A 72,089-nucleotide genomic window follows, 5' to 3' on the forward strand; every position below is an offset into this window, starting at 1 on the left:
CTTATTCTAACCCCGAGTGTTCTTATTCTAACCCCCGCGTGTTCTTATTATAACCCCCGCGTATTCTTATTCTATCCCCCCGCTTGTTTTTATTCTAACCCCCGCTTGTTTTTATTCTAACCCCCCGCTTGTTCGTATTCTAACCCCCCCCCGCTTGTTCGTATTCTAACCCCCGCTGGTCCGTATTCTAACCCCCTCGCTTGTCCGTATTCTAACCCCCTCGCTTGTCCGTATTCTAACCCCCTCGCTTGTCCGTATTCTAACCCCCTCGCTTGTCCGTATTCTAACCCCCTCGCTTGTCCGTATTCTAACCCCCTCGCTTGTCCGTATTCTAACCCCCTCGCTTGTCCGTATTCTAACCCCCTCGCGTGTTCGTATTCTAACCCCCTCGCGTGTTCGTATTCTAACCCCCGCTTGTTCGTATTCTAACCCCCGCTTGTTCGTATACTAACCCCCGCTTGTTCGTATACTAACCCCCGCTTGTTCGTATACTAACCCCCGCTTGTTCGTATTCTAACCCCCGCTTGTTCGTATTTTAACCCCCCGCTTGTTCGTATTTTAACCCCCCGCTTGTTCGTATTTTAACCCCCCCCCCCTGTTCGTATTCTAACCCCTCGCTTGTTTCTATTCTAACCCCCCGCTTGTTCGTATTCTAAACCCCCGCTTGTTCGTATTCTAAACCCTCGCGTGTTCTTATTCTAACCCCGCGTGTTCTTATTCTAACCCCCGCGTGTTCTTATTATAACCCCCGCGTATTCTTATTCTATCCCCCCGCTTGTTTTTATTCTAACCCCCCGCTTGTTTTTATTCTAACCCCCGCTTGTTCGTATTCTAACCCCCCGCTTGTTCGTATTCTAACCCCCCCGCTTGTTCGTATTCTAACCCCCTCGCTTGTCCGTATTCTAACCCCCTCGCTTGTCCGTATTCTAACCCCCTCGCTTGTCCGTATTCTAACCCCCTCGCTTGTCCGTATTCTAACCCCCTCGCTTGTCCGTATTCTAACCCCCTCGCTTGTCCGTATTCTAACCCCCTCGCTTGTCCGTATTCTAACCCCCTCGCTTGTCCGTATTCTAACCCCCTCGCGTGTTCGTATTCTAACCCCCGCTTGTTCGTATTCTAACCCCCGCTTGTTCGTATACTAACCCCCGCTTGTTCGTATACTAACCCCCGCTTGTTCGTATTCTAACCCCCGCTTGTTCGTATTTTAACCCCCCGCTTGTTCGTATTTTAACCCCCCGCTTGTTCGTATTTTAACCCCCCCCCTGTTCGTATTCTAACCCCTCGCTTGTTTCTATTCTAACCCCCCGCTTGTTCGTATTCTAAACCCCCGCTTGTTCGTATTCTAAACCCCCGCTTGTTCGTATTCTAACCCCCGCTTCTTCGTATTCGAACCCCCGCTTGTTCGTATTCTAACCCCCGCTTGTTCGTATTCTAACCCCCGCTTGTTCGTATTCTAACCCCCGCTTGTTCGTATTCTAACCCCCGCTTGTTCGTATTCTAACTCCCTCGCGTGTTCTTATTCTAACCCCCCGCGTAACCCCCCACGTGTTCTTCTTTTAGTGTTCTTCTACTACCCCCCACGTGTTCTTCTTCTAGTGTTCTTTTACTATCCCCCCCCCACGTGTTCTTCTTCTAGTGTTCTTTTTCTAGCCTCCCCCCACGTGTTCTTATTCTAACCACCATGTGTTCTTATTCTAACCACCATGTGTTCTTATTCTAACCACCATGTGTTCTTATTCTAACCACCGCGTGTCCTTATTCAGACCTCGCGAGTTTTTAATCAAACTACGCTCTAAATTGGACTCATATCCAGTCTTCAGTATTAACATTCCGGCGTACTCCGAACAGATATATCATAAATGGAACACACGCCATTGAATAATACTTTTTTATTTACTTTGTACTGCGAAAATTAGTGTTTTGGATATATATAAATGTAGTATGGTTTAACTAAAGTGTAAACACCCATTTCAAATATTAATATCAAAAGATGTTCTTCAAATATCGTAATGAAACGGAGCTTTAGTGCTACAAAACTAGTAAAGGCATCGCATTTCCGAAAGATATTTCCCAAATTTTCGTTTTATATTGTGAAAAAAGGTAATTATAATTTTGTTGTATTTCTTCACACACCAGCACAAGTGACACTGCTAAAGTGGTGCACTAATGTCACAACGGACACTTACAGACACACAGATAGACGACTTTATTACTTTTTCTGTATTAAATTGAGCTTAGAAATATGAGTATCTTAAAATATCAAAATAAATGTAATTAATACTATATATTTTCTTCGTTAATATTTCATCTTATTGCGCATTACATCGTTTTAAGAAAAAACAATTAAACATTCTTGAGAGACTTGACTAATATTGACGGTTGAAATGAAGCATACGCCGGTTGTTTCGCCATACGCAAATCGGTAGTATATAAAGGTTTCGAATTCCAGTGATGTAAATGACAGCGCAATTGCATAAAACTTTGGAGGAAGCACTGAGTTACAATCTCCTCGGTATTTTAAGTCAATCAAACAATAAAACTTTTATTTAAAAAAAATGCGTCATCTTTTGGATAAAATTGTGCTGGCATAAACCAGAAGCTGCATATGGGCATCTTTCGCATATAACCCAATTTTGAATACTAAGACCTTGAATTTTAATATTAAATTTTAAATTGGTTTCTGGATTTTTTACCTCTCCAAGTGAAGATGACGGTACGGAGAGGTATTACATCGGACCTGCCTGTCAGCGCATTCGCACATGAAAAATTGGAGCAAACGCGTTCACAGAAAGCAATTTTTGGCTTCTACTCCCATCATTTCACCAAAGATGCACTCAGTAACGACTTTTCTTATAAATCATGATTTATTGTGAATCAAGCGCCTTATATACCCCAAATTTCCAAAAATTGTTAAAGAGGCATACACTGAGAATTCAAACGTCAACAATAGCAATGTTTTAAATGATTTTAGGAATAAAGTTTCTTGAAACGATTTAACTAATATTATGGTAAGTTAATTACGATTAATATAATAATTATCAATTATGTTTATTTGATTATAAGAAAACCTCTTAATTTCGTCTCGACTTGGAGTAGTCTATTTTAGTTTATCAATAGAAAATAGCTCATAGCTCCGTGTAAGTATGAAACTCTTCATTTAAGCTATGTTAACAGCATTTTCTTCCCTATTTTCCCGGCGCATCGTGATTTTCGCAAACCCCTTAGGCGACGGTGCTGGTTTTGTGCCCCCCTATTGTAGTACCAAAACTTCTCCAACAGGGTGCAAAAGTGTAAGCGCGCTAAATCTGAAAGCAAATGTTGTAGTATGAAAATATTCTACGTTTCATAATTATAGGGTGCTATATATTATTTTCTTATGAATTTATTATTAGTATTTTTAATTGGATAGCTAAATTGTTAAAAGTTTCGGGAAATCAAAGGTTTTTGAAATTCTAGCATTATTATCTTTCAAGGTTTTTTTTTCAGAAGTAAAAGAGTTTGCATTCAGCAGATACGGATTATATGTTCTTTTAAAATCGAAAGAAGACCCTCTTGCTTCTTTTTTAACTCAAAAAGGTTTACGCTGTTTGTTCATCCTATGTAAACCTTGTTTTCTAACAGTGAACCCTCAATGTTTTTTATAGGTATCACTTTTAAACCAGTAATGGTTTCCAGTTTTTTGAACGCACCACTTTTAAACCAGTAATGTTTGCTGTTTTCCATGCACCACTTTTAATCTGAAAGCAAATGTTGTAGTATGAAAATATTCTACGTTTCATAATTATAGGGTGCTATATATTATTTTCTTATGAATTTATTATTAGTATTTTTAATTGGATAGCTAAATTGTTAAAAGTTTCGGGAAATCAAAGGTTTTTGAAATTCTAGCATTATTATCTTTCAAGGTTTTTTTTCAGAAGTAAAAGAGTATGCATTCAGCAGATACGGATTATATGTTCTTTTAAAATCGAAAGAAGATCCTCTTGCTTCTTTTTTAACTCAAAGATGTTTACGCTGTTTGTTCATCCTATGTAAACCTTGTTTTCTAACAGTGAAGCCTCAATGTTTTTTATAGGTACCACTTTTAAACCAGTAATGGTTTCCGGTTTCTTGAACGTACCACTTTTAAACCAGTAATGCTTTGCTGTTTTCCATGCACCACTTTTAAACCCTTAATGGTTTGCTGTTTTTAGCATTACCATTTTTAAACCATCAAGGAGTTATCTTGAAAGGGACTACATTGAAACCAATTTTTTCACAGATCCCTGCCTTTCTTATTATAAATCAGAAACGGTTTATCAAAGTTGTTTTAAACCAGTAATGGTTTGCTGTTTTTGAAGGCGACCCTTTTAAACCATTTAGTTGGTGCTGTAAAACTATTAGTGGTTGCTGAGAAAATCATAAACCCTATATAAACCCTTTGAACAACATTATTTTTAACTGTGTACAGACAGGTTTAAACCCATTTTCTGTTGCGCCTTCACAACCAAGGCTTACCACTAATACGCATGTCAATGTTAGTGTACCTTGCTCTTATGTGAACGTTAACACTAGGCCTATAACCAGTACTACTTCAGTGGTAGGAAAACAACCTGTGTTTACCACAAGTATTTATCCTTCCACAAATCCATTTGGTAACATATCAGCCATTTCAAACTTTTCCTCAGTGTCAGGCCAACCAACAACTTCTGGTCCTTTACACTTAGTTCCTCAAGGAACTTTACCAATAACGGGTCGGGGTTCTGTAACTTCCTATGGACCTTTACATTCCACCCCTATTAATCCTATTAATCAATTTTTGCCTGTTCCGGCACCAGATCCATCAATTGTCATGTTAAACGCTAAGCTTACTGAATTAACAGAGTTAGTGTCTACTTATGTAGCTTCCAGTACCACGAACAATTTGTATGCTACTATAGCTTCAAACATGTCACAAGATGCTAGGGTATTAAAACCGGATTTTAGATTTAATGGTAATTGTGCAGAAGCTGTCAATTTCCATAATCGAATAGAAGGATTTTAATTGCTACATTCCCTAAATGACATTGATCTTTTAATATTATGCCTACTTTAATGATGGATGGAGCAAGAGAATGGTATCGGCAGGGGAGGATGGAAGAGGAAATGTCTTTACTTAATTTTAAGCTAAGATTCCAGGCTTACTTTATGTCTGAGGAAGAAAAACGGTTTATGAGTATCGATTTAATTACTACTAAACAAAGTCAGGATAAAAGTGTGGTTCAATTTATTAAACGCATGCAAAATAAGAATTTTGCCTTACGTTATCCATTCTTGGAGTGGGAATTACTTCCCTTGTAAGAGGAAAACTTACTTTCTGATATTAGTTTATATTTACGAAGAAATTACACTACTATTTCTGAGCTAAGCTTTTGTGCTCAGACAGTAGAATCACAACTTAGGGCTTGTCTTCCAGAACCAATAGTTTTCGAAGTATGGCTGCAACTAGTCAGAATACCCACGCCACGTCTAGTTCTAGTAGCTCTTCTAAGCTGGTATGTCATAAATGTAGGAAGGCGGGACATATTAGACCTAATTGTCCGGATTCAAAGAGAAATAAGCCTGTTTCTCCAAAATCCAAGGCATCGCAACCTATTAAGATGAAGGGAAACTAGATAGAAACGAGGATAGAAGTGGGTCCCTATCTTGCAATTTTTAAAATCCCTCCTAATTCCTATATTTTAGCTTCTTCTAGTGTTTCCCCTCATACCAGTATATCGTTTGTCTTGCCTTTAAAATTTCTACATACTAGAACTATTCTAGCTAGAGTAGATCAGGGTTCTGATACTAGTTTTTTTATCAACTAGGGCATACTCAGACATACTTATGGACCTTCATGACACATATACACAAAATACCGAAGATTGCATCTTTTTGCCAAATGGGCAATACTTCTGTACTAGTGGAAGTGAAGAATTAGAATTCACTATGTATGGGACTTCATTCACACTCTTTTTCCACATTGTCTCAAATCTGTTCTGTGAGATCACTCTAGGCGCGGATTTCCTTATGAGAAATTTAGCTATCATAGACTTCCCTAGTGTATCGGTAACTTTGTTAGGCAAACCCTATTCTTTGTTACCAGCACCACCGATCTCAATTGGTACCATTGAATCGGTTTTTTTATCAACTAGGGCATACTCAGACATACTTATGGACCTTCATGACACATATACACAAAATACCGAAGATTGCATCTTTTTGCCAAATGGGCAATACTTCTGTACTAGTGGAAGTGAAGAATTAGAATTCACTATGTATGGGACTTCATTCACACTCTTTTTCCACATTGTCTCAAATCTGTTCTGTGAGATCACTCTAGGCGCGGATTTCCTTATGAGAAATTTAGCTATCATAGACTTCCCTAGTGTATCGGTAACTTTGTTAGGCAAACCCTATTCTTTGTTACCAGCACCACCGATCTCAATTGGTACCATTGAATCGGCTAGTGAGCAAAAAGAAATTAGTCCTGCGTTAGCGGAAAGTACTATGACACCAATTCAAATCCAGGAACTGAAACAGTTATTGTTGAAGTTTCCTGCGGTAACTGCAGCTAAGCCAGGTCAGGCTCACATGACGACACATACTATAGATACAGGTTTTAGCGTTTTTTTCTGTGTTTAGGTCAGATGGAATGAGCGGAGGACGTTATTTAGATAGGAAAAAGATTTATTTAATGCATTAGTAACAGTCCAACAATTGCTAGAACGTTCGCGTCCGAAATCCGAATCCCGACTCGCGTCTCTCCTCGGACCTCTCGAGAGATGGATCAAAAGAGGTTAAACGTACATGGGTGGGGTGTTGTTGGGGAGAAAGTGGTTTTACTAGTATTTCGGAAGAGGAAGCCAGGAAGTCTTTCGCGGGAGTTTTGAATGAAATAAAAAAACTTTTATACTCGGCCATCCGTTCTCATTAAACTCCCGATTAATTTTGGCTAAAAATTACCAGATAAATGAAGAGTTAGACATCGTACATGGTTAAAAGTTACTAACAAAAATGTTGTCGTTCTACTTATGGCGCGTTCCCACTATCCAACTTTAGTCAGCTGACAACGCCAACTTGACAAGTCGGGCCGACTGGTCAGGTAGTGTGAACGCCACACCTGACTTGACTATTGACTGTTTCGAGACACGATTTTTGTCGGGGAAGTACCCGATCGGAGTCAGGCCGACATTTGTCTTGGAGTTTAATAGCCAATAAAATCGCGAGTTGTACTCACGTGGTTAATGACGTCCTTTCGAGATATTTTCCTCTCTTGGATGCTAAATTTATCGCGACGGCCGCGGCCATAAGGAGAGCCGAGTCTTAAGTTTAATAGCGTGTGCCAACTTGCCAAGTATAATTACAAAATATATTTTCTGAGTAAAAATAGCTAAGCCTTGTCATGGCTTCAAAAAAGAACACTGAGGTAAAAACTCGTCTCATAAATATGCCTAGTCTGTACATTATTTGAAAAGTTAAATGCTGATTTAATAAATGTTTGCTTAGAAATTTAATTGGACCTCGGTTAAAACAAGGAAATTAATTGATTATGTGAAGGAAAAAGAACATATACATAACCCCAAACATAATGACTACAAGAAAAGTGGGCTCAGAGAAAAAGCCTTTCAGGAATTTGCAGAAAGCATTGGGTGTTCAGGTAATTAATGGCATCTATTCAATAAATAAGCAGTGTTTGATGCTTGTTGCATAATAAATAATGTAAATAATATGAGCGGCTGGTCTGAAATTATGCATTCGAATGTTTAGTTTCTGATGTGAAGTCTAGATGGGAAGGGCTCAAGACATATTTTCAACGGGAGTTCGCCAAAGTATCGCAATCAAAAACCAGCGGTGCTGGCACCGATGATATTTATACTCCGAAATGGGATTTTTTTTCAGATATGGAATTTTTGAAAAGTTCAACCCAGCCTCGAAAAGGGCGTACAAATTTGGATTTAGAAGTTCCCGAAGAGGTATGTAATATATTCCAAGGGCTCAAATGTATCAAGGCTCATAAAGAAGCTCTTTTTGAAATTTACAGATCACAAAAGACATAGATGCACCCTCTACGTCGTCAGGTGTATTTTTTCCTGATGAAATTATTGAACCATCTGAGGATGATGAGTCTTCAGTTACAGATGAGTTGAAGTGTGCGTCTCGTTCCTCGGGAATTAGCACAAGCTCAAGTGGTGGTAAACCAAAAACAACCACTCCAAGAAGAAAACGAAAGAATGATGAAGGCCCATTGGAAAATGAATTTCTGGAGGAAGCATTGAAATGTCTTAAAACACCACAAACCACAATTGAAACAAAAGATGAACATGATATGTTTGCAGCCTTTTTAGCTTCACAACTAAGGGTTTTAACGCCACAAGATTCTGATGAACTTAAATTAAAATTTATGCAACTTATTTTTGAAAAAAAAACATCAAAGAAGTGATCTCAATCAATAAAATTAAAATTTATGCAACTTATTTTTGAAAAAAAAAACATCAACAATAAAATTATATTTCGTTAATCATTAATTCAATAAACATTTTGTTTTAATTACATGTAATTTGTAACTAATAATCATATAATCGGTTCCATTGTTTTTCGAAAGCTCCTTCATTACAGAAAAACTCCATAAATTCATTTCTTATGGCTTTCGCAGCGTCAGATGCGTGAGATCCTTGGTGATCTAGCGGCGTTAATTTCGTCCCATTATTTATTTCCTTTTTCTTTTCGTTATCTTCATCGTCATCATTACCATCGTTCTCCGAATTTGATTGATCTCTCAAAATATTATGAAGTGTACATATGCACAACACTATTTTTTCAATATGTTCTGGAATAGCTTGTATGGTGCCTAACAGAATTCGAAAGCGACTAGCGAGGATTCCAAAATAATTTTCGGAAATCCCTCTGGCTCGTGAAAGTCTAAAATTAAAATAAATAGGAATAGTTTTTTATATGTAAATCAGAATATAAACCGATAATAAAAGTTAGGCTTAATTTTAGATAGGACAGTGACGAAATATATTTTAAACATAATCTACCAAAATCACCCTCATCTTTGGGAAGTGTCTGAACTATGTCCTAGATCAAACGTTCTCAGCTCTATCAGCTTTTAGGTGCTAGTTTACCTGTAGTTAAACACTCTTCTATGGAAGTTCAACTCATTTTTGGAGAAAGGTCTCATAACGTGTGTTTTTAAGGTAAATGCCTCATCCCCAACTATAACATATGGCACAGATTTCTGACGGCCTGGTAAAGGTTCGGATCTTGGTAGCTGGTTTTCATTGACGGTCAGGAATTCGTAAAGCTTGGAATTTGTGAATGTCGCACTGTCATGGCACCGTCCATTACTACCAACTTCCACAAAAATGCCCTAAGATACGAACACAATTATATATGGTTAACTTCTCAAATACAACCTTTATTGATAAATACTTTAGCGTTTGCATCAACAAGAGCCAACAGCACTACGCTAAATGTGCCCTTATAGTTATAATAATATGAGCCAGAGTTTGGTGGCGCTGTAACATTAATGTGTTTCCCATCAAGGGCTCCAATGCAATGATTAAATTGCCATTTATCTTCAAAATCCATATCAACTTTATGCCAATCGTCTCTTGATTGTGGAAAGTGAATGTGCCTGTCATAGAATTAAAAGAAAGTTACGATGGAAAACTGCGTCCATTAGTTATACATACTTTGTTGCTAACTCTTCGTAAATTGCTTCGCAGGTTTCATAAATTATTCTGTGGATGGTACTGAGACCCATACGAAACTGGTAGCTTAAAGAGCGCATTGACTCGCCTATAATAGTATAATGAATCATTCATTATTAAAATAAACCCAGATTTCAAAATAAAAACTTACCTGTAGCTAAAAACCTCAGTGTCACTGCCAATCTTTCATCTGGTGGTATTGCTTTCCGGAATAAAGTATCATTTTTCGTAATCCTATTCTTTACAGCGTTAAGAATGTAGGTAAAAGTATCGTGGGACATCCGAAGATAACCCCAATAATCCTGGGAGTCCTCTAGCCTTAGCTCTTTCACTAAATTGTGAAACACTCCTTTCTCGTTTCGTCTTTTGATCCACGATTTCACCCAAACCTTACGTTTCTTCGCTTTCACTTTCTTCTTGGAATTGGCCAATGCCAAAATCCCCACTAGAGCTATAGCCTTTTTTCGTTTAATATCAATTTCCATTTTTTAATTTTTTTCAAACGCCGCTAATGAAAAATCCTAGAGTATACCAGTAGCAGACGACTATTCAGTGAAATTATCATTAAATTCAGATCAGTTCAGTTCATTTGGAGACGCCGAGAAAAATAAATCGGCCTGACAAGTGAGATAATGTGAACGGTGTCAGCTGACTCGAGACTGACATGACCAGTCGGTATGACTAGTCCGTGGACATGTCAGCTGACTAAAGTTGGATAGTGGGAACGCGCCATTAGAAAGTTCGGTTATTACATGATAATCAAACTAAATTATGGGTTAATCCTGATAGCTTCTCGTTGGTGTGGTTGTTGCCCTTGTATGGCTGCTTCTACTGCCGCTTTTATAATGCCTTGAAGTTGATCTAATGGGAGAAACCCGGGTGGGGCAGCTTCCAGTCCACTCGTTCATTTGTTTCGATTTCTATTCTCTGGACGCTGTTGGTAACTGTCCTCGCTATCGCTTTCGTTAGCGCTATTGGCTCGGGAGTTCTCCATTTCAAACAATGGTTGATTGACACTTGCGTAGTCGTTCTCGTTCAGCGGACTCGTTTCGTTCTCGTCCAACGGACTCGTTTCGTTCTCGTCCAACGGACTCGTTTCGTTCTCGTTCAGCGGACTCGTTTCGTTCTCGTTCAGCGGACTCGTTTCGTTCTCGTTCAGCGGACTCGTTTCGTTCTCGTTCAGCGGACTCGTTTCGTTCTCGTTCAGCGGACTCGTTTCGCTCTCGTTCAGCGGACCCGTTTCGTTCTCGTTCAGCGGACTCGTTTCGTTCTCGTTCAGCGGACTCGTTTCGTTCTCGTTCAGCGGACTCAATTCGGTCTCGTTCAGCGGACTCGTTTCGTTCTCGTTCAGCGGACTCGTTTCGTTCTCGTTTTGCGGACTCGTTTCGTTCTCGTTCTCTGTCGGTTTTTTCGAACAACCTTAACAATCTTCACATACTCGTTTCACTCTCACCCATAAAGATCTTCTTGGTACAATATTGCTGTCAATATAAATTAATATTTCGTACTAGTAATCATCCATTTCGTTCTACGTTCTAATAGTTCGTTCATAGTCTTATTGTTTCTCATAACATTTCGAACTAACCAGATGCTTTCCGGTTTAGCTACGTGCCGTACTAAGAAGACGTAATGGCGGTCACCACGCGTTCGTCAACGTGCTTGCATCAAAACATCTCGTTCCATTTTTTTACGTTGATCCTAATATTTAATTTGGTCTCTATATCCAGTTCTTTATCCCACTTCTGAGATTTTAGCCTTTTTTTCTGTGTTTAGGTCAGGTGGAATGAGTGGAGGACGTTATTTAGATAGGAAAAAGATTTATTTAATGCATTAGTAATAGTCCGACAATTGCTAGAACGTTCGCGTCCGAAATCCGAATCCCGACTTGCGTCTCTCCTCGGACCTCGCGAGAGATGAATCAAAAGGGGTTAAACGTACATGGGTGGGGTGTTGTTGGGGGGAAAGTGGTTTTACTGGCTTTTCGGAAGACGAAGCGTGGAAGTATTTCGCGGGAGTTTTGAATGAAATAAAAAAACGTTTATACTCGGCCATCCGTTCTCATTAAACTCCCGATTAATTGTTGCCAGATAAATGAAAAGTTAGAAATCGTACATGGTTAAAAGTTACTAACAAAATATTGTCGTTCTACTTAGAAAGTTCGGTTATTACATGATAATCAAACTAAATTATGGGCTAATCAATTAATCAAAGTCTTTCAAGTATGTTGGTCTTCTTAGTTTCCGTTTTTGTCTCGTTCGGACATCTTCAAAAGTTGTTTGCAGTTGGTTTTCGTCAGATAAAACGCCATCCCGTGCTTGTTCGGTTAACGACTGTGATTGTTGGTGTTGGTCTGGTCTTTCTTCTTGATCATCGTCATCAGACTCTCCCGAACTAGAATGGTGGTCGTTGTCCGCGACTATAAAGCATTTCAGCTTACCAGCTGGAGCCGTTTTTCTGTAAAAGCGCTGTGATATTTGGGCTTCTTATAGGTCTTCTATGACGTAACGATCGTACTTCAGTTTTTTAGTTGCTATGTATGGTCACTGTATGAGGCATTCGTTTTCCGTGGTTCGCCGCTAGCAGGCGGTTCTCTACGTACTAGCACCAGGTCACCAGGCTTGTACGTTTGCGCCTTGCAGCGCTTCGCGTTGTACCGTTTCAGTTGCCTCTCTTGATTGTCTCGAATTCGTTCTATGGCTCGTTCGCGTCTTCTCATGACTTCATAAACAAATTCTTCTCTTAGTGCGCTTGAAACTTCATTTCCCGCTGGGGCTCAAGAATGATAATTAAACAGCAAGGCAAATGGAGTCGTTTGAGTTGCCTTGTGGACGGTATTATTGAGTCCTTATTGAACTTAGGCCAGTCTCACATCCCAGTCTTTTTCGTCCTCGCGTTCGCACAAGCTGGCGATAGAAGGTGTTAACGTTCGATTATACCGCTCTACCTGTCCGTTACCTCTAGGCGAAGCGGTTGCGTTCAAGACGTGGCTAATATTTGCAGTTTTACAAAGCTGTCTAAAGTTTCCGCCTGTGTATGTCGTTCCCTGGTCTGTTATTAGCCTTTGTGGCGCTCCGAAAATGCCGATTATGTCCTCGAGAAATTGTCTTGCCGGGTTCATTCCGGCGTTTCGTACAGCTCTAAGAATACTGAATTTTGTGAACCCGTCGACAGCGACAACTAGGTACGTATTTGCTTTTTGACTTCGGACAAAGGGTCCCAAGTGAACCATATGGATCGTATGAAACGGCTCGCCCACTTTTTCAATTGAGTGGATCATTCCGGGTTGTTTTCCTGCTGGCTTTTTATTGTATAGACACGGCAAGCATGAGGCGATATACCGACGTACATATCTTTCCATGCGCGGAAACCAGTACTCAGACTTGATCTTTGAGTAAGTTTTATCTACAGAGATGTGTCCGATATCATCATGGCACGATTTCACGATTCTCCATCGCGCTCGTTCTGGGACAACCCATTGGTATTGCGATTCACCGTGACTAGTGTCTGTGTTTATACGAAATACTCGTCCTTGTTTGATTGCGAACTCAGTGTTAGTCTGTCGGTCAGACTTATTCAAGTTTGTTGTTTTCAAAAGGTTCCGCTTAATCCTTTTTATGCGTTCATCTTGGTTCTGAGCGGCTATAAGCCAGTCTTCGGAAAGCTGAAGGTTAAGTACTTCCAATCCCGGCGTGATGTCAGTGTCTTCCGGTTCATTAACGGGATACCTGCTCAGTGCATCGACATGAGCCATACGGGCACCCGGTCGGTGTTCAATGTCGTACTTGAATTCCGCTAACTTCAAAAACCATCGTCCAATACGTGGTATTAGGTTTTTCTTCACTTGAGTGTTTCTCATTGAATTGAAATCCATTACAACTTTGAAAGTTTTTCCAATTAAAAACGTTCTAAACTTCTCCAAGGCCCATACGACGGCTAATGTTTCTAACTCGCATGAGTGGTACTTCCCTTCGTCTGTCGTCGTACATCGACTAGCATAGCAAATGGGATGTTTCGTTCTATCTGCTCCCACCTGAAAAAGTACAGCGCCAAGACCTCGTTGGGAGGCATCCGTGTGTATCTCCGTTTCTGCCATGGGATCGTACAAGCCCAGAACGGGTGTTGCAGCTAAAAAACTGTAGACGAATATTAGACGTTATAAGTATTATTTTGATCTAATGATAGTGTTTTTTAGCTTCTAGAATTTTGTATAAAAACCAGTGTAAAGTTGTAATTTTGGGTAGATCCAGTCAGTTGCATTATAATACGGTTGTAGTCTCAGCTCTCGCGCTTTTAACCTTTATATAAATGCTAGTTAGTTTTCAATAATGTACGCGACTCTTAATGAGTTTAGTTGTTCCTAACATTAATAAATGCCATCGCGGCAATTAAATTTTAAACACAAGTTCTCGACTTAATTCTTCACCCCGACCTAACCATCGTATCCGGAAAGACGCTACACGTTATTGGTGCCGAAACTCGGGAGGAGCAAAACCAAAGTTAACAAGCTCAAATAAGAAGGGTAACGTCATTTCAACAAGTACGACAGCAAGCTACAAAGAAGACGCTTACAGTCATCAAGCCAAAGTTAAGTTGATACGACAGTTGGGTAAATATGGAGAGAATACAAAAGCAGAGAGAGTCTTTAAGAACGAGAACATGTGCGATCATGGACAGCATTGACGCGGAAGGACTGAGAACCCTTATGGACCAAGAGAAACTGTTAGGGCTACTTAAGCAGCTGGAAGAGAAAGAAACCAAACTACTGGCCAAAGACGAAAAGCTGGAGGAACTCATACTGATCGACCAAATCCAAGGAGAAACTGATGAAGTTGAGGAATTCCGAGAGAAGATCCTGGACAGAAAAGCCAAAATTGAGGAATGGCTACGTATTGCAAGAGAAAGACAGGATCAAAGCCAAAGTTTAATTGGCAGCCGAGCAGATGAAGTCATGGTCAAGTTACCTCGTGTCACCATTCCAAAGTTTAATGGTGAGCCGACCCAATGGAGAAGTTTTTGGGATCAATTTCGAGTAGCGGTTCACGAAAATACGACCATCAGTGAAGTCAACAAATTCGTCTACTTAAAGTCCTACATGGAAGTAGCAGCTCTAAATACCTTATCCGGTTTCACGCTTACGGAGGAAAATTACGAGAAGGCCGTGGAAAAACTAAGAAAGAAATTTGGACGAAAGGGGATTGCCATCATCAGCCATCTCAGCAAGATATCCAGCTTAAACCCAGTTAAAAGATCGTCGGACATTGCAGCATTTAGACATCTCTATGATACTTGCGATATACAAGTTAAATGTCTGGAAGTATTAGGAGTCCCCAAGGAGAATTATGGCTACATGTTCTGTCACATGGTAATCAAGCTCTTACGACCGGACATTGCCTTGGAATATTCACGAAAGCTGGAGAGCCTCGACGAGTACGATGTTAACATCGTACTAGATCACTTGGAAAAGGAAGTCGAGTGCCGAGAAAGAGCAGTAATCCTGAACAGGCCAACCAGAGACGTACAGGAAGAGCAGACTCATAACCAAACCTCCAAGTCAAGAAGTTATTATAAATTGGAGACCAACAACTCAAGACCCAGTGGGTTTCCATACAAGAGCAGAGTTCCATCAACGGCAGTCCTGAACGTGGGAATAGCGAACCCTGAAGAATGCTGCTATTGCAACAGCGCCACCCACAAGCCAGAAGACTGCACAGCAGTAACATTGCCAAGAAAAATGGAGCTGCTAGGTCGCCAAGAAAGATGTTTTTTATGTCTAAAGCCTAGACATGCCGCTCGTCGCTGCAAATCAAAGAAGAAAAGCAGTCAATGCCAGAGGCGACACCACGTATCAATTTGTCGGGAGATTCACGAAGAAACGACAAGGAAATCAGACGCAGAAGTACAGCCTGAAGGAAACACAACAACAATATCCATGACAGCAGTCTGTCCAAAGAGGAGCTCTAACGAAGGACAAGTCCTGCTGCAAACCATAGTTGTGTATGCGGAAGAGAAAGGCAAAAGGCAACCTATCAGATGCCTGCTGGATAATGGAGCTCAGAAATCGTTCATAACTCGAGATGTAGTAGAGCAACTGAACTTGCCGATCGTAGGTCAAGGAACCATCGCCGTTGGGAGTTTTGAAAGCGAGAAATCCAGCACATCTGTCCGAAGGAAAGTCAAGGTCACGCTGAGCTCTGTGAACAATCCGGCATATCAAATTGAGTTGACAGTCCTCGAAAGCCCAAAGATATTAGGAACCGCAATCAGTATACCTGGAGAAGATATACGGAAGATGATGTCCCAAAGAGGAGTTCAACTAGCCGATGTAGGAGAAATTCAAGGCCAGCCGGTGAATAAGGAGATTTCCATGCTGATTGCTGCGGATTATTATTGGACCATTGTCACAGGCCTCATCCATCGACTAAACGGCTCATTCGTTGCATTGGAGAGCAAGTTAGGATGGGCCGTACAAGGACCAGCACCGATGTCTTCGAATGTCTTCGCTCAAGCCGTAGTTGTAATGCATGCAGCTATTGAAGTTGAAGAAGTCAATAAGAACTTAAAGGCGTTCTGGGAGCTCGAAGCCTTGGGAATCCTAGAAGAATAATCCATGTCAAGAAGCGACGAAGAGATCATAGCCAAGCACAATTCAACTATCCAATTCAGAGAAGGGCGCTATGAAGTCCAGCTGCCATGGAACGAACGTCCGGATATGTTGAGGAGCAATTTCGCATTATCCAGCAGAAGGATGCAAGGATTGGTCAAGAAGTTTCAACGAAGTCCGGCTCTGTACCAGAGGTATCAAGATACGTTTGAAGAGTATTTACGACAAGGTATTATCGAAGAAGTATCTCCAGAGCTGATCCATTCGGACGGACCGAAGTACTACATTCCTCATTTTCCGGTGACTAGAGAAGATAAGAAGACGACGAAATTCAGAATCGTCTACGATGCTGCAGCTCATGAAAAGGGTCAGCCTTCACTCAACAAGCTACTAAGTCCGGGCCCCAACCTGAATCCAGACCTGCTTCTCATACTGATGAGATTCCGTATGGGAAAATTCGCTGTCATGGCCGATATAGAAAAAGCCTTCCTGATGATATCCTTGGCGTCAGAGGACCGAGAATTCTGTAGGTTCCTATGGATAAAATCGATGCCGAATGGAGCCGAACCTGTCGAATATGTCCACTTCAGGATGGCCAGAGTCTTATTCGGCGTCAGTTCAAGTCCGTTCTTGTTGGCAGCCACCTTGAAATACCACTTTGCCTTATATCAAGATCAGTACCCAGAAGCCTGCTCAGAACTAACTAAGAGTCTCTACGTCGATGATCTCGTATGCAGCGTAGCAAGCATAGAGGAAGATAAAACGCTCTATTCTCAATCAACCGAACTAGTCAACAAAGCCGGTATGAACCTACGCAAGTGGATATCCAATTCTAAGGAACTGTCAGAGTATTGGAATAATCAAGCTATCCCTGAAGAGAAATCTCTATCGTTAACGGCGGAAACCTCACCATTATCACTGAGGGTCTTGGGAATCTCTTGGAACCCACATACCGATCAGCTGACCTTCAACGTGTCGCCCTTGCTGGAGTTCTTGGAGACAAGAAAGAATACAAAAAGAAGTGTGCTACAAGCGACCGCAAGGATATTTGATCCCATCGGTTTCTTATCACCGTTCCTGATACGAGCCAAGTGTCTTTTCCAGAAGCTATGGATTGAAGGCGTAGACTGGGACACAGAGTTACCATTGAACCTTAGTCAAGAATGGAGTCAATGGTGTTCGGAGCTGTCGAACCTAAGAGATGTCGCAATTCCCCGTTGGTACTACGAAGCGTCAGGAGAAGAAATGACCTCGAAGGAGATACACGTCTTCTGCGATGCCAGTAAACATGCCTATACCAGACGAAAAAAGGAGAAGTTGGAGTCAGCCTAATAACTTCAAAGACTAGAGTCTCGCCAATTAAAGAGGTGAAGATACCGCGTCTTGAACTGATGGCCGCAGTCATAGGATCCCGCCTGCTAAAGTATACCTTGGACGTATTTGAAAGAGAAATCACCACGTATTGGTCTGACTCCACTATAGTCATACAGTGGATTCAAACAATGGCGCGAGAATGGAAACCGTTCGTAGCCAACCGGGTGGCCGAGGTCCACAAACTAACGGAGCCGTCATCGTGGGGTCACTGCGCCGGAAAAACTAACCCTGCTGACTATCCCTCACGTGGAACTAACATCGAAGATCTACTAGTCAATAACGTTTGGTGGCAAGGTCCGCCTTGGTTGATGCAAGATAAATCCGCATGGCCAAGAGGATGGATGAAAACAGCCGCTGACACTCAAGAAGCAGACGTTGAGAGACGGACCACTTGTCAATTAGCAAGTCACGTCCAAGAGATGGAGCCAATCATTAAGCTTGAAGACTACAGTTCATTAAGAAGAGTTCTTCGAGTGACCGCTTGGGTTGTTCGTTTCACGAATAATATCAGAAAGCATGCCCCATCTTTCAAAGGACCATTGAACGCCCTAGAGATAGACCATGCTCGAAAACTATGGATTCACCAAGTCCAGAGCCAATCCTTTCCGGAAGAAATCGCAAGATTAACCGAAAAGCTTCCATTATCAAGGACATCGAAGATTCTTCAATACAATCCTTTCCTGCAAGATGGACTCCTCCGAGTGGGAGGTCGGCTTCAAAACTCAACGTTCGAGTTTCAAGTCAAACACCCTTATCTTCTACCATCGAAGCACAAGTTGGCGGAATTAATGGCGATGGAAAGTCACTACACCACGATGCATGGAGGCCTAAACAACACGCTAACTCAACCCAGGGAGGAAGTTTGGGTACTGCAAGGACGTCAAATGGTGAATAGAGTCATTGGCAAATGAATCGTTTGTCGGCGTTTCAAAGTCAAAAAAGGGGACCAGGGTCACCGCACTCTTGCCACTGGACCGAATCAGAGAATCGCCTCCATTCACCGTGACAGGGATCGACTTTGCCGGGCCTTTATTCGCACGAGCAGGAAAGGGTACCACGAAGGTGTGTTAAGCACTTTTTACGTGTGGAGTTACAAGAGCCATCCACCTAGAGTTAGTCACCGACCTCAGCGCGGAGAAATTCATGCTGGCATTCCGAAGATTCGTGGCTCGAAGGGGTGTATGCTGCACGATATATTCCGAGAACGCGAAGACTTTCAAGCGAACGGATCAAGACCTCAAAAGATTGTATCAAAATATAGAAGACAAGCCCTTCCAGGAGTACCTGGGAAATTAACAAATACGATGGAAATACATCGTAGAACGAGCCGCCTGGTGGGGCGGATTTTGGGAAAGACAAGTCCGTTCCGTAAAGATGTGCCTTAAGAAAACCTTGGGTAAAATAGCCTATCCTATGAGGAACTCACGACGAGTTTGACGGAGATCGAGGCCGTGATTAATTCAAGGCCCTTGACGAACAACGAGACCGATCCAGAGGAGTTATCACCACTGACCCCATCACACTTCCTAATTGGTCAACGAGTTACCACAGTTCCGGATCAGATCTTCCAAGGCACTCCCTCAGATGCCAAAAAGGACCAGCTGACAAGAAGACTCAGACATCGACAAGTCGTAATCAATCAGTTTTGGAAGCGATGGCGGAACCACTACATGCTAGAACTACGATCAGCTCACAGCAGTAGAGCAATGCCCAATCAAACAACATTCAAAGTCAACGACATCGTACTCCTCGACGATTCAAAGCTACCACGACAAATCTGGCGGATGGGACGAATCACCCAGACGTATCCCGGCCGGGACGGAAAAATAAGAGCCTGCAGCCTAAGACTACCTGGAGGCGTAGAAGTCAGAGGAGCGGTTCAATCTCTATACAACCTGGAAGTCGACATGGGATGAACAGTTTTCCTGTTCATTGGGCGGAGGATGTTGCAGCTAAAAAACTGTAGACGAATATTAGACTTTAAAAGTATTATTTTGATCTAATGATAGTGTTTTTTAGCTTCTAGAATTTTGTATAAAAACCAGTGTAAAGTTGTAATTTTGGGTAGATCCAGTCAGTTGCATTATAATACGGTTGTAGTCTCAGCTCTCGCGCTTTTAACCTTTATATAAATGCTAGTTAGTTTTCAATAATGTACGCGACTCTTAATAAGTTTAGTTGTTCCTAACATTAATAAATGCCATCGCGGCAATTAAATTTTAAACACAAGTTCTCGACTTAATTCTTCACCCCGACCTAACCATCGTATCCGGAAAGACGCTACAACTGGTCTAGTTATTAGGCTTCCTTTTAAACGTTGAAAAGCCTGATCTTCGTTCATTTCCCATTTCCATGAGGTGTCCTTGCGTAACAGAGCGGTCAGCGGGCTTGCAATTTCAGCGAATCCCTTTACAAATCGGCGAAAATAACTTGGTAATCCAAGAAACGCTCGAACTTCATGCACGTTTGTGGGACGGGGAAAATTGCGTACACAGTTGATCTTCTTTTCTCCCGGTTGAATTCCATCTTTACTGACTTCAAAGCCTTAGAAATCGATTCGGCATTGTAGGAAAAAACATTTATTTCGGCTCAAGGTTAATCCGCAATTTCTAAATACTTCTAAGATTTGCCTTAGGTTTCCTAAACCTTCTTCGACGGTTACGCTAAGCAACAACAAATCGTCTAAGTAAGCCATAGCGATAGTGTATCGCAACGGCCCTAGAACATTATTCATCAAACGTTGGAAAATCGCAGGCCCATTTGTGATGCCAAAGGGCATGGCAAGAAATTGGTAATGGCCGTCGGGCGTCACGAAAGCTGATTTGTCTCGCGATTACTCTTCTACGGGAATCTGGTAGTATCCCGATGGTAGATCGAGAGTTGTAAAGAATTTATTCCCCTGTAGACGATCATGTTGATCATCAATCCTAGCATAAGTTTATAAGATATGTTCCATAAGTATGCCACTACCTATACTTCGTAATGCTAGAGGCTTAATGAGATCTAGTTCAAGAACGACGCGAGAATTGACTACACTCGATTTTGCAGTCCATCCTCCTATTTAGTCTGTACTAAGCCTTTGACAGCGCCTCACCAGGCGTCGCTTTACGAGAATCTATGACGTTTCACCTACGTCACTTCATGACAAGCTCTCATTAACGAGTGACACACTTATGGAACATATCTTATAAACTTATGATCCTAGGCAACGGAAAAGCGTCTCTTTTAGTCAAACGGTTCAATGCGCGGTAATCGATACATATCCGATCTTCCCCAATTTTCTTTTTTACGAGAAGTATCGGACTTGCGTAAGGAGATGATGACTCAACGATAATGCCACAATCATTAAGTTCTCCTATTTTTTCTCGAACTTTCTCCCGTTCTGCGTACGACAATCGGAAAGGACGAAAAGTAACGGGTTTGTTCGATGTTAACTCTATCTTCATTTCCGCCTTGGTTGTTCGTCAAATTTCCCGTAGTCTCGGAACGCGTTCAACAATGAGACAAGTTTGATTTTTTCTTCCTCCGTGACGTCCGGTCCGATATTTATTTCTTCGACCCTGAAAGGTTGCATATTTTCATCGTTCAAGTGAAGAACAGTTTTCGTGCACGGTTCTTCACTCTCGTTCTGTTGGCAAACTTCTGCTCTAGCAATTTTCTGCGCTTTCTTAATCGTTATTTCTTGGTTGGAGACGTTCACTATAGGCATCACGCTATTTCCTTTTTTATCGGTGGCCATAATGCTCCTTGGAATGCAATGTTCCTTCCCAGGATGCGCTCGTATTTTTGCATCAACGAAAAGTTCTCGTCCAATTTCTTCTCGATCGTTGGCCAGTAAATCCATATATCCAACGTGGTTGGCCGGTATAACTACGGCTTCCTTCGCCCAGAGATTTACTTTCTCTTTCGGCAATATGGGAATCTTGATATTGGTTAAACAACCGTCCTCTTCTTCGTTATCGTTTTGTTCATTGAACAAGCGGATTGTTCCTTTTCGTTTAACCACCGTTACATGGGGTTGATCTGTCAAAGCTTGACCAATGAGTAAGGGTATTGTTTGGACATGATCATCCACTACGTAAATATTCACATTGGCGCTCGCTTGATCACCTTTAGTTAACCGCTCAGTACTCCGATGGGTAACGTTTATCCCTGTCCATAACCGCTTATTACCTTTCCCTTGGGCGGTTTCTCGTGCGTTAGGTTCATCTCTTCGGTGATAGACTTCTGTGGAGTAATACATTTGCTTCCCTGATCAACATATGATCGAACAGGTTTGTCGTTCAGCCATGCGTCCTTGAAATATTTTTCATTTGTTTGGGTGGGTTCACTCTTGGTGTCAACGTGACAGTTGGCGAGATTTTTCGCTGATGGCGTTTCTTGTTTTCGGCGAAAATACTCGGTCGTATATCCCGTTCTCTTACAGTGCATCCATCTAGGCTTTCTCTGTGGCTGGTCGCATTCCCGCGAGAGATGTCCGTATTCAAGACAGTTGAAACAAAGGGAATCTCCTTTTGCGTTTATACTTGGTCTATACGAGCGGGTAGTTTTGAGGCGTTCACTGTTCTCTTCGTTGCGTTTTCGTTCTTTGTAGCGTTCTTCATTTCGTTCTGCCTTCTGGCCGGTCGTTGTTCATTCTTCACTTCTCCACTTATCGTGCGAATGGCTTACTGTCTTGTTGTGGCCTCGTTTGACCAATAAGTGGCTTTCCATGCAGGAGTTCATGGGGTGAGTTGAATGACCTCGAACTAATCGAAGTTGACATGCTCTCATCATTCAAACCGGCTATGATGTAGTCCATCACGGTTGGTTCGTTCAATCCTGCTAGGGGTGCCTTCCCAACCTTATCATGAAAATATTCATCCACGGGATCGGCCAGGCCTTGTACACGACGCTCCATTTCTTTCATATGATGCATGGTTCCTTGAGGGGACGTGAACCAGTTCCTTAGAAGGACTTCCATTCGGACCACGTGTGATCAACAGTGTTCAAGCGGTACATGTTTTCACGGTACCTTGCAGTTTCGGCAATGCGTATCGAATTATAGCTTGTTCGTCCCAACTATACGTTCTAGCCACTTGTTTGACCTTTTTCAACCACATATCCACGGTCTGTTGGGGCTGTTTAGGATCAAACTCGGGTATCAGTTTCTCTGCGTCCTGATAGCTTCTCGTTGGTGTGCTTGTTGCCCTTGTATGGCTGCTTCTACTGCCGCTTTAATAATGCCTTGAAGTTGATCTAATGGGAGAAACCCGGGTGGGGCAGCTTCCAGTCCATTCGTTCTTTTGTTTCGATTTCTATTCTCTGGAGGCTGTTGGTAACTGTCCTCGCTATCGCTTTCGTTAGCGCTATTGGCTCGGGAGTTCTCCATTTCAAACAATGGTTGATTGACACTTGCGTAGTCGTTCTCGTTCAGCGGATTCGTTTAGTTCTCGTTCAGCGGACTCGTTTCGTTCTCGTTCAGCGGACTCGTTTCGTTCTCGTTCTGCGGACTCGTTTCGTTCTCGTTCTGCGGACTCGTTTCGTTCTCGTTCTGTGTCGGTTTTGTCGAAAAACCTTAACAAGCTTCACAAACTCGTTTCGCTCTCACCCTTAAAGATCTTCTTGGTACAATATTGCTGTCAATATAAATTAATATTTCGTACTAGTAATCATCCATTTCGTTCTACGTTCTAACAGCTCGTTCATAGTCTTATCGTTTCTCATAACATTTCGATCTAACCAGACGCTTTCCGGTTTAGCTACGTGCCGTACTAAGAAGAAGTAATGGCGGTCACCACGCGTTCGTCAACGTGCTTGCATCAAAACAGCTCGTTCCATTTTTTTTATCTCGATCCTATTATTTAATTTGGTCTCTTTATCCAGTTCTTTATCCAACTTCTGAGATTTTTGCGTTTTTTTTCTGTGCTTAGGTCAAGTGGAATGAGTGGAGGACGTTATTTAGATAGGAAAAAGATTTATTTAATGCATTAGTAACAGTCCGACAATTGCTAGAACGTTCGCGTCCGAAATCTGAATCCCGACTCTCGTCTCTCCTCGGACCTCTCGAGAGATGGATCAAAAGGGGTTAAACGAACATGGGTGGGTGGGGTGTTGTTGGGGGGAAAGTGGTTTTACTGGCTTTTCGGAAGAGGAAACGTGGAAGTCTTTCGCGGGAGTTTTGAATGAAATAAAAAAAACGTTTATACAGGAGCCTATAAGTACTCTTGCCTATCAATGCACAGAATCAAAAAGAGCAATCACTAAGGAACATATAGACAAAATGTTGAAGGCAGGACAAATACGTCCTTCTCGAAGCCCCTGGTCCTCCGGAATTTGCCTCGTACCTAAAATGGAAGGTGGATGGAGATTCTGTATTGATTACAGACCTCTTAATAAGGTTACTTAACCTGATCCCTATCCTCTTCCTAAGGTAGAAGACATTTTGTTAGGTCTAAATAAGCCAAAGTACATAACTTCGTTAGATTTAATGAGTGGGTACTATCAGGTTCTTATGGATCCTGATAGTATTTGCAAGACAGCCATTGCTTCCCCTTTTGGAAAGTACGAATTTGTGGTGATGCCCTTCGGCTTGTGCAATGAACCCACCACTTTCCAAAAACTCATGGATGAGGTGTTTAGGGATAAATCTAAATTTACTATTTTTGTTTATTTAGATGATCTTATTATTACTTCCCGTACTTGAATGCACCTTAATGCTTTTGAATATGTTTTTAGACAATTAACAAAGGCTGGTCTTACTCTGAACTTAACGAAGTGTCGCTTTGCTAAACCGTCTACATTAATTTTAGGTCATGTAATAGATAGCACAGGTATACATGTAAACCCGGCTAAAACCATAGCTAATAAGCAGTTTCCTAGACCAACAGATGTTAAGTCTCTGTCTCGTTTCTTAGGCTTTACGGGATGGCATAGTAGGTTTGTACCCCATTATGCGGAGATAGTAGCTCCTTTGTACCGTCTTAAGTGTAAGAACATCCAATGGTTCTGGAGTGAGCAATGTGAAGAAGCCTTCTTGAAATTTAAAACAGCTATAGTACATGCTAATAACATTCTGTTTACCATTATGATACCAGTAAACATACGTACCTAACCACAGATGCTAGCAACATTGGTTTGGGCGCTATGCTTAGTCAAAAAGAGGGAAAGGTAGAATATCCTGTAGCTTACGCTTCTACCCTGCTTAATGCAGCGGAAAAGAACTATTCCACATATGAGAAAGAATGCTTAGCTTTATTTTGGGCTATTAATCGATTCAAGCATTTCTTGGAAGGAAAGGACTTCACAGTGATCACTGATGATAAAGCCATACAATGGCTTTACACACGCACTGACCCTTCATACCGCATATTACGTTGGATTATGTATCTGCAGACTTATAAATTTAAGGTAGAATATCGTAAAGGCGTAGAAAACGTGGTGGCGGACGCGTTGTCCAGAGATATTCCTCCCGAAGGCTATGCGTTAGGTGCGATACGCGATTCCTCCTCCATTGCTTCCTGTCATGGATACCTTTAATTTAGCGGATATTGCGCGTGAACAGGTATTGGATCTCTCTATCAAAAATTTAAAGACAGACTTAGAGACTAACGATAGGGTAAATACAGTGACGACCGCGGAGCCAACGGCGCCTGCTAGGCGAGAACGTCCTTACCCGGAGCGGGTTATTCTAAGTGGACGCCGGTTGGCGGGTAGAGGAACCACTGTGGGTCCTGCAGTACAACCTAGTGTATGTTCTAACGTCGCTCCAACCCTTGCTGGAGTGCCTTCCCGGGGTATTTCTCGGGGGGGGGGGCACTCCTGCGACGGTTGGCGACCCCGTATCCACCACCTCGACCATCATCTGCGTTATTGCCTACGCCTCCTCCTCCGTCAAACCAAGTTCGGGCATCATTGCCTACCCCGGCAATACCCTTCAACTTGACGGTCCACTTAACGCCCCGAACAACTTCGGGCGGGCTTGTATGCTATTGATGTGGGTGCCCGCACCACGTGCGGGATTGCCCTTATAGGAGGCGGGAAGACCGAAAAAACGTATTTCTTCCCTCCGAAAGAAAATACTTTCATCCGTATTGAGCGTCCAGTAGGGAGTAAGAATGTCCTTCTTAAATGTGTGGGGGATGCAGCGGACAGCTACATTTGGTCCTTCACACACAATATAATAATACTTATAGATATACTCATTCAGGCTCCAAATCATATGAACTTAACCCTAGGCCTATATCCATTCTAATAAAATGGAGTATCTAGCTAGAGGGAGCTCTATTGCACTACTTGAGCGCCCCTTGTCCAGATAGGCGGAACTAGAGATAAGGGGAAAGTATATATAACCTGACCAGCCTCAGGAACTGAGTTAGTCAAGTTAAGTGGTATAGTAGAGTTACTTTAATCAAGAAGCCTAGTCAGTAAGGAGTTCAGTTCAACACCCGAGTGGCTAACACCCGTCATCGGCGAGATAGACGGTCGACTTTCCAACCCTCCAACGGTTCAGTTCTAATAGCAAATTCCCGTGCTTATTATAGTACTCTAGTCGCATACCGTTGAAGTTAGGGCACAAGACACACTTGTTCACATGGCTCTCAACATCTCAGTAAGTGTTTATTATTAGTACGAGCATCCCTACTGGCGCTTCCCATATTTAGTACTACTCTCATGTAAATAGACCATAACAGGAGTTCATAATAACCCCCCTTCGGGGGGGGAAGTATGAAACTGGCCATAGAGCTAATGGTAAAAATCGCGAACAACAAGTTTCTGTCGTTGCGCATAGAATGGATTAGCCTGTTTATGGACATACAACCTTACAGTATATCGTAGTGGTATCTATGCTCCTTGGTTTTCGTTCCAAAACTTCCCTTGGCTGGAACCTCCGTCGAAAAGAAAAATGGCGATATGCAGGACGTAGAAACACGTTGCAATTCTTATATTAAAGATACTGGGAATAAATTTGTCCAAACCGTTTTAATTTCACCACGGAATTCTCACTCACACATATCACAACAAAACATTATTGACGATCGTTTAAATGTTTTGTAGAAAACTAGAAACCCCGACTAAAAGCCAACTTCTTAGCCAAGGCTTAATTTACACCGTTCCGACAGAAGCAGACGTGAGCCAGTTTCGCTCCCAAAATCACAAGATAAAAATAGTGCTAAACCGGAAGTGTGTAAGTTAATGCGCGTGGGCGCTAAAAAATGGGGTAACTATTTCTTTGGGAGATAAGCGGTGTGTGAATCCGCTGAGCTTTACGGCGAAACTTTGTTGTTACGGGCTTTTTAACCAGTTTCGTACTTCGGGCAATTATGAACTCCTGACCATAATCATCAATTATTTCTACACTGTGACTAACCCTTAAGATTATTTATTTCATTTCTTTTCAGCCTTTGCTAGTGCTCTAAGGTTGGGTTTGGAAAAGAGTGTACCCCCTTGGTCGGGAAAATATGTCTAACCCACAAAAAGACCTCGTAATGTCCCCATATAGATTAACATTACTAGATCGGTAAATAGAAAATCGCTAACGGATTTTTTCTTAATTACAGGTAAAGCATCCAGATATTTAAGCCCAGTTTTTAGAGGTACGTTCAACGAGATATTAGAAACGAAGCTCAAAAGAAGATTTTGAAGCTCGAGAGGAATTACAACCCAGGCACAATTTGACCCTAACGCGTTTCGAAATAACGACTTACCATGGTACGGGAAGGGTATCCTTCATTATTTCAACTTCCCTCTCTGTTGAAAAAAAGCTGCAGAACCAACAAGATCGCCTGAAAACGATAATCGGACAGTGTAAACATTGTGTCGTGGTTAAAAAAATCTCAGGGGCTTTGAATATAACGTCCCATTTCATTAAACACATCAAGGTGAGTATCCTTAACAATTCCTTTGTTAAATTTTTCTTGGCTAATTATAAACAATATACAAAAACTAGTTTCGCTTCGCAATCCTTAAAAAACTGCAATTATACTCAATCCTTGGCGAAACCAGGTCATTATTTAAAACCCACTAAGGGGTCAGAAAATAAAAAAAAGAAGACCTCGTAATGTTAAACCCCTTAGAGATCAACATTAGGAGATCGGATTGAGTATTGAAAACCGCTTACGGGTTTTTTCTCACTTACAGGCGAAGCATCACGAATTTTACGCTTTGTTTCTAAAGAAACGGGCATCTATGAAACGCAGCTCGCCTCAACCAGCAGAATTGGAAACACGGAATCGAAAAAAGTCGGAGGAGAGTGATATATTGAAAATATGTGGACAAGAGGATGTACTAGTATTGAATACTTTGCTTAACCAAAAGTAAGTGAATCATTTCAAGGATTCAGTCTGTTGGTCTACGCTCAAACCAAAAAATCTGAGGACGGCTTCTATTAAAGAGAATTACGAAAATTCATTCACTAAGATCACTTTCCAGGAATTTATCTACCGCAAAGAAAATTGGGGAAGGGTCTTACGCGAAAGTTTTCAAAATTAGATGTAAAGGGGAGTTTCAAGTATTGAAAATAGTTCCTGTTGATGGATTCAACCCAACAGGAAATTCGAGCACGAAGGAAATGTTTTAATTTCTAAAACTCAAAAGAAGTGCGCCGCTGACAAACGGGTGTGAGGTTAAAATTATTCATTTCACATAATCTAGGCTCGATAAAGGTGAGATTAATTAATTTTTAATTTTGTAAACTATTAAACATTTGTATATTAATATAGACGGAACACCCGTATAGAAAAAACTTGAACGATGAAGAGTTGTTCACCGGAACCGGTGACGAGCAGCATGATGTTCATCGTGCTATGAGACTTGAGACTTTGTGAGTTAAAAATTTTCCAGACTAAACGAATACTACTTTTTTTAATGATCAATTTTTGGCGTGATAATTGTAGTGTGTAGTAGGCTTACTGTTGCTATTGAAATAATAGAATATCACATTAATATTCACCATTGTCTTTGAATTGCGCGCTTAAATAGGGATGAATGGCAGGCACACAAGCGAATCATGAACAACATGTGGCTTTCATTTTTAATGAAAAGGTACAGCAATCGAAACGGATTCCTCTTCAAAAAAGACGCGGTTTCAAACAAAACTATAAGTAACTTTTTAAGGCGATTGACCGTTGCGATTCTGCCAAAGAGTTTGTGCATAAGGTCATTAAAGACATTACCAAATAAGTTGGTGAAACCATTTTTTTTAAAGAGATAAAAATTTCTTGTGACTCGACCGAGTTTGTTTTTAAAAAATTATGTGCCATTTCAAAAAATAATTCTTATTAAATAAATAATTCTTATTATTAAATAAATAATTCTTATTATTAAATAAATAATCCATATTATTAAATAAATAATTCTTATTATTAAATAAATAATTCTTATTATTAAATAAATAATCCATATTATTAAATAAATAATCCATATTATTAAATAAATAATCCATATTATTAAATAAATAATCCATATTATTAAATAAATAATCCATATTATTAAATAAATAATCCATATTATTAAATAAATAATCCATATTATTAAATAAATAATCCTTATTATTAAGTAAATAATCCTTATTATTAAGTAAATAATCCTTATTATTAAATAAATAATCCTTATTATTAAGTAAATAATCCTTATTATTAAGTAAATAATCCTTAATCCTTATGTTTAAGTAAATAATCCTTATGTTTAAGTAAATAATCCTTATGTTTAAGTAAATAATCCTTATTATTAAGTAAATAATCCTTATTATTAAGTAAATAATCCTTATTATTAAGTAAATAATCCTTATTATTAAATAAATAATCCTTATTATTAAATAAATAATCCTTATTATTAAATAAATAATAATTTATATTTAAATCAGTCTAAATAAACATATTATAGTTAAATGTTGAGATATTGTTGCATATTTAATGAAAAGAACAATGTTGCATATTTAATGAAAAGAACAATGTAAGATATTGGTCAATTTAGGCCCCCGGTCCGAGACCTGCGAGACTAAGCGTCTCAGTCGCGATATTACTACGACCAAGCCGCGAACACTTGGTTAGACACTAAAGGGCCTTTCCCGGCCATTTTCCCTTTTGAAGCCGTTGTGTCATTTAATAATGAATCACTCAACGCCCCTACCGACGTCGTTCATTAAATTTGCAAACGCTATGCCACATACGAACCCTCCCTCCTCTCACTCGCTCGTCAAGTTTTAGTGGTGGGTTTAACTGATCCAGCTATAAAAGCAATTGCGTCTGAGTCGTTACGTAAGAACACTCGAAACGCGTATTACCGACTCTCGGGCGAAATTAAGCGCCTCGTGTCCACGACCACGGTTCCTGTTGGAGCCTTTTCAAATGAATTCCCAGTTTTTATGACTTATTCGCTCCTCATTTTGAACGTGCGCGGTGTTGGCACGGACATCACTGCCATCCGGACCCGTAATTTCATCAATCGTTTTCTACCTTCTGTCGTTTGTCTACAGGAAACTAACGTCTCTGACGCCTTCTCTCGGTCGAATATTTGGACCACATGGAACTATGCTACCGGCACTTCCACCCGGGGCTCTGGGGTTCTGTGGCCTTGACCCCTGCCCTCAAAAACAGTCTTAAAGACGAAATCCTTCAATGGCTATGCCCTGTACTTACAACTACCCGCTCATACATTTTCGTCGCCGACCTCCGTTCATTTATTTAATGTCTACCTCCCCGCTAGTAGTGCCGCCTCCGCGCTTGAAACTATCGCGTTTGTGCGCGACGTTTTACATTCGATTGATCCTGAGGACACTGTTGTCCTAGCTGGTGATTTTAACTGTTACTTTCACCCAGATTTTGACCGTAACAATTGTAAAGAAAATCGCTTCGCTTTAAGCAGAGCCCAACGTGCTCTAGTGCAGGATTTTCACTTATTTGACGCATATACTACGCTTCATCCTTCGACGCCAAGTTACACGTGGCGCGCGCGTAATCATGGCAAACTTATTTCTGCCCGACTTGATCGTGTCTATATCCGTACTCCCCTGAAACTCAAAGCCGTGCGCCATATTCAGAGTTTTTCTCGTATCATGATGCCGTTGTTTGTGATTTTTTGAGCCGCTATTTATTCCGCGTTCCCCTCCGTTCTGGAGGCTTCCTTTTAATGCCTTAAATGAAATATCCTTTGTCGATGCTATGCGTGCTCATCTCCAGTCTCTGATCTATGTCAAACCTCCGCAGCTCCCTGTGGTGCCGTGGTGGTTCAATGTCGTTAAGCCGGAGATAAAGCGCTTTAGCGTTCTTTTTGGCACAGTAAGAAGGTTTCTTATAACCAGGAACTTCTACGATTAGAATTATTAGTGGCCACCTCTGATCCCGACTCCTTGGAGAGAAGGGTCCATGTTGAACGCCTCAACGAGTTTTTGATGCATCAATTCGCCTCCTCATTTTTTCATGCCCGTGAATCCCACTTCCATTCAATGGATACTCCCTCGCGAGACTTTTAGCGAATGGAGAAACGAGCCGCTTCGGCTACCGTGATGTCGGGCTATAACTCCGGCACGAGGACGTTGATTTACAGTCCCCCCGGCTTATTTTGTAAGAGTGAGTGCAGAATGCGTTAATCGGATAGCGTTCGTAATGGCGGTAAATGCAAGGATTTTAAAATTTTCCAAAATGTTTTCACCAACTTGCGGCGGACAAAAAATTTTTTAAATATTTTTCAGACTCCTGACAGTTTAGTTAATTATTTATTTATCCCTACTCGAGGTTACCTCAGCTCTTAAGCGTTTGTCCCGAGGGAGGGCCAGCGGTCGTGACGGCATATCCGTTGAATTCTATCTGACATTTTGGCCTTTGTTGGGTGAGATCCTACATTCGTTCTTTCGCGAAATTAATCAACATCCTGATTACTGGAGTCGCTTCGCTGATTCGGTGGTCTCACTGCTCCCCAAGTCCGGGAACCTGCTTGATCTCGCGAATTGGCGCCAAGTGTCGCTTACCAATGCCGATTATAAAATTTTTGTCAGAGTTTTACCTTCCCGCTTAAACGAGGTCGTCGGCGAGCTTGTTCACAAGACCCAAACTTACTCTATCCCTGGCAGAACAATCTACGATACCCTGACCATCCTATGCGATGGCATTGCCCTAGCCAATGCAGGCGATGAGCTCTCGTCAGCATTGACTTTCGCAAGGCTTTCGATATGGTTGGTCATGAGTATTTGTTTAACCTTCTGTCACGCTATGGTTTTCCTCCGGAGTTTTTACAGCGTATCCGTATCTTGTATTGTGATTCTCACTTCCGTGTTAATGACACTCTTACCAGTAATATCCCTTTTGCTCGTGGCATTAGGCAAGGGTGCCCGCTTTCCGGCTTAATTTTCGTTTTATGCATGGAACTCCTCCTCACCTTACTCCGCCGAAATATCCCTCGCTCCCACGCTCCTGCTTACTTTTCCGTAGTTACAGCCGCCTTCGCCGTTGACCTTACGTCATTACTCCGTACTGAACAAGATTTCACAATCCTTGATCGATTCCTAGCCTTTACTCTCGTGTTTCGGTGGCTCAGGTTAATTACGGCAAGCCATTTATTCTCTGGTGCGGTGCCTGGTATAAAAACCCCCCACCCTGCACATACCGACCCCATCCCGGAGTGATGGTGGCAAATTTCTCGGGGTTTACTTGGGTAATTCTGACACCTTCTTGCACCGTAATTGGCCTGAGCTTTCAGCTCGTCTGCGGGTGTGCTGGGCAGATGGCATCGGTTTCGACATTTATGTTCCTTCACTGGCAGGGTCTTGCTGGCTAACCAGTTAGCGGCCTCCGTTTTATGGCATCGCCTCAAGGTGCTCCATCCCCCCAATACCGTTGTCACGGATTGGCAATCTAGTATCGTTAATTTTCTTTGGTCAGGAATTCACTGCGTGCCGTTCCGGTCGCTTTAAGGCGAATGCATACATACGCCGCTGAGCCGTTGCCGCTCTCCGTTGTCGCCGGCGCGCATGCGCTAAACCATCTCGGTTCATGCCGCGCCGTGCTCCGCTTGCCGCTCGTGAGCCCTGACGAGAATAGGATATTTTTCTATTTTCGCCGAAGGTAACGGAACGGCGGAGAAGCGCAATCCAATCACGACAGTTTAGACGATCACGTGGTTTCTTTTGAAAGCAGACGAATATATTATTTATATAATATATATTATTATTATATATATTTATTTATATATATTATTATTACATATATTTATTTATATATATTATTATTTTACATAATATATATTTATATATATTATTATTTTACATAATATATATTTATATATATTATCATTATATATTTATTTATATATACATTTTTATTTTATATATATATATGTATATTTTATTACATAATTACATGCGGTCCGTATATAGTGTATAATATGGATTTGGAAATCTCCTTGTTGCCGCCTCTTGAGAAATATACCTTTAAGACACTTGGTTCTCTCTCTCTTGTTTATATTATTAACAAGTAAAGTTAATAATAATTTTCGTCGTCTCAAGAGCAATAAATGGGAATCCATTTTACCCAAGTATTCGTCTGCTACTGGGTTTCATTATATTTTGTGCCTACAACGCCACATATATCTATGGAAATCGGTGGCGTAGGTGCTAGCGACGCGTCAAACCAAACTGTAGGTGTGCATGATTTTCCGCTGACGCGCTCCGTTGGCCGTTGCCGCTACCGTTCCGTTTACCGCTCCCAAACCCATGTATGCATCCGCCTTAACGTTGACACGGCGGGCTTGGTCTCGTCCATATTTAAAGCAAAATTGACGCTTTTCGAGCAGTTTTATTACACCGATTATTGGTCTTACGCCCAAATCCAATATCTCACGCACTTTTTCGTAAATTCATTCCACAGATTCTCACTTTTCGCATTGTTTATATGATGCCTCTCACACTAGCACCGGAATACCTTTCTACGCAAACGCCATTAACTCCTGGTATAAGATTAACCCTAAGATCTCCCCGTTACTCTCCTCTAGATATGCCTTTCTAGGGATTCCAATAGTTTCTTCCCCGTTTATCACTAACGTCACAGGTCACCGCCTCACCCAAGATTTGTTTGGTTGCCTTGTGAGCATTCGTGTGCGCGTTTTGGGGGACCTTTTGGATGACCGAGGACGCTGGCGACCACAGGGTTCTTTGTTGCTGGGTCGCCCCCCTTCACGAATGCTCATCGCTTGTGTCCGCCAGGTAATCCATTCATGCATCCACTCTTTGCCGGCCGTTTTTACAGCTAGAGGCCTCAATCAGTTCACCCCTGGTGGTGATTTGAGCCTATACTCCACGTACCGTTTTGGTAATTCTGAGCGAAAGCTTATGATTACCAATTCCGTAACAACCTCTGCGCTATATAAATTAGTTGTCTCGAACCGTTTCTCTCCCACGCAACCAGTCACTCCCCCGAATACCGCTCTCATTCCATCTCTTCAGTGGTGGAATGGTCGTCAGCTCTCCCCATTAAACAGTAGAGCGGAACTCTGTGTCCGTTGGCGAGTTCTTCATGGTTCTCTCCCTCATCCCACGCGTCTCTCCCACATTGTCCTTCCCATGGACAACAGGTTTTGCCTGTTCTGTCCCGCGCCTGGCTCGTTTCTCCATATATATTATTTTTGCCCTTACGTTACATCCGTTTTAAAAGTTATAAATGACCGTGTAACCGTCCACAGCCAGAACCTCCTGCCCGGCAAAAAACCGCGTCGTCTGCTTTACTCATTAAGTATTTTTTATACTAAATTTTGTATAATGTTAAATTGTCCTGAAGTGGCGCCTTAAGCGCCACTGCTGTCAACCTTGTTAAAACACATTTTTCGCGGGTATAAAAACCCCCGCCTACAGTCTGTAAAAGGGCAGACTAGTCAGTGTTCGCGTTAAGACCAGTTTATTGTTTTCTTTAAACGCTCAATAAAAGTTCTTTTGTATTCAACTCTGAGTCTATCCTTATCATGGACAATAAGTCCTTTAAACGGGAACCTGGGAACTTCTTAATTGCTAGTTTTAATTTAATTTCTTTGCGAGCCGTGAAATAAGGCCCCCTTTCCTACATTTAAATTTTACGGTTACAACCGCCTTTTCAGATAGAAAGGCCACCGCCACCCACCAGAACACTTTTGGTCTTTGGTCGCTTCCCCAGGGAGGAATCATACCATTTGTAATTTCACTTTTGTCATTACCATGGTTGTTCTAACTGAGATTTATGCCGCTCTTTCTCATATCGCTCTGCCAGCCTATCCTTTCACACATTATGTTTGAAGAAAAGCCTATAGTTGCCTATAGTTTTCGTTTTGGGTTTTCTGGTTCTTTTGGGGAGAGCTTTACAAATTAGTAGCGCCGGACTGAAACAACACTACTAATTAGGGATAATTATGCTTCGCGACTTTGTGGTACTAGTCAAATGATTTTAAGCCGTGTTCATTGGGAACAGTAACAAATTTATTTTAATACAAATTAAAGAAAGTTGAAGTTGAATAAATGTTCTTTTGGAACCTAACTTAATTTCTGCATTGGGCAGATCCCTTTTGGGGCTGACTCGAACTTGCGAGAGCAAAAAGCGTTCTAGTTAAAAAAGAGTTAAGAATTTAACTGATTCATGGTGGTTCGGGGAGAAAAAGTCGTAGAAAAAAGGGGGTATGAAGCAAGGAGCACTGTATTGTTGCTAGCTACTGCTTGACAGGGGTCTTTTAACCCCTCGAAATTTAAGGTGCGTCCCGGTTTTTTCCCCGTACCACAAGAATTCATCTTTGACGTGAATGCAAATAAAACAAGATAAAAATCTACAAAAGGGACTAAGGTTATCGACCAAAAATAGAAAAAAAGTATAAACATAAGTAAATATAACATAAGTAAAAATTACACACAAGTAAATTACACAATTCAAATTTTTGTATTTCGCGCGTAATTAATCTTAATCTTACAAGATATTTAACACTCCCCACCGGTAATAATTTTATTACCTAGTGGCTAATTAAACGGTTTCTGTAATTTCAAGATTACATAAATGCTGCACGGCGCGCCTTATTTCACTGCCGTTTGTGGTCTTAATGACGCAAGATCTAATTTTTTGGTCACGTCCGATTATCACCTCCGAGATGCGACCGATGGACCACATATGGCGCGGCTGTTTATCTTCACAAATGATGACGATGTCACCCACTTTAAACACACTTTGATTTTTCGCGTTTTTGGAATGGTGGCTAGATCTCAGTTCCATAATGTACTCATGACGCCACCTCTTCCACATTTTCTCGATCAAGAGCTCGCGATATTTTAATCGTTTCGTTAATTCGATTCGCGTTTGCGGCACATTTTGTATGTTTAAGCTTATTGGAGGTAAGGTTGTGAGCCTACGTCCAATTAAAAACTCGGCGGGGGTGAGGGGGTTGGTTCGTTAATATCGCTATAACTGAAGGTAATGGGTCGCGAATTAATGAAGGCCTCCGTCTCAGTTAATATGGTTTCCAATTCCGTAAATGTTAAAGAGGCACGGCCCATTATCTTTTTTAGGGAGGTTTTGACGGACCGAACCAACCTCTCCCACCAGCCCCCGTACCATGCCGCTCGCTCTATAATGAATTTCCATGAAATTCCTCGAGCTGCATAAAACTCCTTCAGTTTTGGGGAGTCTAGTTTTTGCCAAATAAGCTTCAAATCAGAATTTGCCTTCTTAAAGGTCTTTGCATTGTCTGTATAGACAATGGTGGGAATACCCCTTCTAGCTATGACCCTCCTGAAAGCCATCAGAAACTCGTCCGTGCTCAACGATGGCACCAGCTCTAGATGAACCGCGCGGGTGACCGCGCAAGTTACCAGGCAAATGTATGATTTTTTATCCTGATTATTCACTCTTGTTATCAGGGGCCCAGCAAAATCTATGCCCACTACGGAGAAAGGTGGGGCTTCGTTAATCCTGTCTTTGGGCAGGGGTGCGGTAGGCATGTCGCCTGGCTTCGCCCGGATTTTTTTGCAAGTGACGCAACATTTTACGATGGTTTGCCCTAATTGTCTGCCAGCCGGCACCCAGTATCTCTCTCTTAATTGCGTCAGAGTATCTCTTACCCCTCCATGGAATGTTTGCTGGTGGCTTCTGACCATCAAGAGTTTTGTGAGAATATGTTTCTTGTTTAGAACAATGGGGTGCTTCTCTTGGTATGTTAAGGAGGACTCTTGTAAACGTCCACTGACGCATAGTACGCCGTGTTCGTTTAGCAGGGGCCTTAGAGTAGCGATTTTTGAATTTCTATCAATGTTCTTTCCACTTTCTAGAGCTCTAATTTCGGGGGCGTAATCTTGGGCTTGTGCCGCTTTAATCCACAATAATTCGGATTTGTTCATTTCCTCCGAGCTAATGGGACCCTCCAATGTCTTACCCTTTTTCCCAATGTTAGCAACGCGCAAAAGATAGGCCGTGACGCGTAGCGCTTTGTTGAGGGAGCTGTACTTAGTTAAATCTATCAAATTTTGAATTCCCGCTACCTTGTTCGAGCTTACCGATAACACTGTTTTTCTCCTTTCCCCTTCAACTAGGCCTAAATTGATTTCTGTCTTTATTCCCTGTGGCCAACTAGTTTTGGGTTCTCGAAGCCAAGGGGGGCCTCCCCACCATCGCTCGCTTTGGGCTAGATTTTTCGCCGTGATTCCCCTCGTGGGTAGGTCGGCAGGGTTGTCTTTGCCAGGACAATGAAACCAATTTTGTTTTGCGGTTAAATTTTGTATCTCGGTTATGCGGTTGGACACATATGGCTTCCAAATTGTCTTATCACCCCTTACCCAACCCAGAGCAACCATCGAATCCGTCCAGAAATAGGTTGATTTCATATCATCACCAAAGATTTCCTTAACGTGATTGGTTAACCTGGCCCCCAAGAGACATCCGGTTAGCTCTAGCCGGGGCAAGGTTAGTTCCTTAAGCGGGGCTACACGGGTTTTTGCTGTTACTAAGGTTACGCCCGTTTCTCCCGATTCCAACTGAAACCTAACGTAAATTGCAGCGCAGTAGGCCTTTAAACTCGAATCGCAGAAGCAGTGCAGCTCAAGCTCCTTGATTTTGCCATTGAAATTTGAAAAATAATACCTAGGTATGTGCATTTTGTTGAGATTTTCCAAATCATGGCGCCAAGATTCGAACTCTAATTTAAGCCTTGAGGGCAGTTCGCTATCCCAATCTTGGATACACTCCCACAATTTTTGAAAAAGAATTTTCGCGGTTATGGTGAACGGGGATAGAAGCCCTAGGGGGTCAAAGATTTGCGAGATAAAGCTTAACACTTGCCTCTTGGTTACTTTCATAGCTTTTCCTACTTCTCTGAGTATTGACAGATCGAAAGAGAAAGAATCACAACATGAATTCCATTTTAGCCCTAAAATCTTCCTAACTTTATTTTGTGATTCATGGTCAAAATATTATGCTTCACCCCTTTCGTTATGCTCTGACCAAAGTCGTGCTAGCTCTGCGGAATTGGTTCCCCATTTTCTAAATGTCATGTGCGTCTTTTTGGCTAGTTCGGCCGCACCCACTGATATCTCTAAAGCCTGTTTTTCACTTTGGCCTCCCGTAGTGAGGTCATCTACAAATAAGTCATTATTGACCTTTTTCCTTACAATCTCTGGGACGTTTTTGGTCTCTTGCACGTGGTATTTTATGGTTCCCGCTAAAAGAAAGGGGCTTGAAGTTACGCCAAATGGGACTCTAGTCATTCTAAGGACCCTAAACTCATTATTTTTTAATCTTCCATTTTCTTCGGTCACCCATAAAATTCTAACCGAGTCCTTATCCTCTTCCTCCAAATTAATTTGCAAAAAGGCCTTTTCAATGTCGGCCACAATGGCCACACTATTGTATCGAAATCGTAACAACAATAACATGAGGTCAGGAACGAGGTTAGGTCCTGCCGCTAGGCAATCATTTAATGAGGGTACTCCGTAGGCGTGTGACGAGCCGTCTAATACTACCCGAAATTTGGTAGTTGTCTCCCCATTTCTTTTTTTCTACCCCCTGATGTGGGTGATAGTAAGTCCCTGGCTTAGATAATTTCAATTCTTCCCTTGGAACCTCTTCAATAATTCCCTGATTCAACCACTCATTGATCACCCCCTTGTACTCTTCATAGTAATTAGGGTCTTTCTCGAATCTCCTAACCTGTGTAAGCATTCTTTTCAAAGCTACGTTGTAATTATCTGGCAGGGATTCGCGTCTCACCTGCCATGCAAATTTGACGCAATAGCGCCCTTGTTTCTCGTCAAAGTTTATTTCCTCGAAAAGGGTGGTCAATGTTTGGTCCTGCTGAGGGTCCATTGTTTCCCTATTGTCTATACCAATGCTCTCTAAATCAAAGAATTTCTTCAATGTCTCATTTACTCGCTTTTGTCCTAACTGTATTAGCAAAGTTGACACCTGATTGGTTCCTACTCCCAGGGAGTTTTTACTTCTTTTTATGGGACCCTGGATGCACCATCCCAATTTAGTTTCTATTGCTACCAACCTTGGTCCCATTCTATCAATTTTTCCACTAACTGCGAGCCAATAATAATCTCCTCCCAATAGAACTTCAATTTCTGAACCTCGCTGATTTGCTTCCCTTACGTTGTCCGCTAATTGGTAACCCTTGCTTTTAACAACCTTCTCTAAATCCAAAGCGTTCATTTCCGTAAACGCATGGCATAAAAAGGGAAGCACAACTGCTAAAATCTCAATGGATTCTTGTGGGTTTTCTCTATTTTCCAATTTGACCTTAACTATGTCCGCCTTACGCTCTGTGGCTATTTCTTGTAGGAAGGGAAAGACATCTGGCTCGGACACTCCTACTTTGGGTAAATTTAATTGTTTAGCAACCTTTTGTTTAATGAAGCTAACCTGACTGCCATTATCTAGGAGAGTTCTAACTACGCAGTGGTTTTGATTATTTAGTGGGTCCTTTATCTTGGCTAATGCGGTTTGGAGCAAGATTTGTTCATCTTTATTGGCTATTATTGGGGCAGTGGCTAAGGTTACGGAATTTTCAGTGATCGCTACTCCTTCCCTAGGTTTCTTATGTGATGGGTTATCCTCACAAATAACAAAATTATGTTTTTTGCCACATTGCTTGCAAGTTTTGAACCTGGACATGCACCTTCTAGCACCATGACCAAGGCGAAGACAGGTGTAGCATCTGTTGCTATTTCTAATTTCAGCTTTCTTTTCCTCTATGGTAAAATTAGAGCATTGGGGCGACGGGTGACCATTGTTTTTGCAAAATATACAATATTGATTTTCTTGGGGCTTTTGCTGCACCCCCATCGACAGAGCTGAGGCCGATGCCGGGTGCCTACTTTTTAATTTTGACCTATCCTGGTGACCCTCCGCTTTTCCCGCGCTTTCTGTTGTCGCTGGGCTCGCGCCAAGCATGTCTCACATTTCGCGGCTTTCAACCTAATCCCTTATGAAACTAATTAATTTATCAGCATCCCATTCCGTGCCGTTAGATTGGGGCTTATTTTTTACACAAAACTCTGTTCTTATCTCATTTGGCAAACAACGGAGTAGAGCTGGGCAAAGGAAAGCGGCCTTTTCGGCCACGTTCACTTTCAAGGCCTTAAGACTACGTAAGCTTATTTCTGTAGTATCTAACAAATTTCTAAGGGCCTTAACATTAGTGGCATCACGGACCTGCGGTAATTCCTTAAGCTTATTTATGTGGGTATGTGCCGCGATACCATTTCGTTCGAATCTTTGCTTTAACAAACCGACTGCTAAGTCATACGATTCTTCGCATTCTACGAATCCGTCTATTGTTTGAAGAGCCTTACCACTTAGATAAATAAACTTTTCTACCTTATTCAGCCGAGTGTTATTATCTACCGTTGCCTGAAACCGAGCCCAGAAGTTATTCCATTTGGAGAAGTCCCCGGAGTAAGTGCTGATAGTGAGCTGAGGCAGTTTTACTTCCATTCGGTTGTTTCTTGTTGGGATGGGATGAACTGGCGAAGCGTTGCCCGTTTGAGCCCCTAAGTTCGATCCACTGATTGGCGAGGACCCGGTGCCCGTAGTATTAAGCTGCGGCGTGGTATTTACCACGTTTCCCGCGGCGTTGAGCGTCGGCATGATATTGGCGGGAACGTTTAAATTTCCCGCGGGGTTGAGAGGCGGCTGGACGCCGCTCCCGTAGATCGCCGGTGGTGGGACGTTGCTTGATGCCGTAACGTTGGTCAGTGCCGGCGTTGGATTTCCTCCCGTCACCGAGACGGTTGACCCGGGACCCGATAGCCCCAAAGTTGATACCTGGGCCTTTCTAATTTCTCTTTGCGTTTTGGCCTTCATTTCTGTGATTTCTTCACGGCGTTTTATGGCTTCATCTGTTTCCATTTGGACCTCGTCTTCGATCAAAGCCTCGACTTTTGCGTCTATTTTGATTAATTCGTCTTCCTTTACGAGCAGTACCACAAGAGCATCCTCGTAATCTTCTAGCTCGGCGGTTCCATCCTTGATGTATCCTTTAATTTTATTGATGATTCTTGTGGCAGCGGCTCTGGCACTTTTGCGAATACCTTTGGCTAATTTAAGTTCCTTTGACTCTTGTACATTATATGGAGGTGTTGCACTATTGCTCAGGATTCCGGGAGGTTGCTGGTTTGATGTCGTGGAATTCGTAGTACCCGTAGCCACTTTTTGCGACAGTTAATTTTCTTATCTATAATGCACCTAACTATCCCGGGTTTGTTAGCACCATGAAGAAAAGCCTATAGTTGCCTATAGTTTTCGTTTCGGGTTTTCTGGTTCTTTTGGGGAGAGCTTTACAAATTAGTAGCGCCGGACTGAAACAACACTACTAATTAGGGATAATTATGCTTCGCGACTTTGTGGTACTAGTCAAATGATTTTAAGCCGTGTTCATTGGGAACAGTAACAAATTTATTTTAATACAAATTAAAGAAAGTTGAAGTTGAATAAATGTTCTTTTGGAACCTAACTTAATTTCTGCATTGGGCAGATCCCTTTTGGGGCTGACTCGAACTTGCGAGAGCAAAAAGCGTTCTAGTTAAAAAAGAGTTAAGAATTTCACTGATTCATGGTGGTTCGGGGAGAAAAAGTCGTAGAAAAAAGGGGGTATGAAGCAAGGAGCACTGTATTGTTGCTAGCTACTGCTTGACAGGGGTCTTTTAACCCCTCGAAATTTAAGGTGCGTCCCGGTTTTTTCCCCGTACCACAAGAATTCATCTTTGACGTGAATGCAAATAAAACAAGATAAAAATCTATAAAAGGGACTAAGGTTATCGACCGAAAATAGAAAAAAAGTATAATCATAAGTAAATATAACATAAGTAAAAATTACACACAAGTAAATTACACAATTCAAATTTTTGTATTTCGCGCGTAATTAATCTTAATCTTACAAGATATTTAACAATGTTAACCAAGCAACTTCACTAATCATTAACCAGATTGCTGCCCGTTTTAAGGCGGAACGATCCCGTGTCCTGTCTGATACTGATTTAGTCCAATTTACTTTACGTTGGGGCTTTATATAATTATTTTTGGAGCTAATGCAAATATAATATGGGGATCTAAATTAATTGTTTATCGTTTGTTAGCCAGGGCCTTCTGCCTTGGTTAGGTATTTTATGCTATTAAATTTCATTTCGTTTGGACATTTAAACCAGCTCTAGTTATTACTCCTACATTCATACCCTAGACTTTAATTGAACCCACAGTCAGATTTCGAGACGCCTATGTTTTCCGCTAGTACAGGGAAACAAGAAAAAAAGCGGTTACAATGTTTCTTTTGAAGATTTTAACTGCCAGCCGGCTCTTGATCTTTGGCTAGATGCAGCTAATAGAAAGTTCAATACATCTTAAGACATTTAAGTAATAATTGTGATAATATAGTAAATGTTAACTATTAATGATAGAGGATTTAAGTTAGTCAAAAATTAATTCGCCTCGTGATCCATTTGTGTTTTTTTTTAATTTATCATTACTCAATAAAGACTTACAGTTCTTAATTTAAAACTCCAATATTTTGAAATACCCATAATTTCGCCACAAATTACGATAGCCTGATTTTTCATGCTAAAAATGGTAGGTGGCACCGTGTCGTTTTTTTAAATTAAAATCTTAGGCTCTACTGGCCAAATATCCAGTTTTAAAAAATCCCTATTTCTCACATTGAACTAACTAATCATTTTAAAGGCCAATTTACTTTTAAAAAAAGGTTTTCCTAAAGATGTTTTTTTCATTCCCTGTAAAAAATGTTCCCGTGCATTACGCAACACTGTCTGGATAGTAGAGGATAGACTCACGAGTTCACGAAACATGAAATCTTAGCTTACGAAGCCTTGGTTTCTCTCTTGCAACACAGGCAGAATTGCTGAAATACGATTCCCGAGGTGAACTTACCTTTTTATTGACTAAAAACCTTATTTGAGGTTTCTGTTAAAAACTGAAATTTGTACAAAACTCAGAGAAACTCTTGATTTCTACCGGCCAAAATGATTTTCGATTTTTCTACAAGAGGCAGCTTCAAGAAAGATCGACACACTTGCCCAGTAACCTGTCCACAATCAATAATATACTGCGGAGGATTTGAGCCCGATAGGTAAGTTTTAATCCACATCTGAGCATACTTAGCGGTTGTGGCCGGCTTCGAATCCCAGATATTCCCAGTCCCCCCAAAAACCGGTTTCAATCCGTGAAATTCCCAGCCTCCAAAAGCCGGGTTTCAAATCTGTGAAATTCCCAGTCTCCCCAAAAAAACCAGCTTTCAAATCCGTGAAATTCTCAGTCCCCCCCCCCCAAAAAATAGCTTTCGTATGGAGCAGAGCCTCGTTGAAAACCAATGTGATAAGACAAGTTTTTTCAGAAGGCTTTTTTAAGGCATTTATTTTTGCTGCAATATTTCATAGATTTGGGAGTCAAGGGAATATTTCTAAATGGCCGAGGCTAATTTGGAGAGAGATATTTATGAAAACCCTAATTTTGGGCATGGGGAGCATTTTTTCCAAAGGGTTTCACTGAGGAATTGGGGAGAATTTTTCCCGTGTATGGATGATGCCCGAAAGGCTCATTTACATGCACGATTGTAGCTCGTAAAAACCGGATTTTGCTTGAAATATTTTAAATCTTTTCTGCACAAGCTCAAGCTCGGCCATTTACATGACTGCTTGTAGCTTCGCTTGTTCCTTGGTTTGGTTTTTTACAAGCTCAATCCGCAACCAAAACGAATTTGGTTTTTTTCTAGCAAGCGCCAAAAAAAAGCCACCGCCATCAATGAAATTTTCGTTTTTAATCATTTTGACAAAATTTTAACTATGCCTCCATGTGCCGCGAGGTAGCCGAGACTGTAATCTCGAACAGGGCCGACAGGGTTCAGATAGGAGGACCAGAATTGTTCGAAGAGGTGGACGAAACGTATTTACAAAATACCACCGTGGAGCTCAATTGGCCGGAGAGACCATCTGCATCTTTGGCATTTACTGCAGAGATACAAAAGATGGTCTCTTTTTAAGGGTAAAAGATGGTCTCTTTTTAAGGGTCAAAAATAAGTCCAGGGCGGTTTTATGGACGCAAATGTCTAAATATATAGCCCCTGGGTCCGTTATAGTTTCGGACGGTGCCCCAATGTACATGAATTGTACTTTGATGAGGTTTTAGGAACATCTGACTGTCCTTCATAAGTATGAGTTTGTGAATTTTTAGGATTCACGAGCTCATACCAATAACATCGAAAATAGGAACAGGCATTTAAAGGACAGCATTAAGTCATATAGAACAGACAGGACATTGAACAGCTACATGGCTTGGTACAGGTGCTTGTTTTTCAAGGACCAACTTCCTCCATGAACCAACTTCCGTCGGTTCTTGGAGGACGTCAAGGAATGCTACCCTGGTCCAGGAAGAAAATTAAGGCCTTGAGCTAATAGAAATTGGAGTGTCAGAGGAAGAGTTAAGTGCTCTGAGTCTAGAAACACAGCCGGCGTTCCTTGTTGCCGGGGAAAAACGCTGAAAACGCTCTTGAAGTCAGCGATGAATGATGCAGTTGTCCTCGTTCTTAGTTAGTAGACAAAAGGGCTTCAATGTCCTGGGTAGTCTTCATTCGGCAAGCCCTCTTGCCTGCTGCCGGCTTCGTTGCCCTGCGGAGTAGGCAAGGGATCCTGCCATATATAAACTTCCTATAAGAAACGACTGTGGCCACCTCCAAGTGGTGTTTATCGGGTAACGCTAAGTGCCACAAATTACTACATACCATTGAGTTCCTCCCTAGCACGGTATTTACATTTCGTTACATCCCGGAATAATGTGACACATGCTCCAAAATATTGCCCTTCACATTTCGAATTGGCAAAGGGTTTGAAATCTCTTTCAAAATATGGTTGATTACAATTATAAAATTACCGAATACTTCGACACATATTTGCGAAATATTGCCATTCAAATTTAGCTAATTGCTGAATAATTAGACACCTACTCGAAAATTTTCCGTTCACACTTAACAAATTCATACATAATTTGACGCTTTTCCAGAATATTGCTGTTTACATTTTTCGAATTGCCAAAAAATGGGCACCTTTTCCTAAATATAGTTGGAATAACCTAACGCGTTTTCCAAAATATTGATGTTGACGTTTGCTAATTGCCCAATAATTTGTCGCCTTTTCCAAAATGTTGCTGAAATAACTAGAGTCCTTTTCTAAAACACAGATGTTTGACATTCGCTAATTACCCAATAATTTGTCGCCTTTTCCAAAATATTGCTGAAATAACTAGACACCTTGTCTAAAACGTTGATGTTGACGTTTGGCACTTTCCCAATAATTTGTCGCCTTTTCCAAAAGATAGTTGAAAAAACCGGACTTCTTTTCTGAAATATTGATGTTGACATTTACTAATTTCGCTATAAATTGACACCTTTTTAAAAACATAGTTGCAATAACTTGACGCGTTTCATTTCAAAATTTTGTTCCAAAAAACCAAATTCCCCAAGCATTTGGCACATTTTCCAAAATAATGGTGAGTAAATCAAAAACATTCTCGAATAATTTGAAGGCATTGAAAATTTATCGTTATCAATTATCGAATTCCCAATTATCAAATTCCTCAATTATTTACTCTTGAGTTCACTAAGCCTATTGGGGGTAATACTAGATATACCCGCCGGAGTTTAGGTCTTAGCTTCCTTCATGAAATCACTAAACCAAGAATTATTCTATATACAGATGTAGTATAGCTTAAGTAATATATAAACAGCCATTTCAAATAATAATATTAAAATAAATCTTTGGAATATCAAAATGAAACAGAGCTTTAAAGCTACAAAAGTACTAAATGCATCATAATTACGAAAAATGTTTTCCACATATTCACTTTATATTAAGGATAAAGGGAATATTATGGTTCTGTAGGATTTCTATACACATCAAAACAAAACGAACTTCTAACGCGGCGCACTAGTGTAACAACGGACGGACACACACAGACAATCAAATAGACAGCTTTTCAACCGTTTTCGTACTAATTTTGAATTGAGAAACAAGCTTATCTTAAATATTAAAATAAATATAATTAATATTTAATATTTTCTTCGTTAGTTATTCGCCTTATTGAACGTTACATCGTTTTAAAAAAGAACAATTAAACATTCTTGAGAGACTTGACTAATATTGGCGTTTGAAATGAAGCATACGCCGGTTGCTTTGCCTTACTCAAATAGGTGGTATATAAGGGTGTCGAACTACAGCTAAAAGCAAGAACAACCGCAATTGCGAAAACCTTTGGTGGACAACTCACCCTAGGGAGGCTAGACGTTTATCGTAACCCTAGCTGATCGCCGCGAATGTCTTAAACCCAACGATGACGATGGAGTTAGAAGCCAATGAGACAGATTGGTGTCTATGTGGAATAGACGGAAGACCAGTACATGGTGGTGTTTAGAAGCCAGTATTTACAGACTGGTGTCCAAGTGGAATGGACGAAGACCAGATGATGGTGGTGATTAGAAGCCAGTATGTACAGACTGGTGTCCATGTGGGATGGACGAAGACCAAAAGATGGTGGTTATTAGAAGCCAGTAAGTAGTGGTGTCCGTGTGGGATGGACAAAGACCAGAAGATGGTGGTGTGAGGAGCCATTTCCGTGACTGTGAAAGCAGTTCGGAAATGGCGAACACGTTTGCTCCGATTTGGAAACTGCGAACGCGGTCACGTGGGTGTAACAACAGACACACACACAGACAGACAGACAGACACACACGATCGTTACAGAACCTCTCCGTGACATACGTCACTCGGAGAAGTAAAAAACCACAGAGCCAACCCAAGAGTGGCAATTACAAAAAAAAATTGTTAGTAATAACTTACGTTTGTTTGATAGCTCCAATAAAATCAGAATATCAACATCGGATATAATTTGCATAAAGCGAATTCAAAATTATCTAATTAAGAAAATCGTGTTAGAAACTTCTTGAAAAGAACGGTACACTTCATATAACAAGAGCTATGTTTGTATCCCCAAAATTAACTAGAGATGTTAGGCGTTTGATGAACAGCAATGTAGTCCCTTTTATTAAAATATAAGGTATGGGTTAGGCTTCTGATGAACAGCAATGAATATAAGGTATGGCTATACCGATCAATTGGTCATTATTTTCAAGGTAGCGTTTACTGAGCTAACCAAGAACTTGAAACAGCTTATTAAGACAGCAATCTAGTAATTGATAATTCTACCAAAAAATTTAATTTATTTATAAATCCATTAATACCTACTGAGAATTTTGGAGAAGACTGGACAATATTATAATATGATCACACCACACCAAAACAAACACAGTATCGTTCGATAGGAAGTGTACATGTTTTATGTTGTTGTGAATGATTTGAACATAGCAAACAACTGAGCTATCGACTTTCGAGGTTAGGAGCCACAAACAAAAAGAAATCACGGAAGAACATGACTATACCTGTAATTATCACCATAGCCCACTCGATCGCGCGCTCACCCACATAAGCTGCTCGCGCAATATATTCAGGGAAATAGGTCGTATGTCAGAGTATGCATTTTAAATTATGAAAATTAATACTGAAACTTAATTGTACTTAATGAAAATATGGAAAGGCACTAATCTGAATTTGTACCTTTCATTTAATATCGATAAGAAACTTAACAAAAGAATAGTTTTCTTTATAAAGATTTCCATTTGACCCTCACTTCGAAAAACATTCTAGGGGAAAATTTAGTCTTTTTCATCAAAATGTCGGATTAATTTCATGGATTCTAAAACCACTATTAGCAACTTTATTTTTGATAACATAAAAGACTGGAAGGGTCTCTTTGAAATTTTAACCACACATTAAGAGCCTGTATTTTGGCTCTAACTTCTTCAAAACAGTAAACACTACACAAAAAAGTTACATCCATTCAAAGAAACATTTTTATACTTTAAAGCCGACATCAGGCCTTATGTAAGAGAGCTACCGCTACCTTAGAATTACACACATTTCTTTCTCAAAGCTTAAAAATGACCTTTAAACCGAGTGAATACCTTATAAATTTGACTAACAAAAGTCGCTGTATCGTCGGTAAAACCACGTAAGTCCATGAGTCGCTTTCTACAAGACAATCCATGACAAAACGTCGTTGCACGAAACATCTAGCTTAAAGCTAGATTCCCACTCGACCGAAAACATGACGGAATCCCGGCGGAAAGTTGTTAGACTGATGTTTTTGATGCGGAACCCAACGGAAGTTTCTTTCGGCCGGACTTAACTCGTGTTTTATTTTTCGGTTGTGTTTGTCGTTACGCCGGTTTCTAAGCCAATGAAATTAATAAGAATAACAACGTCATAACTTTCAAGAGTGCATGCGTACAAGTGATCGATCGACAGAAGCCATTCGTTTATTATGTTAAATATTAGCTGTTAGATGTAGTTGACCCGGCCTTTTTGGAAACAATGCGACAAAGATAGAAAATAGATTGGTCGGGAAGCCACTCCCATTTGTCACATGACCCAAAAAAATCTATCGCCAAACTCATAGTGTGAAGGGTCCATCGCTAGAGTTCAGCGTAAATTAAAATTTCTACCGTCGGCTTCGTGATTTCCGTCGGTATTTTTCGGTCGAGTGGAAATCTAGCTTTAATTACTGACAACACTGCACGAGAGGAAAACATTATTGCAAGAGTAGGAGCAATTCAGGATTCATAATAGGGACAGAAAGTAATGGAACAAATAAAATAAAAAAATTAACTTATTTAATGTAATACTGTTTTTGTTGTTGTTGTTGCTATTTTTTTACATTAGTTGTTACGACGTGCTACTATCATTATCTATACCTTTCGAAAAAGCCATTGACATGTTTATGTATTAGGCCAGGAATACATACAGCTAGTAAGAACCATAGTGTATTCAAGTCTAGGCGGATTTTCTGGTAACAGCCAGATTCATTATTCGCTATAATAAATTTTACCTCGCAAATAACCTATGTTCCTGAGCGTTGCACCTTGCATTGCTACTAACTAATGAAATCCCAGTTAAAAAATTAGGTGTGACAGATAGTCAAACCCGGCCCTTAACACCCGCACAAAAATTAACATGGGAGATATAATGTCACAATCATTTCTATTAGTTTTATGTATTCTTCTGATAGTGCTTCTAGGTAACAGAAAGAAAGGTAGAGGTTATGCGAGGTAGATTCACATTTAATCAATAAACCAAAATACATGCTAAGTTGTGGGTCTGAATTTTTGTCCATGCGCAGAGAGAAAAAATACGGATTTCCCTCTCACTTACAAGGTTTGGGATGGAGGGGTTACAAGTTATCTATTTTCTCTTCTGAACGGGTGCCTAAGCTGAATTCCTTGTGGGGCACAAAAGACACATAGCTTTTTAATCATATCTGTGGTTTGACTTCGACAATGTCCCATCTCCTGTTTGGTCTTAGCTGTTGACTTCGTGCTCATGAGGTTTGTTTCACGTGACACATAAGTAAACTTTTACTTGATGAGAGATAATTCTATTATCACAAAGACGAAAAGGAGAACTCAAAATCTTCAATATTTAAATAAAAATTTACAAACCTTTTCACATCTCAACAAAATTTAGTGATAATTTTAACACCAGCTGCAAATTAAGGCTATTAATGCTAAAGTAAAGCCCACGACGAGTATTGCCAATGGTAAGACAATGTTGTTAAAGGTCATCTTGAGTTTCGGTGCCTTATTTAGTAATTTGCTTTCTGCCATGCAATTCAGAGACTTGTCCGATCCTTTTTCGTATTCGTAATAAAATAATCCAGATTCCACGTATCTCGAAATGCTACGAAAGTACAAAGATAGTTTATACGAGTGCATAGGAACTTTGATTAACTTCAAGTACAGGTATAAAAGTCAATAGCAGGCCAGTAAAAATTTCATTTTGATCTCGGTGAGAATAAGTTCAGTTAAGTATCTGCTAATCGGATTATTTTGATAGCAAAACTTAGTTTAAGGGTATATGAAACATCCATTTTCGAACTTATAGTAGATTAATTGAAAGACCCTATTTGTTTAAAAAGGGGAATTAATTTCTCTCCTCGCCACTGTTTTCAAATGTCCTAAGTATATATTAAGACAAGGTTACTTTGGTCTCCATTCCTACTTCTAAAATTGAATCTATCAATGATTTCACTAAATAAATGGAACGTCCATTCAAAATTTCATCCTTATTAGTAAAAGGGTTTGGGCTGGGCGTTCATTATTAGTCAGTCAGGACTTAGACACTTAGAAATAGATTACCCCAAATAAAACTTAGTTTTGATGAAAGGGTCCAGTCTCTTCCAGCATGGTATGCTGTACAACACCGATGCTAGCTTGTCGTTTGAAATATGAAAAAACCTATAATTTTTACAACGTTCCCTGTTAGTTTTATGAGCTTTGAAGAAGTTGCGTTTCCTATAAATAAACACTGATTTTCCCTTAAAAAGAGATGGCCAAGAATCGGAATAGCGATCGTATATTCCTTTTGTTCTCCGTGCTTGCTCAAAAACATCTCGTTCAGCTTTAAAGGGTGAATTCTAAATAGTAAATAGAACAGACAAATAAATCGTATTCAATTGTTCCAGTGCTTTTAGGTTATAAAACTTATCGTTTACCTCCAATAAATTAAAAATGAAGTTATCGCGTTTTAATAAGAACTGTATTTGTGGACGAAGGAGAAGGTCATGGATGCTATTGATGTAAAACGGATTCTGCGCCGATGATAGCTCCGAAAAGAAGTTGCAGTTGATAAACATGTTAAAGGCCGTCGAGGCAAAAATACAAATAAACAACAAAATTCGTCTAGACCATAATATTGTCACAAAATCTAAAATAATGTCATATATGATTTTACTAACCAAATCGAAGAAAACGCAAATATTTTTACTTACTCTGAGTCTGATGGCAAAGAGAAGCAAACACCAGAAATAAATCACCAAATAGTCCTTGCCCATTGATTGCAATTTTCGTTTGTTTCATTACCAGTGAACTTAGTCGTATAAAAAAACTCAAGACAAAGACGGAGCAAAGAAATGCAAACCACACCTATCATAAAAAGTTCGTAGATTAAAACAGAAAGTATATTTCATTAACAGGCCTTGGCTGTTGATGCCATGTAAAATGTGAAGCAAACGACAATTCTCTCAATCCCTACACGGACCAAAAATCAGAGAAAAGCTTTTTTTGAGGTCAAAGGTTAATTGAAAATAGTACTCTATGGTAGAAAACCAAACGTTAATTCTTGGGACAGTACTGAGCCTATTTAAGATCGTTCCCAGTGCTAAGGTACTATTCTGTGGGTAAAAAGTGTTTGTTACTCATGTTACACGGCACAAGGAATCTTCATTGAAGAATACTTTTTGTTTTTACCATGAATGTTTGGTATTATCTAGAAAAATATAACGTTGAAAAGTAAGAGAAGTAAAAATTTTCAGGCTCACATTTTTATCAAAAATGCTTATTAAATAGAAATATCCATAATTCGCTTCTATGGGACCTCCTGATACTATATTGATGTCCTCGAACATAAACAACCCACCAATGTCTACGATATTTGGGAGCTCATGATGAAGTAAAGCTATGTATGGTATTCCAATGTCTGTTCTCTGAAATACATTGGAGTTAAACGAATAAATATTATACTCAGCGTCTTTCAGTACATTTAAAATTATGTTCCGAAGGGTTCCAGATGGATTTTCAAGATCGTAGGCTGGAAGGGGATTGAATATCTTTCGGCCTACAAATATTTTAAAACGAATTCCCCTAAAATGGTAAATATATTATTACAAATGAACATATACAAACATGCTACAATCAAAAATTTTATTTTTCAATTTTTGATTGATATCTCGGTTAAAGTGAATTGAGGAAAATGTCTGTTAAACACCGTACGTGAGATAAATGTTAAGCTACTCGAAACATTCGCTTTCAAACCGAGCTTTATACCCAATTACATGAGCTGATAACGTATAAAAAATGATGGTTATTTATCTCAATATGAAAAATAACCTTAAAAGTTATATAAAAAGTACTATTTTTTATAGTTGTGGAGTTTGTGCAATATTTTCTTTCCAGAAACTACACTCTATTTAAATATACGACATGTAACAAATTTATTACGCAATTAATTCATTGATTTTGGTATTTTTCCTAAATTACTTGACAAATCTCCGTGATTTTCTAAACTTTATTCATTTAACTATTGATGTGTGAATAATATAATGCTACTTACAAGCTAGTCAAAAAGTTCAGAACAGCCTGGAACATCTGACTGTGGTAACCAATAAAACCGTCCGAATAATCATTTTTAAGTGCAAGATGTGTTACGTAATGTTGTAACTCAAACACAACGCGCGGCGTCTTGTTCATCGTGAAATAGAGAATACTGAAAATTATAACTCTAATAACAGACTTTATACCACCAGCTTCTTAATAATAAACATCACGTAGGTTTTAGTGTGGAAGAGATCAGAGTAACACCTACCTTTCTGGAAAGGCTCTGCCCCATTGGACCGAATCGCATTCGGCCGAAACCAGTCCCAATCAACCGAAAAACCCGCACTTTTGGCGGATTCGGTCCAATGGGACAGTCTCATTGGAGCGAAAACCCGCACTTCACCGGGTTTCGGATTCGGTCCATTGAGACAAGAATGCATGCGCATATACACCCGATGGAACTAAAATGAATTTAATTCCCGGGAGCGCAAAGATTGCATCTTTATAAGCAAATAATTTATTTGACTTGGTCAAAGAAATTGAGCACCATACGCGAACATTCTGTAAAATATTAAGCACCTATTTTAGTTTAGAAGAACCAAGTACTTTCAGATCCCCGAAAATTTACTTTTTAAAGGGAATTGAAGATTTTTTTTATTATTGTAAGTCATATTTATCACGTTATCAGCTAATTAATAGGAGAATATTTTGGAAAAGGTGGCAGCTAACTATTAGGAGAATATTTTGGAAAAGGTGGCAGCTAATTAATAGGAGAATATTTTGGAAAAGGTGGCAACTAATTAATTGGAGAATATTTTTGGAAAAGGTGGCAGCTAATTAATAGGAGAATATTTTGGAAAAGGTGGCAGCTAATTAATAGGAGAATATTTTGGAAAAGGTGGCAGCTAATTAATGGGAAAATATTTAGGAAAAGGTGGAAACGAATTATTGGAACCATTGTTTTGGAAAAGGTGGCAGCTAACTATTAGGAGAATTATTTGGAAAAGGTGGTAGCTAATTAATAGAATATTTTGGAAAAGGTGGCAGCTAATTAATTGGAGAATATTTTGGAAAAGGTGGCAGCTAATTAATAGGAAAATATTTAGGAAAAGGTGGCAACTAATTAATAGGAGAATATTTTGGAAAAGGTGGTAGATAATTAGCAGGACAATGTTTTGGAAAAGGTGCCAGCTAACTATTAGGAGAATATTTTGGAAAAGGTGGTAGCTAATTAGCAGGACAATGTTTTGGAAAAGGTGGCAGCTAGCTATTAGGAGAATATTTTGGAAATGGTGGTAACGAATTATTTGAACCATTGTTTTGGAAAAGGTGGCAGCTAACTATTAGGAGAATGTTTTGGAAAAGGTGGCAGCTAACTATTAGGATAATATTTTGGAAAAGTTGGTAGCTAATTAGTAGGAGAATGTTTTGGAAAAGGTGGCAGCTAACTATTAGGAGAATATTTTGGAAAAGGTGGTAGCTAATTAGTAGGAGAACGTTTTGGAAAAGGTGGCAGCTAATTAGTAGGAGAATGTTTTGGAAAAGGTGGCAGCTAATTAGTAGGAGAATATTTTGGAAAAGGTGGCAGCTAATTAATAGCAGAATATTTTGGAAAAGGTGGCAACTAACTGTTAGGAGAATATTTTGGAAAAGGTGGTAGCTAATTAGTAGGAGAATGTTTTGGAAAAGGTGGTAGCTAATTAATTGGAAAATAACCTAACCGAACCGAACCTAACCTACCCGAAACCAAAATATTAAAATTTTAATTTAAAACTTAAAATTGATGGAACTACCATTAAGATTATACTTCATTTTAAATTAATTCTAAATATCTCTTGCCTTGATAGGAATGAAAGTGAGCGTTTTAATTAGTATCACGAAACATTTAATTTATATATTTTATAACTACATCACTGAATCGCTGACGGCTATCGTGTTTCAAGTTATATTGATGTATTTTTTAGGGCAAATTCGGACGATTGGGATTTCAGTCCATCGGGAATATAGCCATTGGGCTAGATTTTGAAATTCTAGCCAAACATTTTTTGTCGAATGCGATTCTGTCCATTGAGATTCGGTTGAATGGGAACCCCTCTTGTGGAAAACCCCCAAAACCCTTGACGGACTACTTCACTGCAGTATATTTTCGAGCTCGTATACAGGGTGTGACATGTGTCATTTTAAGCAAATAATTTATTTGACTTGGTCAAAGAAATTGAGCACCATACGCGAACATTCTGTAAAATATTAAGCACCTATTTTGGTTTAGAAGAACCAAGTACTTTCAGATCCCCGAAAATTTACTTTTTAAAGGGAATTGTAGATTTTTTTATTATTGTAAGTCATATTTATCACGTTATCAGCTAATTAATAGGAGAATATTTTGGAAAAGGTGGCAGCTAACTATTAGGAGAATATTTTGGAAAAGGTGGCAGCTAATTAATAGGAGAATATTTTGGAAAAGGTGGCAGCTAATTAATAGGAGAATATTTTGGAAAAGGTGGCAGCTAACTATTAGGAGAATATTTTAGAAAAGGTGGCAGCTAATTAGTAGGAGAATATTTTGGAAAAGGTGGCAGCTAATTAATAGGAGAATATTTTGGAAAAGGTGGCAACTAATTAATAGGAGAATATTTTGGAAAAGGTGGCAAGTAATTAATAGGAGAATATTTTGGAAAAGGTGGTAGATAATTAGCAGGACAATGTTTTGGAAAAGGTGCCAGCTAACTATTAGGAGAATATTTTGGAAAAGGTGGTAGCTAATTTGCAGGACAATGTTTTGGAAAAGGTGGCAGCTAGCTATTAGGAGAATATTTTGGAAACGGAGGTAACGAATTATTTGAACCATTGTTTTGGAAAAGGTGGCAGCTAACTATTAGGAGAATGTTTTGGAAAAGGTGGCAGCTAACTATTAGGAGAATATTTTGGAAAAGGTGGTAGCTAATTAGTAGGAGAATGTTTTGGAAAAGGTGGTAGCTAATTAGTAGGAGAATGTTTTGGAAAAGGTGACAGCTAACTATTAGGAGAATATTTTGGAAAAGGTGGTAGCTAATTAGTAGGAGAACGTTTTGGAAAAGGTGGCAGCTAATTAGTAGGAGAATGTTTTGGAAAAGTTGGCAGCTAATTAGTAGGAGAATATTTTGAAAAAAGTTGGCAGCTAATTAATAGCAGAATATTTTGGAAAAGGTGGCAACTAACTGTTAGGAGAATATTTTGGAAAAGGTGGTAGCTAATTAGTAGGAGAATGTTTTGGAAAAGGTGGTAGCTAATTAATTGGAAAATAACCTAACCGAACCGAACCTAACCTACCCGAAACCAAAATATTAAAATTTTAAAATTTTAATTTAAAACTTAAATTGATGGAACTACCATTAAGATTATACTTCATTTTAAAATAATTCTAAATATCTCTTGCCTTGATAGGAATGAAAGTGAGCGTTTTAATTAGTATCACGAAACATTTAATTTATATATTTTATAACTACATCACTGAATCGCTGACGGCTATCGTGTTTCAAGTTATATTGATGTATTTTTTAGGGAAAATTCGGACGATTGGGATTTCGGTCCATCGGGAATATAGCCATTGGGCTAGATTTTGAAATTCTAGCCAAACATTTTTTGTCGAATGCGATTCTGTCCATTGAGATTCGGTTGAATGGGAACCCCTCTTGTGGAAAACCCCCAAAACCCTTGACGGACTACTTCACTGCAGTACATTTTCGAGCTCGTATACAGGGTGTGACATGTGTCATTTTAAGCAAATAATTTATTTGACTTGGTCAAAGAAATTGAGCACCATACGCGAACATTCTGTAAAATATTAAGCACCTATTTTAGTTTAGAAGAACCAAGTACTTTCAGATCCCCGAAAATTTACTTTTTAAAGGGAATTGTAGATTTTTTTTATTATTGTAAGTCATATTTATCACGTTATCAGCTAATTAATAGGAGAATATTTTGGAAAAGGTGGCAGCTAACTATTAGGAGAATATTTTGGAAAAGGTGGCAGCTAATTAATACGAGAATATTTTGGAAAAGGTGGCAGCTAATTAATAGGAGAATATTTTGGAAAAGGTAGCAGCTAACTATTAGGAGAATATTTTAGAAAAGGTGGCAGCTAATTAGTAGGAGAATATTTTGGAAAAGGTGGCAGCTAATTAATAGGAGAATATTTTGGAAAAGGTGGCAACTAATTAATAGGAGAATATTTTGGAAAAGGTGGCAACTAATTAATTGGAGAATATTTTGGAAAAGGTGGCAGCTAATTAATAGGAGAATATTTTGGAAAAAATTGGCAGCTAATTAATGGAAAAATATTTAGGAAAAGGTGGAAACTAATTAATAGGAGAATATTTTGGAAAAGGTGGCAACGAATTATTGGAACCATTGTTTTGGAAAAGGTGGCAGCTAACTATTAGGAGAATTATTTGGAAAAGGTGGTAGCTAATTAATAGAATATTTTGGAAAAGGTGGCAGCTAATTAATTGGAGAATATTTTGGAAAAGGTGGCAGCTAATTAATTGGAGAATATTTTGGAAAAGGTGGCAGCTAATTAATAGGAAAATATTTAGGAAAAGGTGGCAACTATTTAATAGGAGAATATTTTGGAAAAGGTGGTAGATAATTAGCAGGACAATGTTTTGGAAAAGGTGGTAGATAATTAGCAGGACAATATTTTGGAAACGGTGGTAACGAATTATTTGAACCATTGTTTTGGAAAAGGTGGCAGCTAACTATTAGGAGAATGTTTTGGAAAAGGTGGCAGCTAACTATTAGGAGAATATTTTGGAAAAGCTGGTAGCTAATTAGTAGGAGAATGTTTTGGAAAAGGTGGCAGCTAACTATTAAGAGAATATTTTGGAAAAGGTGGTAGCTAATTAGTAGGAGAACGTTTTGGAAAAGGTGGCAGCTAATTAGTAGGAGAATGTTTTGGAAAAGGTGGCAGCTAATTAGTAGGAGAATATTTTGAAAAAAGTTGGCAGCTAATTAATAGCAGAATATTTTGGAAAAGGTGGCAACTAACTGTTAGGAGAATATTTTGGAAAAGGTGGCAACTAACTGTTAGGAGAATATTTTGGAAAAGGTGGTAGCTAATTAGTAGGAGAATGTTTTGGAAAAGGTGGTAGCAAATTAATTGGAAAATAACCTAACCGAACCGAACCTAACCTACCCGAAACCAAAATATTAAAATTTTAATTTAAAACTTAAAATTGATGGAACTACCATTAAGATTATACTTCATTTTAAATTAATTCTAAATATCTCTTGCCTTGATAGGAATGAAAGTGAGCGTTTTAATTAGTATCACGAAACATTTAATTTATATATTTTATAACTACATCACTGAATCGCTGACGGCTATCGTGTTTCAAGTTATATTGATGTATTTTTAGGGCAAATTCGGACGATTGGGATTTCGGTCCATCGGGAATATAGCCATTGGGCTAGATTTTGAAATTCTAGCCAAACATTTTTTGTCGAATGCGATTCTGTCCATTGAGATTCGGTTGAATGGGAACCCCTCTTGTGGAAAACCCCCAAAACCCTTGACGGACTACTTCACTGCAGTACATTTTCGAGCTCGTATACAGGGTGTGACATGTGTCATTTTAAGCAAATAATTTATTTGACTTGGTCAAAGAAATTGAGCACCATACGCGAACATTCTGTAAAATATTAAGTACCTATTTTAGTTTAGAAGAACCAAGTACTTTCAGATCCCCGAAAATTTACTTTTTAAAGGGAATTGTAGATTTTTTTTATTATTGTAAGTCATATTTATCACGTTATCAGCTAATTAATAGGAGAATATTTTGGAAAAGGTAGCAGCTAACTATTAGGAGAATATTTTGGAAAAGGTGGCAGCTAATTAATAGGAGAATATTTTGAAAAAGGTGGCAGCTAACTATTAGGAGAATATTTTAGAAAAGGTGGCAGCTAATTAGTAGGAGAATATTTTGGAAAAGGTGGCAGCTAATTAATAGGAGAATATTTTGGAAAAGGTGGCAACTAATTAATTGGAGAATATTTTGGAAAAGGTGGCATCTAATTAATAGGAGAATATTTTGGAAAAGGTGGCAGCTAATTAATGGGAAAATATTTAGGAAAAGGTGGAAACTAATTAATAGGAGAATATTTTGGAAAAGGTGGCAACGAATTATTGGAACCATTGTTTTGGAAAAGGTGGCAGCTAACTATTAGGAGAATTATTTTTAAAAGGTGGTAGCTAATTAATAGAATATTTTGGAAAAGGGGGCAGCTAATTAATTGGAGAATATTTTAGAAAAGGTGGCAGCTAATTAATAGGAAAATATTTAGGAAAAGGTGGCAACTAATTAATAGGAGAATATTTTGGAAAAGGTGGTAGATAATTAGCAGGACAATGTTTTGGAAAAGGTGCCAGCTAACTATTAGGAGAATATTTTGGAAAAGGTGGTAGCTAATTAGCAGGACAATGTTTTGGAAAAGGTGGCAGCTAGCTATTAGGAGAATATTTTGGAAACGGTGGTAACGAATTATTTTAACCATTGTTTTGGAAAAGGTGGCAGCTAACTATTAGGAGAATGTTTTGGAAAAGGTGGCAGCTAACTATTAGGAGAATGTTTTGGAAAAGGTGGCAGCTAACTATTAGGAGAGTATTTTGGAAAAGGTGGCAGCTAATTAATAGGAGAATATTTTGGAAAAGGTGGCAACTAATTAATAGGAGAATATTTTGGAAAAGGTGGCAACTAATTAATTGGAGAATATTTTGGAAAAGGTGGCAGCTAATTAATAGGAGAATATTTTGGAAAAAATTGGCAGCTAATTAATGGAAAAATATTTAGGAAAAGGTGGAAACTAATTAATAGGAGAATATTTTGGAAAAGGTGGCAACGAATTATTGGAACCATTGTTTTGGAAAAGGTGGCAGCTAACTATTAGGAGAATTATTTGGAAAAGGTGGTAGCTAATTAATAGAATATTTTGGAAAAGGTGGCAGCTAATTAATTGGAGAATATTTTGGAAAAGGTGGCAGCTAATTAATTGGAGAATATTTTGGAAAAGGTGGCAGCTAATTAATAGGAAAATATTTAGGAAAAGGTGGCAACTATTTAATAGGAGAATATTTTGGAAAAGGTGGTAGATAATTAGCAGGACAATGTTTTGGAAAAGGTGGTAGATAATTAGCAGGACAATATTTTGGAAACGGTGGTAACGAATTATTTGAACCATTGTTTTGGAAAAGGTGGCAGCTAACTATTAGGAGAATGTTTTGGAAAAGGTGGCAGCTAACTATTAGGAGAATATTTTGGAAAAGCTGGTAGCTAATTAGTAGGAGAATGTTTTGGAAAAGGTGGCAGCTAACTATTAAGAGAATATTTTGGAAAAGGTGGTAGCTAATTAGTAGGAGAACGTTTTGGAAAAGGTGGCAGCTAATTAGTAGGAGAATGTTTTGGAAAAGGTGGCAGCTAATTAGTAGGAGAATATTTTGAAAAAAGTTGGCAGCTAATTAATAGCAGAATATTTTGGAAAAGGTGGCAACTAACTGTTAGGAGAATATTTTGGAAAAGGTGGCAACTAACTGTTAGGAGAATATTTTGGAAAAGGTGGTAGCTAATTAGTAGGAGAATGTTTTGGAAAAGGTGGTAGCAAATTAATTGGAAAATAACCTAACCGAACCGAACCTAACCTACCCGAAACCAAAATATTAAAATTTTAATTTAAAACTTAAAATTGATGGAACTACCATTAAGATTATACTTCATTTTAAATTAATTCTAAATATCTCTTGCCTTGATAGGAATGAAAGTGAGCGTTTTAATTAGTATCACGAAACATTTAATTTATATATTTTATAACTACATCACTGAATCGCTGACGGCTATCGTGTTTCAAGTTATATTGATGTATTTTTAGGGCAAATTCGGACGATTGGGATTTCGGTCCATCGGGAATATAGCCATTGGGCTAGATTTTGAAATTCTAGCCAAACATTTTTTGTCGAATGCGATTCTGTCCATTGAGATTCGGTTGAATGGGAACCCCTCTTGTGGAAAACCCCCAAAACCCTTGACGGACTACTTCACTGCAGTACATTTTCGAGCTCGTATACAGGGTGTGACATGTGTCATTTTAAGCAAATAATTTATTTGACTTGGTCAAAGAAATTGAGCACCATACGCGAACATTCTGTAAAATATTAAGTACCTATTTTAGTTTAGAAGAACCAAGTACTTTCAGATCCCCGAAAATTTACTTTTTAAAGGGAATTGTAGATTTTTTTTATTATTGTAAGTCATATTTATCACGTTATCAGCTAATTAATAGGAGAATATTTTGGAAAAGGTAGCAGCTAACTATTAGGAGAATATTTTGGAAAAGGTGGCAGCTAATTAATAGGAGAATATTTTGAAAAAGGTGGCAGCTAACTATTAGGAGAATATTTTAGAAAAGGTGGCAGCTAATTAGTAGGAGAATATTTTGGAAAAGGTGGCAGCTAATTAATAGGAGAATATTTTGGAAAAGGTGGCAACTAATTAATTGGAGAATATTTTGGAAAAGGTGGCATCTAATTAATAGGAGAATATTTTGGAAAAGGTGGCAGCTAATTAATGGGAAAATATTTAGGAAAAGGTGGAAACTAATTAATAGGAGAATATTTTGGAAAAGGTGGCAACGAATTATTGGAACCATTGTTTTGGAAAAGGTGGCAGCTAACTATTAGGAGAATTATTTTTAAAAGGTGGTAGCTAATTAATAGAATATTTTGGAAAAGGGGGCAGCTAATTAATTGGAGAATATTTTAGAAAAGGTGGCAGCTAATTAATAGGAAAATATTTAGGAAAAGGTGGCAACTAATTAATAGGAGAATATTTTGGAAAAGGTGGTAGATAATTAGCAGGACAATGTTTTGGAAAAGGTGCCAGCTAACTATTAGGAGAATATTTTGGAAAAGGTGGTAGCTAATTAGCAGGACAATGTTTTGGAAAAGGTGGCAGCTAGCTATTAGGAGAATATTTTGGAAACGGTGGTAACGAATTATTTTAACCATTGTTTTGGAAAAGGTGGCAGCTAACTATTAGGAGAATGTTTTGGAAAAGGTGGCAGCTAACTATTAGGAGAATGTTTTGGAAAAGGTGGCAGCTAACTATTAGGAGAGTATTTTGGAAAAGGTGGTAGCTAATTAGTAGGAGAATGTTTTGGAAAAGGTGGCAGCTAACTATTAGGAGAGTATTTTGGAAAAGGTGGTAGCTAATTAGTAGGAGAACGTTTTGGAAAAGGTGGCAGCTAATTAGTAGGAGAATGTTTTGGAAAAGGTGGCAGCTAATTAGTAGGAGAATATTTTGGAAAAGGTGGCAGCTAATTAATATCAGAATATTTTGGAAAAGGTGGCAACTAACTGTTAGGAGAATATTTTGGAAAAGGTGGCAACTAACTGTTAGGAGAATATTTTGGAAAAGGTGGTAGCTAATTAGTAGGAGAATGTTTTGGAAAAGGTGGTAGCTAATTAATTGGAAAATAACCTAACCGAACCTAACCTACCCGAAACCAAAATATTAAAATTTTAATTTAAAACTTAAAATTGATGGAACTACCATTAAGATTATACTTCATTTTAAATTAATTCTAAATATCTCTTGCCTTGATAGGAATGGAAGTGAGCGTTTTAATTAGTATCACGAAACATTTAATTTATATATTTTATAACTACATCACTGAATCGCTGACGGCTATCGTGTTTCAAGTTATATTGATGTATTTTTTAGGGCAAATTCGGACGATTGGGATTTCGGTCCATCGGGAATATTGCCATTGGGCTAGATTTTGAAATTCTAGCCAAACATTTTTTGTCGAATGCGATTCTGTCCATTGAGATTCGGTTGAATGGGAACCCCTCTTGTGGAAAACCCCCAAAACCCTTGACGGACTACTTCACTGCAGTATATTTTCGAGCTCGTATACAGGGTGTGACATGTGTCATTTTAAGCAAATAATTTATTTGACTTGGTCAAAGAAATTGAGCACCATACGCGAACATTCTGTAAAATATTAAGCACCTATTTTGGTTTAGAAGAACCAAGTACTTTCAGATCCCCGAAAATTTACTTTTTAAAGGGAATTGTAGATTTTTTTATTATTGTAAGTCATATTTATCACGTTATCAGCTAATTAATAGGAGAATATTTTGGAAAAGGTGGCAGCTAACTATTAGGAGAATATTTTGGAAAAGGTGGCAGCTAATTAATAGGAGAATATTTTGGAAAAGGTGGCAGCTAATTAATAGGAGAATATTTTGGAAAAGGTGGCAGCTAACTATTAGGAGAATATTTTAGAAAAGGTGGCAGCTAATTAGTAGGAAAATATTTTGGAAAAGGTGGCAGCTAATTAATAGGAGAATATTTTGGAAAAGGTGGCAACTAATTAATAGGAGAATATTTTGGAAAAGGTGGTAGATAATTAGCAGGACAATGTTTTGGAAAAGGTGCCAGCTAACTATTAGGAGAATATTTTGGAAAAGGTGGCAGCTAATTTGAAAATATTTAGGAAAAGGTAGAAACTAATTAATAGGAGAATATTTTGGAAAAGGTGGCAACGAATTATTGGAACCATTGTTTTGGAAAAGGTGGCAGCTAACTATTAGTAGAATTATTTGGAAAAGGTGGTAGCTAATTAATAGAATATTTTGGAAAAGGTGGCAGCTAATTAATTGGAGAATATTTTGGAAAAGGTGGCAGCTAATTAATAGGAAAATATTTAGGAAAAGGTGGCAACTAATTAATAGGAGAATATTTTGGAAAAGGTGGTAGATAATTAGCAGGACAATGTTTTGGAAAAGGTGCCAGCTAACTATTAGGAGAATATTTTGGAAAAGGTGGTAGCTAATTAGCAGGACAATGTTTTGGAAAAGGTGGCAGCTAGCTATTAGGAGAATATTTTGGAAACGGTGGTAACGAATTATTTTAACCATTGTTTTGGAAAAGGTGGCAGCTAATTAATGGGAAAATATTTAGGAAAAGGTGGAAACTAATTAATAGGAGAATATTTTGGAAAAGGTGGCAACGAATTATTGGAACCATTGTTTTGGAAAAGGTGGCAGCTAACTATTAGGAGAATTATTTGGAAAAGGTGGTAGCTAATTAATAGAATATTTTGGAAAAGGTGGCAGCTAATTAATTGGAGAATATTTTGGAAAAGGTGGCAGCTAATTAATAGGAAAATATTTAGGAAAAGGTGGCAACTAATTAATAGGAGAATATTTTGGAAAAGGTGGTAGATAATTAGCAGGACAATGTTTTGGAAAAGGTGCCAGCTAACTATTAGGAGAATATTTTGGAAAAGGTGGTAGCTAATTAGCAGGACAATGTTTTGGAAAAGGTGGCAGCTAGCTATTAGGAGAATATTTTGGAAACGGTGGTAACGAATTATTTTAACCATTGTTTTGGAAAAGGTGGCAGCTAACTATTAGGAGAATGTTTTGGAAAAGGTGGCAGCTAACTATTAGGAGAATATTTTGGAAAAGTTGGTAGCTAATTAGTAGGAGAACGTTTTGGAAAAGGTGGCAGCTAATTAGTAGGAGAATATTTTGGAAAAGGTGGCAACGAATTATTGGAACCATTGTTTTGGAAAAGGTGGCAGCTAACTATTAGGAGAATTATTTGGAAAAGGTGGTAGCTAATTAATAGAATATTTTGGAAAAGGTGGCAGCTAATTAATTGGAGAATATTTTGGAAAAGGTGGCAGCTAATTAATAGGAAAATGTTTAGGAAAAGGTGGCAACTAATTAATAGGAGAATATTTTGGAAAAGGTGGTAGATAATTAGCAGGACAATGTTTTGGAAAAGGTGCCAGCTAACTATTAGGAGAATATTTTGGAAAAGGTGGTAGCTAATTAGCAGGACAATGTTTTGGAAAAGGTGGCAGCTAGCTATTAGGAGAATATTTTGGAAACGGTGGTAACGAATTATTTTAACCATTGTTTTGGAAAAGGTGGCAGCTAACTATTAGGAGAATGTTTTGGAAAAGGTGGCAGCTAACTATTAGGAGAATATTTTGGAAAAGGTGGTAGCTAATTAGTAGGAGAACGTTTTGGAAAAGGTGGCAGCTAATTAGTAGGAGAATGTTTTGGAAAAGGTGGCAGCTAATTAGTAGGAGAATATTTTGGAAAAGGTGGCAGCTAATTAATAGCAGAATATTTTGGAAAAGGTGGCAACTAACTGTTAGGAGAATATTTTGGAAAAGGTGGTAGCTAATTAGTAGGAGAATGTTTTGGAAAAGGTGGTAGCTAATTAATTGGAAAATAACCTAACCGAACCGAACCTAACCTACCCGAAACCAAAATATTAAAATTTTAATTTAAAACTTAAAATTGATGGAACTACCATTAAGATTATACTTCATTTTAAATTAATTCTAAATATCTCTTGCCTTGATAGGAATGAAAGTGAGCGTTTTAATTAGTATCACGAAACATTTAATTTATAGATTTTAAAACTACACCACTGAATCGCTGACGGCTATCGTGTTTCAAGTTATATTGATGTATTTTTTAGGGCAAATTCGGACGATTAAGATTTCGGTCCATCGGGAATATAGCCATTGGGCTAGATTTTGAAATTCTAGCCAAACATTTTTTGTCGAATGCGATTCTGTCCATTGAGATTCGGTTGAATGGGAACCCCTCTTGTGGAAAACCCCCAAAACCCTTGACGGACTACTTCACTGCAGTACATTTTCGAGCTCGTATACAGGGTGTGACATGTGTCATTTTATGCAAATGAGATCGTCCAAAAAGTATCATAGTGAATATCGTTTAATGATACGCACTTTGAAACGTTAAAGACCTACGATTAAGCTTAGGATCTAAGGCATCACAGTACCAATTAAAGGGCTGTTTGGTAAACCCATCAGCGAAAATGTTCGATGTGCCTACCGTCGTGGTGTAGGAACTCTTCAAGACGATTGTCCATGCCTTGTATTACGTTTTCTAGCATTTGAGGAGTGATTCGTTCAATTGCACTTCGAATTCTGGCCTTCAAGTCGTCTACAATTAAAGGTTCTGTTGCATACACCTCCCCCTTAACATATCCCCATAAGAAGAAATCAAGTAGGGTTGGGTCAGGGGATCTTGCTGGCGACGGAATTGGTCCACCTCTACCGATCCAACGGTTTGGAAAGTGCTCAGTTAGCCATTGGTGAACATTGACCGCCCAATGTGGTGGCGCACCATCCTGCTGGAACCACAGGTCCCGCATCACTGCTAATGGTAATGCGTCTATTGCATCACTAAACTCGTGGCGCAGGAAGTGCAAATACCTGTCACCAGTAATGTTGTCCTCGAAGAAGAAAGGTCCGATGATTCTGTTCCCCAGAATGCCACACCAAACATTTATCTTCTATCGAATTTGATGGTAATGTTGCCGCAACCAGTATGGATTTCGTTGGGTCCAGTAATGTAAGTTATGTCGGTTTACCGTACCATCCCTGTGAAATGGCGCTTCATCAGAAAAAAGAACCTTTCTTAAGAACAATGGATCGGCTTCAATTAGCTCGCGCATGGTAAGACAGAAGTCTTGACGTCTTAGGTAGTCGTCGTCCGTTAAGGCTTGATGGAGGTGGATATGATAGGGCCGGTAGTGATGCGGATGTAAATGGCAAGAACGGTTGAATGGCTTAGACCAACCTCTTCTCCGACCGCTCTACTACTAGTATGAGGATTGGCTTCAAAACATGCTAGAATGTCGACTTCCTTATCATGATTACCAATTATACGGTCTCTTCTACGTTGACGGTCTTGCACGACGGAACTCCCGAAATCTCGTAGGTTGTCTCTAATGTTCGTGAAGGTTCTTCGAACCGGCCTTCGTCGGTGTGGGAAGCGTTCGGCATAAAGCAATGCCGCTTGTTGAACGTTACCGCGACATTCACCCAAAATAAACATCATGTCCAATTTTTCTCGGTTGGAGTAGGCTGCCATTCGTCTACGATACAGGACTTACAAGGTTTATACGAACTAAGCTGCTTGTAACGACGCGTACGTTTGATTGAATAATGTGCCGAATTCTCAGTGCCGTGGATAATTCTGACCTTCGTAACCTAGTATGGATTCCTTTTCTAAGAAGGCCAAAGCATAACGTGAACCCTTATGCTTTGGCCAACTAGATAAGGAATCACTCCTCAAATGCTAGAAAACGTAAAAAATGGACAATCGTCTTGAAGAGTGCCTACACCACGACGGTAGGCACATCGAACATTTACGCTGATGGGTTTACCAAACAGCCTATAATTTTTAGTGTGATGCCTTAGTTCCTAAGCTTAATCGTAGGTCTTTAACGTTTCAAAGTGCGTATCATTAAACGATATTCACTATGATACCAGTTGCACGTTCTTATTTGCATAATGACACATGTTCAACCCTCTATACGAGCTCGAAAGTGTACTGCAGTGAAGTAGTCCTTCAGGGGTTTTGAGGGTTTTCCACAAAGGTAGGTGTTACTCTGATCTTTTCCACACTGTATATCAAATTCATCCATACTTTGAAAATTAAGCCCAGAAAGAAATACAAGTAAATACAAGTATATAGGAAATATAACCTAGGCTAGTTTTGATTTTAGAAGTTTATCAAGTTGATGTTTTGACATTCCAAAGGACTGGACTAGACTTTTTTTAATGTAAAAAGGGTGTATGCACCCCTCAGTATCGGGACGTACAAGGGTGTTGATACATTTCCGTCTCTGTGCACTCTCATGAAACTGACTACCGTGCAGGCCCCAAAAAGCGAGATGGATGGCAAACTTAATCGATTGTCTAACTTCCAAGCTCTCAACGTACTCTATTGCAATACAAATGCTTCTGGTTTTGGCACTTAAAGCTTAACGTAAGTTCTAAGGATTTTAAAACGCTTTTGAGTTATTTCAACAAGTCTTTGAAAGGTGCTTTAACAAAGAAAACAAAATCACGGTAGGCCTACCTTTCGCGATTAAGGAGTGCCGATCCAGTAAGAGATACAAAATTGCTTTTGTTGCGTGCTAAGTTTAATATCGATCAGTTATGTGAAAAAGGGTCAAAATTAGCTTACCAGATATCTCCCTAACTAATAACCGAATTGGAAAGTGATGATAAAAGCAGTGATCGGTAGGATTGCACTTTACGTGACCCACCCAACTAACAATGGTTTCTAGTTAATTAGACTGTGGGGAGTCCGAAAAAAATAGTTAAAAAATTATTTGGCCGCCGCAAGTTGGTTAAAAAAATTTTTGAAAATTTCAAAATCCACTCACTTACCCTCATTGAAGCCGCTATCCGCTTAACGCATTCTGCACTCAATCTTGCAAAATAAGCCGGGGGGACTGTGAAAAATTGACGTACTCGCGCCGGAAACATTCACGTACTCGCGCCGGAGATATAGCTATGGAATTTTTTAAGCTTACTGAAACTGTTCATTTCTGATAAAAGGACGGAAATATAATGCGAGAAAAACTGCTATGTTTTGGGAAAATCGTTGAATTTTTGGGGAATTCGATAAATGATAACGGTAAATTTTGGTAAATGCCGTCAAATTATTCTTGAATTTGATAAATCTGAAGGACAATATTTTGGAAAAGGTGTCAAATTATTCGGGAATTTGATAAATGTGAAGGACGATATCATGGAAAAAGGTGTCAAATTAATCTGAATTTTATAAATCTGGAGGACGTTATTTTGGAAAAGGTGTCAAATTATTTGGGTGTTTGATAAATGTAAAGGATGATATTTTGGAAAAGGTGTCAAATTATTTGGGTGTTTGATAAATGTGAAGGATGATATTTTGGAAAAGGTGTCAAATTATTTGGGAATTTGATAAATGTGAATGACGATATTTTGGAAAAGGTATCAAATTATTTGGGAATTTGATAAATGTGAATGACGATATTTTGGAAAAGGTGTCAAATTATTTGGGAATTTGATAAATGTGAATGACGATATTTTGGAAAAGGTGTCAAATTATTTGGGAATTTGATAAATGTAAAGGACGATATTTTGGAAAATGTGCCAAATTATTCGGGAATTTGATAAATGTGAAGGACGATACTTTGGAAAATGTGCCAAATTATTCGGGAATTTGATAAATGTGAAGGACGATACTTTGGAAAAGGTGTTTACATTTATCAAATTGCCGAAAAATAGGCACTCTTTCCAAAATATAGTTGCAATGACTTCCAAAATATTAATGTTGACGTTTGATAATTGACCAATAGTTGGTCGCCTTTTCCAAAATATTGCTGAAATAACTAGACGCGTTTTACAAAATATTGAAATAAATTGACGCCTTTTCCAAAATATAGTTGAAATAAATTGACGCCTTTTCCAAAATATAGTTGAAATAAATTGACGCCTTTTCCAAAATATAGTTGAAATAAATTGACGCCTTTTCCAAAATATAGTTGAAATAAATTGACGCCTTTTCCAAAATATAGTTGAAATAAATTGACGCCTTTTCCAAAATATAGTTGAAATAAATTGACGCCTTTTCCAAAATATAGTTGAAATAAATTGACGCCTTTTCCAAAATATAGTTGAAATAAATTGACGCCTTTTCCAAAATATAGTTGAAATAAATTGACGCCTTTTCCAAAATAAAGTTGAAATAAATTGACGCCTTTTCCAAAATAAAGTTGAAATAAATTGACGCCTCATATATATTGATGTTGACATTTGCTAACTGCCCAATAATTTGCCGCCTTTTCCGAAATATTGTTGAAATAAATTGACGCCTTTTCCAAAATATTGATGTTGACATTTGGTTCGTTTTCAATAATTTGTCGCCTTTCCCAAAATATAGTTGCAAAAAAACTAGACTCCTTTTCTGAAATATTGACGTTGACATTTGCTAATTTCCCTATATTTTGACACCTTTTCTCTACGCCTTTTATTTCAATTTTTTTTTTACAAAAAATCATATTTACCAAGGATTTGACACATTTTCCCAAAAATAATGTTGAGTGAATTAAAAAAAATCCCGAATAATTTGACGGTTTTTTTCAAAATTTACCGTTATCAATTATTGAATTCCCAAAAAATTCAACGATTTTCCCAAATCATTTGAGTTTTTCTCGCATTTATATTTCCCTCCTTTTATCAGAAATAAATGTTTCCGTAAGCTTAAAAAAATCCATAGCTATAAAACTCCGGCGCGAGTCCGGCAATTTTTCACAGACCTCCTCGGCTTATTTTGCAAGATTGAGTGCAGAATGCGTTAAACGGATAGCGGCTTCAATGGCGGTAAGTGCATGGATTTTAAAATTTTCAAAAAAATTTTTGACCAACTTGCGGCGGCCAAATAATTTTTTAACTATTTTTTTCGGACTCCTCATGGTCCAATTAACTAGAAACCATTGTTAGTTGGGTGGGTCACGTAAAGTGCAATCCTACCCAGTGATCTTTATTCCGCCGATAGGCTTTAACGAACAGTTGACCACTAGGCCTAATATTTATCGGAGCTAAAAATTACCAAATTACTCACCATATCCTTCAAAAGGTGTTTAAAATCATTTACGAGAAAACGAATATACGTTTTGGATCGCCTACTGAATGAAACTGAGCATTTGCGAAACGTTCTAGAGTACAAAAACCGTTAAAATTCCTTTGAGGTTACAAAATAATGAAACGGGTGCCCTTATATAAAGCACGCTAGTTCTGGAAATTAGATTCTAATACAGGGTGTTTCTCATAGGTCTCAAAAGAAATAAAGTGGAGTGTTCTTTGTGGGCAATTTCGAGTCTAATGCCTTATATGACACTTTAGCGTCCTGGCCACCGTTTTCGAGTAATGGTTCGAGTGTTTCACGGATGACCCCTTAAATTTAATTATGGAGCTGAAAGAGAATGGTAATTAAATTTTATAGTTCATCCTTAAAACAATCTTGGCAATCTTAACTTGAAAACATTGACCCGGACGGAAAAATGTCATTTTTAACTTAAAATCAACCCAATAATATCTTACAGAACTTTCAGAAACACCCTGCACATAAACTCTAAAAATATATCCAGTGATTAAATGTAACATAATAACCATAGGTATGAGACTAGCCATTGCCGTAATGCAAAATGTTAAACTTAATTAACATGTTGGTTACCATGGTATTGATAGCGGTCTGGGTAGAGCCAAGAAGCGATATCTAGTTTACTAGGGAGAAGGTATAGATTCGCCACATTTCTAGCTTAATCTCCAATCCAACGGTAGGTTCGGAGTTAATCCCCGCCTCTAAATTACAACCAGCATCTCATTGGTTCTTGAAAACTCACGTCAGCGCTACGTGAATGACGAAAATTACGTATTTTCCGATTGAGAAGAGGCGAAATAGCGCGGCCTCCTTCCACGTCCCCCCTTGTATTTAGAAAGGGGGTCTGGGACTATGGCGTGCGAATAACTAGGCATCTTACAACTTCTCCCTAGTAAACTAGATATCGCTTCTAGGTAAAGCTATGGGTCTGCCTCAACACGAGTCGCTTCTACGAAAGATTTGGTGAGTTTCAAAAATTATTCCACTTACTTATTGTTGTTATGCTCACAGAAACTATATTCCTATACTTTTATAATTTAGAAATAATAAAGCGTGCAAAATGTTAGTGCTATAAACCGGTCGATAATAACAAATATTGCTAATGTAAAGAGGGTGTCTTTATTATTTGAAGCTTCTAAAGTGTAGTGCTTCCCCAACCCCAAGTGAACTGAGTGGGGACGGGTAATTATTGTCTTAAATACGAATTTATCTTGACTCTCGCTTGAAATGGAAATTCTACGTATTCAGTTCAGTTCAGTTAATGAAATCACTAATTTATAGAAACATTGGACCTCAAATAGCTAACCCTGCCTGTATTCCGATATGACTGCATGATATTTAGTCGTCAGAACAATCGGCAGCCGTGAAGTTAGAAAACTTGACTTGAAAAGTAGGCCAATATTAAAATCAATAAAACGTCCACACGTAAGTCGGAGAAACTTAATTATTATTGAAAGGCAGTGGAAGTAATGAATTCTGTACACGAGGGTGGAACAGATCATATGAACACTTATTTTGCGTGAAATAATGCTGAATTGCCTACGAAGAAATAATCGATATGACAAATGGCAACGTGTCTGAGTTTATAGCTAGCAATAGGAATGATGTATCTGATCTCTTAAGTACGATAAATTATTTGTTCGTTTCAACTTTTCCACGCGGTTCATCGCATCTTTATAATTTTGTAATACTAAAAATGATTTGAATGAAATTCGAATAGATCACGTGAATATTTCGAGTTCATAACATATTTACACATTTGATACAAATCATTTGCTTTGATCAATTGAGTACTGTTGCACGTTTGGTAACACTGAACTGAGGTTAAACCAGAAATAAATGAATTTAAGCATGGCTGTAATTAAGGTTAAAGGGCAACTTGTTTTGAACAGTTTTCTCTTCCAGTTAAAAAATGCTAAACGTAATCTAAGGGTTTCAAAGATTGATATAATAAATTAACATCAGATTAATATGTATTTTATATTTTATTTGATTATTTGCAGAAGTCCATTAAATTAGCCTAGGACGTAACCAAAAGCGGGGTTTGCAACTCCCCTCTCTTGTGTAAAAATACTGAAGAAGAGCGACACATTCGCCACCTCGCGATAACTTTTTTCAGATCTCCGGTTTAGGTGCGACTCGAGAGAGTAAGGATGTCCCTATAAACCCAAAAATTTTACCCCCCTTCTTTCCCCCCTTTGGGGGGAGG

At 39.1% G+C, this 72,089-nt stretch overlaps 5 protein-coding genes across 5 annotated transcripts; 3 read left to right on the forward strand and 2 right to left on the reverse strand.

Moving 5' to 3' along the window:
* Nucleotides 1-14,325: 14,325 nt before the first annotated feature.
* LOC149685261 (uncharacterized) lies at nt 14,326-16,317 on the forward strand. Its single transcript, XM_089870983.1, has one exon. It carries the CDS (start codon nt 14,326-14,328, stop codon nt 16,315-16,317), a length of 1,992 nt encoding a protein of 663 aa, XP_089727109.1.
* A 3-nt stretch (nt 16,318-16,320) lies between these two features.
* LOC149685262 (uncharacterized) lies at nt 16,321-17,646 on the forward strand. Its single transcript, XM_089870984.1, has one exon. The coding sequence runs from the start codon at nt 16,321-16,323 to the stop codon at nt 17,644-17,646; it is 1,326 nt and encodes a 441-aa protein (XP_089727110.1).
* Nucleotides 17,647-17,816: 170 nt separating this feature from the next.
* LOC149685263 (uncharacterized) lies at nt 17,817-19,604 on the forward strand. The gene is made up of 3 exons (XM_089870985.1): nt 17,817-18,575; nt 18,672-19,051; nt 19,094-19,604. The coding sequence occupies exons 1-3, from the start codon at nt 17,817-17,819 to the stop codon at nt 19,602-19,604; spliced, it is 1,650 nt and encodes a 549-aa protein (XP_089727111.1).
* A 16,418-nt stretch (nt 19,605-36,022) lies between these two features.
* Nucleotides 36,023-37,954, reverse strand: LOC149685264 (uncharacterized). Its single transcript, XM_089870986.1, has one exon. It carries the CDS (start codon nt 37,952-37,954, stop codon nt 36,023-36,025), a length of 1,932 nt encoding a protein of 643 aa, XP_089727112.1.
* Nucleotides 37,955-38,068: 114 nt separating this feature from the next.
* Nucleotides 38,069-40,049, reverse strand: LOC149685265 (uncharacterized). The gene is made up of 2 exons (XM_089870987.1): nt 38,618-40,049; nt 38,069-38,559 (listed from the first exon to the last, which is right to left on the reverse strand). Exons 1-2 carry the CDS (start codon nt 40,047-40,049, stop codon nt 38,069-38,071), a joined length of 1,923 nt encoding a protein of 640 aa, XP_089727113.1.
* Between the last annotated feature and the right edge of the window lie 32,040 nt (nt 40,050-72,089).

The sequence above is a fragment of the Phalangium opilio genome, unplaced genomic scaffold (assembly GCF_054372755.1).
Source record: "Phalangium opilio isolate 3A_F unplaced genomic scaffold, DU_Popi_V2 ptg000032l_1, whole genome shotgun sequence".
NCBI lineage: Eukaryota > Metazoa > Arthropoda > Arachnida > Opiliones > Phalangiidae > Phalangium > Phalangium opilio.

Coding starts and splice junctions, on each gene's coding strand:
- LOC149685261 (XM_089870983.1), top strand. CDS start 14,326: ATGGAGAGAATACAAAAGCAGAGAGAGTCTTTAAGAACGAGAACATGT.
- LOC149685262 (XM_089870984.1), top strand. CDS start 16,321: ATGTCAAGAAGCGACGAAGAGATCATAGCCAAGCACAATTCAACTATC.
- LOC149685263 (XM_089870985.1), top strand. CDS start 17,817: ATGGCGCGAGAATGGAAACCGTTCGTAGCCAACCGGGTGGCCGAGGTC. Junction 18,576..18,671: donor TACTGCAAGGACGTCAAATG/GTGAATAGAGTC, acceptor GGACCGAATCAG/AGAATCGCCTCCATTCACCG. Junction 19,052..19,093: donor ATTTTGGGAAAGACAAGTCC/GTTCCGTAAAGA, acceptor TGGGTAAAATAG/CCTATCCTATGAGGAACTCA.
- LOC149685264 (XM_089870986.1), bottom strand. CDS start 37,954: ATGAAAGTAACCAAGAGGCAAGTGTTAAGCTTTATCTCGCAAATCTTT.
- LOC149685265 (XM_089870987.1), bottom strand. CDS start 40,049: ATGCTTGGCGCGAGCCCAGCGACAACAGAAAGCGCGGGAAAAGCGGAG. Junction 38,560..38,617: donor AGACAACTACCAAATTTCGG/GTAGTATTAGAC, acceptor ATGATTGCCTAG/CGGCAGGACCTAACCTCGTT.